The sequence below is a fragment of the Fundulus heteroclitus genome, chromosome 12, assembly GCF_011125445.2.
Source record: "Fundulus heteroclitus isolate FHET01 chromosome 12, MU-UCD_Fhet_4.1, whole genome shotgun sequence".
Classification (NCBI taxonomy): domain Eukaryota; kingdom Metazoa; phylum Chordata; class Actinopteri; order Cyprinodontiformes; family Fundulidae; genus Fundulus; species Fundulus heteroclitus.
The window spans coordinates 22223826-22295914 of record NC_046372.1 but is presented as its reverse complement, the minus strand read 5'-3'; the positions used below and the strand labels follow the sequence as shown (position 1 = coordinate 22295914).

General features: G+C 42.6%; 3 protein-coding genes across 3 annotated transcripts; 1 reads left to right on the top strand and 2 right to left on the bottom strand.

The window, feature by feature from the left end:
- Positions 1-5180: 5180 nt before the first annotated feature.
- On the bottom strand, positions 5181-6372 carry ier3 (immediate early response 3). Its single transcript, XM_036144274.1, has one exon. The coding sequence runs from the start codon at positions 6235-6237 to the stop codon at positions 5692-5694; it is 546 nt and encodes a 181-aa protein (XP_036000167.1). The 5' UTR covers positions 6238-6372; the 3' UTR covers positions 5181-5691.
- A 45360-nt stretch (positions 6373-51732) lies between these two features.
- On the top strand, positions 51733-56646 carry LOC118564768 (cilia- and flagella-associated protein 157-like). The gene is made up of 8 exons (XM_036143721.1): positions 51733-51869; positions 53201-53472; positions 55080-55221; positions 55305-55551; positions 55677-55777; positions 55893-56043; positions 56463-56569; positions 56619-56646. Exons 1-8 carry the CDS (start codon positions 51778-51780, stop codon positions 56644-56646), a joined length of 1140 nt encoding a protein of 379 aa, XP_035999614.1. The 5' UTR covers positions 51733-51777.
- Positions 56647-61440: 4794 nt separating this feature from the next.
- Positions 61441-71151, bottom strand: LOC105921581 (E3 ubiquitin-protein ligase RNF152). Its single transcript, XM_012857413.3, has 3 exons — positions 70961-71151; positions 67233-68003; positions 61441-63092 (listed from the first exon to the last, which is right to left on the bottom strand). Exons 2-3 carry the CDS (start codon positions 67850-67852, stop codon positions 62837-62839), a joined length of 876 nt encoding a protein of 291 aa, XP_012712867.3. The 5' UTR covers positions 67853-68003; positions 70961-71151; the 3' UTR covers positions 61441-62836.
- Positions 71152-72089: the final 938 nt, after the last annotated feature.

The window sequence follows — 72089 nt, the reverse complement described above, 5'->3', positions numbered from 1 at the left end:
GGGTCACGGTCGTCTGATTGCTAACCAGATTTTACCCTTTTGTTAACTATATTTAAAGAAACTTAATTGCAATTAAGAATAAAACTGTGGATGAAAATCCAAACTGATGCAGCTCCAGATTCTTGTTGAACCCTCCATATGAGCTTTTTTCCTTTTCATACCTGCTGGTGATTCTCTGTCTGTGAAGCAATTAGATAATAGGGATCTTCTTAGCATGTGATACTTTTTAATTTGTGTCATTCAAGAATGACACCAGATTTAATTATAAAGTAACCTGCAGCTTTTTTTAGCTCACTAGTTTTCTACCATAACTATCCTGTAACATTTATGCTGGGACTGTTTCTCCTTCACAGCCGGCTCAGCCACATTCTTCCAGAGGCTTTTCCTTACCTGCAACTCGCTCTGGGTTTCTTTGTTCCTTCTTCAGTGGTATTCACACCTGGGCCACTTTAGGGGTTAACTCTTTGCCTGCCGCTCCGCTGCTCCTCTCAGCATTTCCTGCTGCAGTCTGAAGCCTTTGTCTTTGGGCTTTCTGGCCTGGGTTGTTTCTTTTTGCAGCTGACAGTTTCCAGCTGTTTTTAATGCCATAAACAGGGAGATCTAAGATAAAAGACTTGGCTTTTTATAGGATGTTTAGTTAAAGACAGCAGCAGAGTTAGTTTAGTTATTATAAGAAGAGTGAAATTAGCTGACTGAGAAGGAAGGGAAAAATAAGAGACAGGAAACTAGTATGTCCTAAATTTTCCATTCAGCGACTCAGAAATAAAACAGCTGGAGGAGCTCTGTGATAATAATAATAATAATAATAATAATAATAATGATAATAATAATAATAATAATAGTAATGGTAATCATAATAGTAATAGTAATGCTAATAATAATGCTAATGGTAATAATAATAATAACAGTGCTAATAATAGTGATAATAATAATAATAGTGATAATAATGATAATAATGATAATAATAGTAGTTATAACCAGCGCCCGCGACCCCATGAGGGATTAAGCGGGTCAGAAAATGGATGGATGGATGGTTGGAATAATAGTTATAGTAATGCTAATAATAATGCTAATAATAATAATGCTAATACTAATAACAATAATGCTAATACTACTACTCCCTGGATCTCAGAGAATAGACTTTAAAATCCTTCTGTTAGTCTATAAATCCCTGAATTAGCACCTAAATCCATCACAGACTTGTCATCAGGGCATCAACCCTCCAGACCACTCAGGTCTTCTGGCTCCAGCCTGCTCTGCAGAACCAGAACCAGAACCAGAACCAGAACCAGACATGGAGAAGCAGCATTTAGTTCCTATGCTCCACTGATCTGGAACAAACTCCCAGAAAACTGTAAAAGTGCGGAAAGCCTGAGTTCCTTTAAATCAAGATTAAAAACACATTTGTTTAGGATTGACTGTTCTAGTTAAACTGTTTTACTGAAACATCATTAGTTCAACTTTGTAGTCAAACTATTTTTAATGTTTGCTTTTAGTTTCTATTCTCCAATGTTCTATTTTGTTTCTGCATTTTATTCCTGCTTGCTTTTATTCTGTTATATTTTCCTATATTTTAATCATGTAAAGCACTTTTGATTGTCTCTGTACTGAAATGTGCTGTATGAATAAATTTGCCTTGCCTACAAATAATACTACTAATAATAATATGCTAATAATGCTAATGCTAATGATAACATTGCTAATAATAATAATAATAATAATAATAATAATAATAATAATAATAATAATAATAATAATAATAATAATAATAATAAATGTCTTCTGTAAGCTGACAGCTTGATTTTCTGGGTTGTAGAGATCTGTTCCTTTCTCTCCTTACTGGGACAGAATCGTTTCCCTCTGGTTTTAAAACAGCCTTTGATCTGATTTCTGATCTGATTTCAGCTGTTTCTGCCCAAATAAGATATAAGTCCTTCATTACTATTGATGCGTTATACGATGCTGACGTATGTTGCAGGCGCGACACGTCAGCCTGTTTAGAGTTCAGCCAACAACCGAAACACAACAGATGACGCAGCCTCGCCTGACGTCACATCCTAACATTTGAAATCACAAAAGAGCCGCTTCTCATGTGGCTAAGCAGCCATAATCTAAACTTCTCCGTATTCGTGCCTTTGTCTTCATCTGCCCTTTAATTAGGTGAGGAGAAAGACAGAGACAGGGAGAGGCACCGGGAGGAGAATTACAGGCTGGGCAGATCTGAAAAGGACAAATAAGAAAAGGAGCTCAGAGAAATGTGAAGACGTCTTTAAAAAAAAACTCCTGACTGGTTCCAACAAAGAGAAAGTAACTTAGAGAAGCTAGTCCTGTGAATCAGGCGTGCTGGAGCACGAAGAAACAAGTTTCTGCCCATCAATCTGGGAACGTTATCAGATCTTCTCCCAACTATCTGAATGCAGGTGGAGAACATCTCAGCAGGTTCAACGTGAGATCAGATTGGGAAGCTCAGAGAAATGAACCCCAGGAGCTCCAGCTCAGACTCTACAGACCTCAGTCAGCAGGTTAAAAGTTAACGGTCACAATCCTGAACCATACTGGCTGCTTGGAAGGGTTTCTTCAAGGCTTTCTTGAAGCTACTTTGGCTACAAGGACCGGCTGATGATCGGGGCTTGTTCTCTTTTTCAGCCAATGGCCTAGTCAAAGCCCAGAACTGGATCAAGCTGTTGGATCCCAGAGGAGACACATATTTTATTATTGGTTATTTATTCACTTCAAGTTTAGATGCATCTTCTCAGTTTAAAGGAGGTTCTTACAGAACACAAGTTTAACCAACATGAATAAGGGTAAACACAAAACATTTAAACCCGCAGCACAGTCAAAGGCACCTAAACGCGCGCGTACTCAGTGCTCCTCCAAGCCTGGCCAGCTGGTACATCACAGTAGACACGTCCAGGTACATTCATAGCTGCTGTAGTACAGACGCACACACACCGTGTACTCAGCATCACAACACAAAATAAAGCCCAGGGAATACGTCTTAGTACAAATTACATCATTACATCCAAGAGAGGAGAGAGCCCAGAATAAACTACAAGTAATAAATTAGCAGGCTCAGGATGTTTGACAGTGAATGAATAGACATAATATGAAGATATGATATGAAGATATGAAGAGTTGGTATTATTTTGCACTGCCAACGTTGCTGAACTTTTATAATCAATTTAAATTCAAAAGTACACAACTGCACACTTACTGCATTTTTTGCACCATTATTATTTTGCACTGCCAACATTGAACTTTTTAAATTAATGCCTTTTTTCACCATTATTTTTGCACTATAAACATCCTTCTGCACACTTTTTTTTTTTTTAAAAAATGCTTTCCTCCAGCACTGTTACATTCTTATCACTTTATATTGGAATGTTATTTTATTTGAATTGCAATCTCATTACATTGTCGTAAGCTGTATGCCACGAAATGTCATTTTGTATGCACTCTCTACATATAAAATGACAATAAAGTTTTTCTAAGTCTAAGCTAAGAGAAACAGGTAGATTGTTCAAACCTAATGGAGCTTAAAACTGAAATCCATGACCACCAGTTTCCTGCTGTAGTAAAAATAAAAATAATCAGTATTCTTCAGGTTTTACTGAGAACTGAAACGAATTAGGAATTGTTTCAAATACAGAGAAAATTTAAAAAAAGATTAATTTTAAAGTAAATATTAGCCAATGGAAGTTCCTTCTGGCTTTGGGAGCCATGCAGCCGCTTCAAGGACTCATCCATGAGGCCGTGATGAGTCCTGTATTGGAACAGAGGAACACTACAACGACCAACAACACTGTGAGATCTACACTTCAATCAACAAATCAGCTCCTTTCTCAGCCCTCCACTCCTCATACCTGTCGTATTACCTGTGAAGGCGTACGTGACTGGGACCCGCTGATGTTCTCATGGCAACATCAACATCAACATCAACATCAGCATCAGCAGCTGCAGGGTTCCCCAGCAGCAGCAGGTCCTCGTCCCGTGAGGTAATCCTCTTCAGCATGATTGATATTCTGCTGCATGTGCAACAGAAATGAGCTGCTGCATATTAATCATCAGAATAATATTTTAGTCTGCGGGTTTTCAGACGTGGCTCATGGCTCCGGGGGCAGCTGTGATGTAACCCGAAGCTGCAGAGGCTTTCCTCTGCAGGGCTTCTGACTCAGCACCCGTCAGATTCCTGAGCCCAGAGGCCAGGCGGCGATGGGAAAAATGAAAGTGGCTGCAGAGGGGAAAGTTCTTCCTCAACATCCGCAGGCTAAAAACGAGCCTCTCTGGAGGGACACTTTGAATCTGACATGTTTGAGCGCATTCAGCGGCACAGAAATCAGGAAAAACAGCTGCTTTAAGAGCCGCCAGGCCCCTGAGTTCATAAATTAGCCAGATTCAGCTCTGTGTGCGGGTCAGAGAACGTTTCCCAGAGGAGAGAAAGGCAAACAGAGCCGGCTTGGTTCCAGAAACTCTGCTCCTCACAGCTTTTATTAAGGAGACTGGGTGAGAACATCAGGCTGGGATGAGCTAACCAGTAACTAATCCTAATATACCAATATGAAAACCTTTAGAGTGTTACTTATAACAGGCAAGACAATATCCTCTCATAACCTCTCCACAAAAGCTCAATTTCAGAAAACCATGCATTCCCTTACAGATCATGAGAGAAACATGCAACAATGGCTTTAAAAGCATAATTCAGTGTAATATGTGGTGCATGTGTGCACATGTTCTCATGTCGTTCATGGTTTTACATAAATCAGTGATCATATATAGGACTAATAACGCTCACAGAGTTCAGTTAGAGGTTATTTTATAATCCCACACATGCAAAACTTTCTTTATTACAGGATTTGTTTTTTGCAGGTATTTATGGGTTTTAGGCATAATTAATCTTTACCTGTTGGTAATGCACATTTTATTTGATCCCCTTTTTTATTTTTATGCCATCAATCCATCAGAGGAAACTGAGACTAATCTTTAGGCTCCATCAGTGCCCATTAGGGTGCAATGTCCTTTTAAATAAATTAATCCTGATTAGATTTTAAAGTAAAGCTGATGGAAGATGCACATCTGCTGCTGGTGCTGATGCTGAGCACGTTTCAGATTAAAATGCTAAATGTTTTAGGATGACCTGAAAAACACACCAAACCTTCAGTAAAGACGCACGAAACAGGAAGTTCATTTAAAGTTTTTTTTTATTACAAAAATAATAAATAGCAAATAGAATAAATAACTAAATAAAGCATCTATACAAATGTTTGACAGTAAAAACATAGAGTGTCAGGTTCAGGCATGTCAGCCTACATAGGAGACAGTATTTCAGATAGAAAGGTTGATCTTGTGGAACAGCGTTGGCCCGCAGGCTCAGTGCAGAATCAGCGTCTTTGTGCAGAATACACTGGTTCAGTTCAAGTTTTCTGGAGTTCAAGTTTCTTTTTCTTAGTGTTCACAGTTCTGTTGTTCTCCCAGGTTCTCTCTGCTCCAGACAGTTCATCCTCCCGTGCAGTGACGGGAGTCACCTGGCTGGGTGAAACCGGCGCATGGAGCCTCCTCCCCGGCTACGCCGCGCAGGGCGCGCCGCCTCTCTCCGGAGATTCCCAGGTTCACCTCCAGCGTGGCTCGTTTTTTTGTTTTTAGTCCCATGAGCCCAGATCCGGGCGGGTTACAGTGGAGTCAGTTCTTGGACGCTTAGCTGTCGTTGCCCAGTCTGTGGTAGACCAGCAGCGCCACCATGCTCTTCCCGGCGCTTTGCTCGAAGCTGGTGGATTCGCTTTGCTGGGCGGCTGTGAGGCAGGCGGCGCTGGGTGAGCCCGTCTCCTCACTGCGTGTCGGCACGGTGCTCAGCTCCGACATCTGCCGGGCCTGCTTCTCTGCGGACTGGATGCTGAAGCCCTGGTACTCGCTGATGGAGCAGTCTGCGCTCGGCGGCGCCTCTGCGCAAGGCTCCTCGGTGTAGATCTGCCAAAGGACCACCAGGCACAGGATGACCAGCCAGCGCTTGGCCTGGCTCCTCTCGGGTGCCGGAAGGTGCATGCGGACCTTGGCGGGGTACATGACCCGGGTGCAGCGCCTCTTGGGCCGGATGGGCACGTAGGAGCGCACGGCGGTGGTCGGAGTCGGGATCCGCTCGAAGGTGAAGACCTCAGGCTGGGTGCTGCGGGCCATCACCGGCGTGGGGAAGGCGAACCTCTCCTCAGCAACGGTCAGCGTCATGCTGTTTGATCGTGCGTACATTTTCTCTCTCTTGTTTCTCGCTTTGAGTTTTCTGCTGCTTCTTTTCTGCGCTTGGTGTCAGATAGATCTGCCCGGACGCTGCGGAGAGCGGCTTTTATACAATCTCTCCACAAACCAGGAGTATCTGCTTTTAGGCGACGCCCAGGGAGGACGCCCACTTGATGTCAGCCTATTGCTCAAGCGAGAAAAAACCCGAAACATGAGCAGAAGCTATGTGCAGCGCTGCAGCAGCGGCAGCAGGAGCTTCCGAGGGAGTTGAGTCATCAGGGCAGGGTCAAACAATTCATCTCACTGTAAAAATCCAAACAGGTTGTAGTTGGGCTAGAAAATATATTAATATATGAAGTCTGAGGGATTTACCCATTAAACTATTGAATTTGCTCTAATTATGTACAGAATCCCACACCCAATAAACACAGACTTATTTTCGTCATACATGTTATAATTCGTCTCTCCTTCTCATGATATTCATAAGATTTAATAAAGCGCCATCATTCACATGATCAGCTTACTGTAAACAGCAGACTGCACACTTTGTGCTCGGTCACATGTTAAAAACTGCCAACTTCCTTCAAATCAGCGTCAAAGTGTCTAAATGTCAAGTTCAGATTCAACATGAGGGTGAAACTGTGTGTGTGTGTGTGTGTGTGTGTGTGTAGAAAACGTCCTTTCTGAACAGAAAAGGGCAAAAATCAAGTAAAATCGTCAGTGTAACAGAAAAAAAAACAAAAGCAAAATGACATATTTTAGCATATTTTCAAGTAAAAGTATAAACTGAGCCTTTTGTGTAAGAAGTAACTAAACTAGGTTTATTTATAAAGTCACAAAGTCACAAATTATACATCAAGAGTAAAAAAAAAAAAAAAAAAAAAAAAAAATAGACCATATGTAAAAAGGACAATAAATTTACATAAAATCATAATAAAATCAGGACATAAAATTCTAATTAACGTTTTACATTTAAAATGAAATCTCTTTACAGTCAGGAAAATGAAGCAGTTTGGGAGCTACAGATGGACAGGCCCCGTCCCCAAGGTCTTTGTTTCATTGCATACAGATAAAATATGTTCATAGGAGGAAATATAAGACAGAGAGAATAAACTATTACAGAGGAATTGTCTTTATATTTGATCAGAGGAGCAGGGATTAGACCATGAACTTTAAAATGTCAACTTTTAAATAAAAAACATGTTTTAATTGTCAGGTAGATACTCTAAACAGGACATTATATGACCTTTATTTGATAAATGATATAAAAAACAATTAAATGAAATACATGCATACATGACTGTTTCTTATGTTGACCCTGGATTAATTAAATCAGATTTTCTAATGATCAAAATAATTGAAACATGATGAATGGAGGCCATCATGACTCTTTTTTCCCTACAGATTTTAACAAAGAACAATCAAACATTGAAAACATCTAAAATAGTTTATGAGCAAAATAAATGAAATAGTGTCGTCAGCAAATGTTTTGAACCATTTCTAAAAATAGATTTTAGTTTACATCATGACGGGTGTTGATGGGGTAAGTTTTGGAAGTTTTCCACGCCGTGACCCAGCGGTCGTTATGAAACCTCAGGATGTTACCAACGCTCAGAGGAAGAGCCGTTCTCCGTTTGTGTGTGTGGAGGCGCTGATTGGTGAAATTCTTTACAAAAATCTGTAAACCTCCAGCTCTGACTCTTTAGATATTGTGGAAAAACCAAAAAAAAAAAAAAAAAAAAAAAAAAAGCAGAAGTATTTTGTATTTCTGCAGCTCAACGTGGATTTTTAAAGTGAATCCAGAACAACTTTGTCAAATGAACAATGCATTAAGGGGAATCAAATCAGGACCCTTTACAAATTGCTCAGCTCACCTTTAATTAAAAGCATGTAATATTTATTTATAAATATTAAATCTCACTTTATAAAGTCAAATTCAATAAAATCCTCCTGGTAGATGGTTACAGTGGACAGTCGTCTGCATTGTTGATGACTTTGCAGCAATCCCTCATACTGAGCATGCATGAAGCGACAGTGGAGAGGAAAACTCCCCCTTAACAGGGAGGAGAACGTCCAGCAGAACCAGAACCAGAACCAGGCTCAGTGTGAAGCAGAACCTTTCAAGCAGACCTGCTCCATACAGAATAATGTTGGATCTTTGATCCGTTGGTAGATTTTCCTCTTTATTTATTGTTTTTGTCACTTCAAAGGAATGCTGCAGCTGCTGATTAGAACTTCATTAGAAAGTGATGAACAAGAACCCACTTATTGATGTAAGTGAGTTCTGTCCCAGCTTGCAGTTCCTTGGAAGAGCTTGCCAGCATTCATCTGGATCTGGTGCCAGATCATTGTGCAAAGATCCAGCAACGGCTCTTTGCACAATGAGCCTCTTCGGTTGATCGCAGTAGCCGCATTATTCTCCCTCAGGTCAGATGACGCTATTACCAACCTGGTAATGATGAATAATTTCATGCTTTCATTTCCTGGTGTTGATTTTGTGGCATAATTCCAGTGTAGCAGACGTGATACTGGCACAGCCGTTTAGGGCCGAGGCTTTTTTAACGAGAGCTGCTGAAATCAGACCGGATGTTGGGCTTTAATTCATCAGCTAAACGCACAACTCCAGCCTGATCATTATTGCTGACCTGGATCAGCTCATGTTGGTGAAGATTTGGAAATAGTGGTGTGCCCAGCTTGTTTTGGTGGATTTCCTGCCCCCTTGTGGGCTGAAGGGTCCCGGTTTAGACGCCAGAATGAGCCCAGCTTGTTCAGTTTCAGGACCCTTAAGGTATTTGATAATCCTCCAGGAGAGCATTCTTGCATTGATGAAACCCTCAGTGTCAGAACACATTTAATTGGTCACTTTAGAACATTACATCTTGACTCTCAGGTGCTTAATGAGTTCCTTCTCAGAGTTACTCGCCAGCCGGCACATTCCCGCCTCAGTGGTTCTATTATCAGGATGCCAGAGCGGCTATTAGCCGTTCCCGTTTCAGCGTACACAGGAATGTGCAGCCGGCCGAAAGTAACTGAGTTTGACTCTGAGAAAAGCGGTTATTATGGAGCAGCTTCTGGAACAATAGCGATGATCCTTCTGTGATCTATGAAGGTTAACGATCACCGGGCCGTGCAACTCACACTGAATTTGAAGGCGCCTGGTCCGTATCCGTTTCTTTATGAGCTGTATCTCTGGGAGGGGGGGTCTTTATTGGCAACCTGAGAGGATGGACCGCTTTTGTTTGCCTGCTGAGCGTCCTGGTGCCGCAGCTTCAGCACTAAACAATGGAAGAGATACTTTCTCCACAATGCAGGACACGGGAGGATAATATCTGCATAAAATGATGTTTAAATGCACCGTGCTGATGATGTGCTGGGACATCATCACTCCTGTGTCTATTCTTCCCAAAGTGTAGTTCATGGTTTCAGAATCTGCTTAGCAATGAGGGCCGATTCATACAAAGATCTGAAACAAAGAGCTACAAGGTCCTTCCCGTCTCTCTTGTTTGGAACCTCTGTCTCTCGTCTTTGGTATTTTGCAGATGACGTGGTCCTAGTGGTGCCTTCTAGTCCTGGAGACACTCAAACAACAGAATAATAATCAACTACAACTGAGTCCACACGTTTCCTGAAGGTGTGTCTCATTTCTTTGGAGAATTGTATCAGAATTTTGACACCCATGTGACCGAGCACAAAGAGTTTTAAAGAAATGGGATTCGGCCAATGTGTGAGGAGATTTGGGCTGAATTCCACTTCCAGGTGTGAGGCTAAACTGGTCAAGAACAGGCAGACAAGAAATGCTGGAAGGTTTATTCACACGATGTCCCAGGTGACACAGATGCTGGATAATGAGCCCAGCACAGGTGCATTGAATGCGGTTAATTAGATGGAGCTATGGTAGACATGAATGAAGCTGAATATACCCGGACATAATAAGACTAAAATACTCCAAGTAAAAATTAATGCAAAAATTAACTAGGAGGTAAAAAGTAATGACATGCAGTAACATGGAAAAACATCTAACAAATCTAAAACATGAAGAAGTGAACCTTATGGCAAAGCCGCAACAGCAAACTAATCGCAGTATATGGCAAGACCTATAGCACATAAATGACAACATGAATCTAAATCAAAACCATAAGCAGACACCTGCGAATCATGACAGCATGTGGATCTTAGCTACAACTTGTTTGTGCAGCTTGCATGGTCAGAATGGATTCAAACTACAAACCTCCTTGTGTTTGCACCATACAGGACCTGTTTGGGGGGGGGGGGTGAACTTATTTTGTTCCCACAGACTCAGAGTGAGGTGAATGTGTCGTTAGTCTACTTTATAGAGAAGATAAGGAGCTTGGCAGGGTCGGCTGGTACAGAAATAGCTCGGCTGGTTCTGTGTATCCTCGTTTATCCTCGTCCCATCAGCAGATCTGATCCTAATCTCTGGCTGAGGTCTCGCTTTAGCGGGGGATCCGTTTTCAAAAAACAGTTTTGTGCCCAGCCTCAGTAGAAAACTCGCATCCTGTCAGTCTTCCAACGCATTTCTCAGCGTATCCTGATACTTCTCTCTGAGTCCGGCAGCATGACCCAACAGGAGGCCCCGTGGTTTACAGAAAGCAGCAACTGCCAGAGAAATGAGGAAGGAGACGAGCTCTGGTAAAGATTCCTCGCTGCCAGTTCTTGTTGTTCTCTGATCGGGTTCTTCAGTGGAAACTCTGTGATACAATCTGTTTAAAATTTGCTCCTGCGGTCTGAGCTGCACTGGCTGCTTTCGATCATGATAGTAAAGGACTGCATTTAAAGCAGGTTGGTGTTATTTTCGTCTCTTTGCTTCCTCCATCTCTGTGGGGTTTTTCCCACTGAAGAATGTACTTAGTGGATCCTACAGATTGCAAAAGGAGGCCTGAAGTGTGCATCTGCTAGATCTCACAGGTTACAACAGACACAGTAAAGAAGGCATCCTCACTGTAAGAATACACGACTTTACTATCATGCATTTTGGAACTTGGGCCCTCGAACCTCTGAATTAGACAGGAGAGAAAAGGGAATTGTCTCTGAAAGGACCGAGGTGCTGCAGAGGACTGAGGTCAGGTCTCTGAGCCCCCAGGAGAAGCAGCGAAGGTGCTGCCACGGTTAAAGCAGTCCTGCAGATGAGAGGCAGTGTCCAAAATTAACTCCCTGATTCACCAAGTTCGCTGGTAGACGTAAAAATCAACCGGCCAAGCATATTTTTTACCAAAATATTAATTCTGACTGACTCCTGCTAAGCATCTCCACATAATCCTGCTACGTAACTAGCCTGAGCTAAACGCTAGCTGTTAGCAAACGAACATGACGTAGTTGCTGTAGTTGTTGCATCACATGTGTGAGTGTTTGTCTGCGTACCTGGAGAGAAGCCATTCATGCACAGGGAGAACGTGCAAACTCCATGCAGAACAAAAGCCCAGGATGGGATTTAAACCCTGAACCTTCTCGCTGCAAGGCACCGGCTGCACTACTGTGCATTCCTCCAGTAGTTTTTTGTATTCTTTACCGATTTATACCTGCTCACCAGCCTCCACTGGGTCCGCTGAACCGGACATCCGGGCCAACGGCACCCAGAAGATGTTCAAACTGTAACGTCAAACGCGGGGAGACAGAAAACCGAGTCGCACAACAAGCAGAGATGAAAAGGTGGATGTTGTCAACTAGACGTGGTCTTCCACCCAAACTACAAGAAAACAGGGTCTAAAGGGTGAAAGACAGAAAAAAGTCTTCATAAGGACGTTTATTGATGGTTAAACAGGTTTGAGTGTCGATCAAAACGGGAAAACAAGCCTCACTTTCTATTTCTTTATTACATTTGCTAAATTTATACAGATGGGATTAAAAAAGACAATTAGGCAGAACTGAACCATGAGGCTCCAGCGTTTTGGGGGTAGGAATACTTATTTTGCAATAAAGTCTACCTGAAAACCTTATTGCCATGAATAAGTCATTGTTCATGCATCAGAAGAAGCCATTAAAAGTGGTTTCTTCTGTCTCTGAAGACGCAGCTCACATATTGTCCATCCAATCTGTGGTGAAAGCCGCAGATCTCTGGGCAGATCGCTGCAGCCATGCCAAAAATCTTCAATGGCTTGATGTCCAAAACGCTGCAGCTCGTCATTTAACTGGTACCAGATAAAAAGCCCCTCTCTGCTGCCCTTTGGCTTTTATTGGTTTTGTTTTATTAAAATGTTTCTGTAGTTTTAATCGTTTCTTTGGGTGTGTAAAGCACTTTGGCCAACTGAGTTACGCTTTGAAATGTTTCATACAGTTAATCTGAGCTCTTATTTCAACATGTTGTGAAAAAATGGCTCATTTTGTTTCATCACTTTTGCAAACAAGTGAAAATAAATAAATCTGATGATCTCACCTCTGTCAGTCCGCCTCAGGGCAGCTGTAGCTACCAGCATAGCTCACCACCGTCAGGGTGTGAATGGGTGAATCACTAAACTGTAGCGCGAAGCGCTTTGGAGGTCATCAAGACTAGTTAAAGCGCTAAACAAGTACAAGATATTTACCATTTACCATCTTTGAACTGAGCTGGAAACTGAAATGTTACGAAGCGTTCTCTGGTATCAAGAACATTCATCGCTTATCTCCCGACTTTCTTTGACAATATCATTCCCTTTAATCGTGACACATGGGGATAAACTCGTCTGTTTTGGAGTTTTGCTGTTGTTCTTCATGCCTTGCAGACCCGTGTCCGTCCTGACACGTCCACGCCGCCGCACGTGTCCCCGCAGCAGGCGGCGGCGTGGACGTGCCGCTGCTTTCTCCTGTTAGCAGCCGCCTTCTGGATGGAAACAAAAATGTCATTTTTTTAAGCTACAGAAAAGCTGCAGTGAGGAATGTAAGCTGAAAAGCTGCTTGATGGGGAGTCTCTGCCCGTTAAAACTCTGAAACTAGTCAGAAACCATCTTTTTCACCCTCAGTTTACAGCATGGAGGCCTCTTGTTTGATGCTGGGAGTTCTTCCATCCCTCATGGCTGAGATGCTCCAGGTATTCTCTTAGTTTTACTTAACATATCTTCCTCTGAAGTGAAACTCGCCGCATGCTTTAAATGCCAGAAACTCACCTGTCCCTTTTGTCTTTCACTCGAGGAATCTTAACAATTATGACAAGACAGGAAGCAAACACCGTCAGCATTGCATCAAACACTTGGTAGCGATCATACCACACAGCCTGCTCACGCTTCGGAGGCCCGGCTATGAAATGCCAACCTGCAAACGCGTCACCATCTAACAATGAAAAGAACTCCTTCAGCAGCAGGAACCGCGACGGGCTCTCTGGGCGGGCCTGTCAAGAACCGACCGGTAGCTGACCCACAGCTTCCAGCTGCAGCAGTCACTGTCTTTTACTGTTTTATTTCATCTGCCTGTGAGATTCCTGAGCGCTTTTCAGGGAGGCGTAAAAATATGGGACTGCGGCAGAGTTTCCAAAGATGGCCGACGCTGAGGAGACGTCGTGTCAGCAAAAAAGAAACGACCAGCGAAAGTGAAGGCATCTGATACCGCTGTCTGAAGAAACAGCGAAACGCTCTGGTGTATCGATCCAAAACCAGATAATTATTACCACGATGACCTGAAATGATTTAAACGCTTTCAAACGTTGTCAAACCATCTTTAGCTCAGACCAAATTCAGTTTTCAAGCTTCTGATGATGATTGTGGAGAAACAGAAAACTGGTGAGACCCTGGAAGACACCCTCCTATGAGTTATGTGTCTCCTAAAAGGTTTATATAAGCCAAGGCAAATTTATTTATATAGCACAATTCAGTACAAGACAATACAAAGTGCTTTACATGACTAAGATAAGGCTGTGTAGTTCAGAGCAGTCAGTATCTTACCAACCACAGAGCAGTAAAGATAGAGAGCATCAGGTGGTTGGCTCCATACATGCATTTAGGTGGTTTAAACCAGGGCTCACCAACATGGGGCACCAAGCAGCGTCCAAGTTACTCTTCCTGCTTATTCACACCTGCATTTACATAGATTTAAAAACGACAATATCTATAACAAAGAATGAGAAATGTGTTTATTTCATGTAAATTTAAGGTGAACTCTGACTCTTCTAGTTCAAAGGTCCGCACTGGTAGCCGCTCCTATGACATCGATGAAGTAGCTCTAAGTTTCAAAAAGGTTGGTGACGCCTGGTAGATGCATTTAGGTTTTATAGATTCATCAAACACTCAACAAAGTCAGAAAACACATCAAACTAAAGCACTAATAACGTCTCGTTTTCCCAACTAACCCATAAACTTTATACCACATATGTTTAGCAGATACTCAGATGCCACCAGGTTCTCCTTTTAAAGAAAACACCTTACAAGAAGTTTGAAAACCTTCTCTTCATTTGTTGGTGTCTTTTCGGGGCGCTGACATTAAAGCAGGCGTTGTTCTCATTGTTCTTAGCGAGCAGCAGATGCTGCCGTGGGCCGTGTCCGTCTCCTGAAGCGTTCCCAGGCAGCCCGGTCCTCAGACAGCTGTCCCTCCCAGCTGCAGTGAGGACGCATGTCCCTCCGTCCACATCCAGGCTGCAGATGGAGGAGGCCAGACTGGCTGGGACGCTGCTGTGGGCTCCCAAGATTAAATCCAGAACAGAAATAGGAAAAATTAACCGCGAAAAGGAAATTAATGTCTGAAAAACACCTGAAACTAATCAGACAGCTTCTTTTTTTTGGGTCACTATTTCACGTCCGTATCCTCGAGACGACGATCAGAATCAACAAAAAAATTAATTTGTCTTCATTTTGTACTCAAATGTTCTTTATTCTTTCTTCTGTATTGTATTAATTTTCCTTTACAAACCCTGTAGCCATGCTTCACTGTATATGTTTTTACTGAGCTGCTAATATCTGTAAACTTGGCTTCTGGTTTAATTCTGGGGAAAATGAAACTGTGCCTGTTTAATGGAACAAAGTTCTTGTAAATCTGCTTCTTTGGCCTCAGTTATCTGCTTGTTATTGCCAACAGATGAACGACTGATCACACATAACTCCGTTACATCCCTGGACCTGGGGGAGCACATGTAGAAGCACCGGCACCGAGACGGATCTTTTCAGGGAAGCAATTTAAAGTCCTTTCAACAGCTACAGGAATAATTCGCTCTACCCTTAACCAACTTTTTTTTAGAGATATTTGCAGCTGCGAGGCTTTGGTAGAAGATATTTCTCCCCACCGTTTCAGACTCCCAGCATGCAGTTCCCTGGGGGTAGAGCCTTTGCAAAGATCAACATCACATGCACCAAGCCAGTCAGCAGCGACGCCACCTTTGGACAGAATTAAAGAAAAGACGCAGCTAGACGAGGGATCACAAATGATTGAACACATTTCACCTGTTTTAGCTTCACTCCACTGGCTGCTCCTCCATTTTAGGATTATTTTAGTCACTTTTAAGGCCCACCTTACCTCTCTGAGCTGCGGACCAGCTGCTCCTGACAGAGCCTAAAGCCGGGTTTAAGCTCAGAGGGGATCCAGCGTTTTAAACCTCTAAAACCTTAAAAACATTAGACAGACCTCTTCTCTGTCTCATTTTAAACCTCTTCTCCTTGGCTTTTACCATGTAGAGGGTTGATTTTATGCGTATACATGCATATTTTGTTAAACTGGCGCTGTATAAATAAAGCTGATCGGAGTGGAAACAGACACTGATGGTTCTTCGTTTTATCCTGAAAAAGATTTCCCATCTTCTCACGATCGATGGACAGAATGTGTATTCTCACATCTCAAGGTTGAGACAGAGACTTGATGACGCTCTGGCCAAACTTTTTACAAAACATGGGAACCATTTTATGAATAATGTTGAGTCTAACGGCCATGTCTATATATAGTCGACTAAGAGTTTTTTTTCTTTTTTTGTCTCTGCTGTCTCGCCTCTGGTCACTTTGTTATATTCTTTCTGTTTTCTTTAATCTCCTCTCTGGTTCTGCTTGTTTTTTTATGACAGCATGATGATGGTGGATTTATGTAGTTGAAAACGCAATGAAATAACTGAGGGAAAAAAGACTCAACCTTTTTTTTATTTTCATGATCAGCGAGTTTAAAAAAGCAACTGGAGGAAACATAAAAGGTAATTTCTACACATGTGCAGCAGCTAAAACTCTACCAGGAAGGCTGAACATCTTAACTTTGCTTTATCTTTTTCATGCTGGATCATAACAAGGAGATCAAGGATTTCTTTAGGTTTGTCGCTTGTTAGAGGTCTTTGAAAGCACTTATTGGGATTAATGTGAAGACGAGCCTAAGGGGGAATAAAGCTGATTGTTTTTAATCACAAGTTCTGTTCTGGTTAGTCACATCCAGGAACCTGATCATACATGTTCAGCTTGGTTCAAATTAAAATTCCTCAGCAGCATTTCCCTTAATGCACAATGAGTAGTCTCTATTATTACGGCAAGTTGCAAGAGCCAAATACCTTAGAAAATGTCATGTTGTGCTGCTGTTGTTGGGCAAAAGATAGATAAAGTTGGACAGATAGATTTTAAGTTTTCAATTATTTTAAAATCATCACAGGGCCTTATGCTGCAGGCTAACCCTGCACTTTCTATGTGTTGTTGATTGGCGCTTTTTAACCAAAATGAACTGAATTAAATTGAAACAGAAAGTTGTAAGCTTCTTCTGAACTTGCTGTCGGATGCTCAATGTTAATTAGCCAAGACAAAAGAACTGATTTTATGCCCTAAAGAAGATTTTAAAGATGAGTTTGTTTCACTAAATGGACAATCTGTTGAAACTGTGGCAAATTTTAAATATTTATCATCTTTTCTGGACAGTCAGTCCAGCTTTGCTGAAAATCCTGACTATATTTTTAAGAAATGCTCACAGAGACTCTGTCCTCATAGAAAACTAAATGCTGGTCAGTCAGCAAACCTTAGAGCTTGTGTACTAAGCTAAGTTTCTCATCTCCCTACGCGGTACGGTCATCTGAGCTGTCGTCTGAAAAGAAAACGACTGAGAAATGTTTCAATGGCAGCTGAGAAAGAACAGGGAAGACAGCAAGGAAGATTTTAGCAGACATCTTGTTTTTGCCTGTTTGAACCTGTGAGCTCAGGAAGGCGTCATCAGGTCCCTCTGGCAGCCAAAACCATCTAGAAGTCATTCATCACCAGAACAACAATCGTTCTTAACCAAATGAAATGATCTAACCATGGAATGCAAACGTATTTATTTTATTACGGAAAATAAATATGGGATGTTAATATCTGAAGCTCAGGTTGTGTTCTTTGATTGTGAGAAGATAATCTGGTGCTTAGACACTTATTCACAAATATCCTGTTAGGGTTTGCATGGCTGCAGGGTCTTGATGTGGGAATCCTGGGATGTTTGTGAACCTCTCTGGACCTCCGGGTTAAAGCAAACCCAAAATGTGGCTTTTGTTAAGCTCCATCCAGGACTGGAGACGTGTCTACAAGGCGTCCTCCATGTGCCGACCTTCATGGCTGCTCCTTCTGACCGTCAGACGCTCCAGCCGCTGCCAGATAACACGTCTACACGGGTTCTAGATGCTCCAGCTCAGCCTGACTGGAATTATCTGCAAACATTCCTCAAAACTATAACTTCTAAACATTAGATGCATGAAAACAACGGAGGATTTTAAGGTTTGTTAAATTTAGGAGATTTTTCTAATTCTGTTTCAAATTAAGCTACGTTTAGCTGTTATATGTCAGCGTTCCATATGTCTAACATTGTCTGAATAAAGGAGAACAGAGTGAAGAGTGGGATTAAGTCCAGGAGGTAGACAGTGAGCAGCTGAAAGGTCAGAGCGCAGGCAGAAGATGACTCCGGCTCCAGCTCAGGCTTTGGGTTTTCCATCCTGACTGTAACTGAAGAAAAACTTCCTCCATCATTCATGAACAAGCCAGACAAAAAAACAAAAACAAAACTCCCATTTACTGTTTTAACTCCATCCATGCCGCCTTTGTCTGCATAATGTTTCCAGCAGTCTACAGCTTGCACACATTCCACCTCCTGATGCTGTTTTTTTTTTTTTTCCACCTTTACTGTAAATGATGAACCGACTTCCTGCAGCCAAATTCTTTCTTGATTTAAATATTGAGCTTGACTCATTGCTGCCATGTGATCCTCTGGCCTGCTGAAAGGCAGCGTGTCTGTGCCCACTCACACATATTTTCATGGCTGGCGGGCCAGCTGGCGGGTCAGCCGTGTGATGTGGGTCATGCTCATCAAACTGACTGGAGCCGCCGGGTCAGGGCTGGACCTCTGCCATGTGAACGGGCCTACGTGCAGAACTGGGCACGATGCTGCCAGCTGATGGCTGGCCCGAGGGAGGGAGGGAGGGAGGAGGAGACGGGGTGCATGGCAATGCGAGGCCCCGCCCACAGCCAGGTCACATGCTTGTTTCTGACCAATCGCTGCCATTTACAGACTAGCTTTGCTCATTAATGTAATTACAGTAGAAGAGCTGATTTTACTGCAGAGATTTTACAGTAGGAACATTTCTCTGCTGTCCTCCTGCTTTCTGGAAGGTAAAAGAGTTCAAAGGACTGAAATTAACTCCAGGACCGAGCTGCCTTGACTCCTCATTATCCCATTATTCCTTGTTTTCCCTGAATCTCTGCAGCTACGACCTCAGATGTTTTAAAGCAGCTGAATCTGAGCTGACAGGAAATAGCCGTCTTGGTAAGGTAAATGTTTTAGAGATGAACGATGTTGGCAGTTTCAACAACATGCACAAACATCTGTGAAAGCTTGAAAGCCAGAAGCTGAAGTGTTTACCTCAGAGTTTGGTTCATTTCAGGATGTAAAAAAATGATGTAGATGAATTTCCTGGTGGGATGTGTTCCAATTTTTCTTAAAAGCGTATTTCTAATCCATCATTATCGAGCCAGTGGAAGCTTTCCAGTATCAACACAGTTCAGAAGAAAATGGTTTGGACTAGATAAAATTTGAGCCAGCTGCAGTTATTTCTGTCCATGATCCACAAACTGCTCTGCTTTTTCCATCTTAGATGAAAACTCTGTCGACAAACATCAGTTTTTCTCTCCAGAGCCTCTGTGTCTGCTCAGATTCTGCCCCTTAAAGTGTTAAACGTGTACAGTAGTTGGTTTGGACCCATTTCCTCCGCTCTGGCCATGGAGCAGAAACTTGAGGTGCAGGAAGGGGGGTGACGGGTCTGTGGTGGGACGGCGGTTCTGACCAGATTCTGCTTCACAGGCAGCTGCTGAATGGTCCAGAAACGTGCCGTCGTCCATACCCCCCCCCCCCCCCCCCCAGTCCCCCCCCCCTCGGCTAATCTCGGCTCTGAGTAACATCCTCCTGCTAATTGACGTCAGAAACTCGGTCCCCGGCCTGACGCGCACGGCTCATTTCACCCAGAAAACACACATCTCTGCTGTTTTAGATGTCTTCCATCCCTTCCCGTAGCTCTGACCTGCTGGATGGAAATCCCAGAGGTCGCCGGGTTTCAAGGAAATTAAGTCCATGCAACAAACCTTTTGGTCATGAGAATAAAACCACTTTGATGCAAGAACCTCCCTGAAAGAGATATTGTTTCAGGAAATGATGTAAATTCAGAGGAAAATGGTGACAGAATCATTTGAACAGTCATGATGAATCTAAGGTGGCAAGAAATGAAACTTAAAACATCTTTTTACTCCAACTAAGAATAAAATTATCCAATGAGACGTATAATATAAAAGTTAGAGATGCTGTCTAATATTTAACAGTTCAGATATGTGTCTCCTCTTCAGATGTCGTCTTAGGACAGAATTTAGCTTTTGGTAAAAAAAAAACAAAATCAAAGGAAAATAAAATAAGTAGAAACAGAAAAATAACTAAATATAACAAATAAGAAAAATGCAAAACTGCTTCATAATCACTTCAAAGAAACTAAGAGCCAGTTGTTGTGTAACTGTTAAATGTTTGTGTCATTGACTATGAATAAAACACTCAGGTTACTTCAATAGGATCCAGTTTCTTTAGTTCACATCAGATTGTGAGCCTTAATGATGGCGAGCTGTCAGGGATGACACCCACACTCTGAGCCGTTGATAAAAACGGACAAAACTGCCAACTTTGGATCAGGTAGATTTGGTACCAACCAGGAAGATTTCTCCTTTTTCTCTTTTTAATTAAAGTAAGTCATGACTCCAGACAATATTTTATTTCAGATAAGCAGGAAGAAGTTGAAATTAGGTCAGTGAAAAATAGAGCAGGGTGTCATCTGCAATAGCGATGGAAGTGGATGGTGAGTTAGTGAGAACTATTGCCAAGAGGAAGGAGATAGATATGGAAGAGAAGAGGCCCCAGAACTGAACCCTGGGGAACACCTGGAGTCACAGGAATACTGTCTTGCTGTTTATGCGCCTCATTCACATTATGAGGAATAACTTTGTTCTTTAGTGTGAAAGTTTACAGAATGGAGCAGAAGATTCAGAGATTGGAGACGTCCTCCATGAAATGGAAAACGGGAGCAAAAGCGTAAACAGAAACAAACGCAGGCGTAAATCCACAGTGGAAACAGAACGTGTGGCGTTGGACTGAAAGCCTGATCCATCCACCCACAGGGAAATCTACAGATATGCAAAGCAGAAGCAAAATTAGGAAAATAAACAAAAAGGACAAGAAACATGGGAGGAAGGAGCTTCTGCTTTATGTTTCCATAGACGGAATTTGGCTCTTAGGAAACTTCTCAGCTGTAACCTGCTTTAATTTATGGTTGTATAAGAGAGACAGAACCTGCACAACCAAACCTGAGAAAGTTTCCATAAATTGGAGCCTCGGATGGAACAGAGGATCCAGCCTGCAGAGAGGAGCTCCATGCTTGTGTTTGTCTTAGTTCAGGGGGAGAAACCCAGTCTGGTAACTGGATCAACCCAATCTGTTTATGTAAGAGTTCAGCAGAGCCGGAAAGGTTCCAGCAGGAGAAAGCTTCAGGTTCCACCTCTCATACGCTGAAATCTCACTGACAGCAGCCTGGATTTCTGCTGTCAGAAGACAAATCTGGATCATGTTAGAAGTTCAGGACTGGTTTCATAGACGCAGAAACAAAACCTGAATTTAATTTTTTTTCACAAACTGACCTGTTTTCCTCTGAGCTGTCGTATTACATCACTTATAAACCCTTTAAAACGTATAACATCTCCTACCTTTGATAACCTCTGGTTCGCTGCTGCAGCTGCAGGTCTTTTGGGGAAACTGAACTTTTCCTCATTCTTCTTTGCTGAAAATTCTCAGGTCAGCGTCAGTGAGACTCGACTCAAAGTCAGGCTTGACTTGGACTAGGCCATTCTGAATGTGCGTTTCTGAACGTGCAAGGTAGATATGAAAATATGAACTTTTCTATCAGTTCACTTTATGGGTCCTCCTCATCCATTTATTAAAGCACAAAATCAATCAATCAATCAATCAATCAATCAATCAATCAATCAATCAATCAATCAATCAATCAACTTTATTGTCAATTTCTTCATATGCTCCAGACATACAAAGAGATCGAAATTACGTTTCTCACTATCCCACGGTGAAGACAAGACATATTTACCAGACTAAGTACACAGACAACATAACATTCAGATAAAAGTAAATAAGAGGGCACATGCAGTAAAGAAATAAATAAAAGCAGCAAAATTTGGTTTTAAAATTGTACATGGACAGTCAATAAAATATTAGTGCAAAAGTTCTGTTTTTAGTATTAATAGGAGTCATTATGTAAGAGCAGTGTGGAAAAAAGTGTTATGTTACATATTTAGACAGAACAACTAAGCTATATTTCTGTTGAGCAATGATAGATTTACTGACAGAAGATGTCTGTAGCTCATGCCCTGCAGTGAGACCCGTCTCCTGTATCGCAGACCCAGCTTCTCATTCTAAGTACTGGAAAGACGGAAGTATCGCTGGAAGCGTCCGTCATCCAAACACAGCTCCAGGTGTTGGAACTCATCGGTAACTCAGTGGATCCTTGGATGATCTGGTGGACCCTGGGGCACTGCCGCCTTTGTTCAGCTTTCCACATTAAATACAGCACTGTTAGAAGGAACCATAATATCCTTGGCCGTACGCTCAGGGATGTGATCCTCTTAAGTTTTCTTTTCACCCAGGATCGTCCTCATTTAGCTCCGTAATCACAATCAGCTTCCCTGGAGAAAAGAAGCATCCCCACCTCATGATACTGCCACCACCATGTTTCAACAGGCAGTTAGAATATTAAGGTTAAGCATTTTTCACGTATAATGAGCTCCGCTCTCATATGTTCCACCTGATAAATTTTTCAGACAGTGCTGAGATGGCAGCTAAGGACTAATGTTGATGACTAAGCATGCAGAGATTAGATGGGGTGTCTGGTTCTCCTGCAGACTGGTCACCAGTCAGAGCGTGGTGGATGAACCAGGGGGACACATGGGTCTGAGGTGGATAACAGTGGTGGGATGATGCTGATGATGCTGATGATGCTGATGATGCTGAAGCTCCACCCTGGTTCTGTCCTACTGGTTCTGCTTTCAGTATCAGTTCTCTCAACTGTGTTTAAAGTAAAAGGTTCTGGTTCAGTCTACAGAATTGATCCAGTTCTTTTGTTTTGGATCTTGCTCGTTGCAACAGCAATGAAAAAAATGTATTTAATCTTTTATGTCTGTGTTTTGGTCTCTGTTCCGTGGGTTCCCCTTGGTCAAATAACCTCTGACCTTTCTCATATCAACTAGCAGTCTGACCCAGCCCTCCCATTAACCTCCTGCTGGGTGTTTTCTGCTGAACTTTTGTTTGCAGACGAGATCCAAGTTCAACTGACAGACTTTTGGCAGAAACCTCCAGCCTGCAGCCTTTACCCCCTCAGCTGTGTTCTTAGTCCTTTGGTTCAATGTCACAGAGACAGGACAAAGATTTTCCCAACATGGTCCAATGGATCCGGTTGGACTGGAGTTATGAAGCATTGCTCAGACCGAGACAGACTGACACACTGACCTGTGAACCTTCCACCTTTGGTGAGAAGGCTGTTTCCCTTAGAAAGATGAAGTCAGACGCTTGTTGTTTTCCACCTTTAACTCAAAGGCTTCCACCCTGAAAACAAGCGGGGGACTTTCCACTGAAGTAAACAGGTTTGTTTGACCATCAGACACGAACGTTTCACTGAGTATACAGCGTAACGCAAATCATCAAATATTGATTCTGCTGGCATATTAGAGAAAAAACAAAGTTTCTGTTATAATAAAGCATTTTTACGTTTCTTTTGATATGTGAACGTCTCCTGGAAGTGTCCACAGGAACACACTGTTGGACCCATCAACAGACAGGTGACACCTTCAACATTTCCACATCTAGTCATGTTACAAAGATCAGTTTTTTATTAGGATTTGAGACAAACCCACACAAAGTGAAACAGAAGAAGATTATACAATGCTGCATTGTAACTGTAACCAACGTGCAATAATCTATCTAATTCACTGTGCGATAACCCGTGCAATAATCCTGAAAGAAGTGACTTCTGCTGCTATCAATAACTGTAACCACAACTGTTATAACTTCAGGCAATAACTAATGTGCAATTAATCTATTTAATACACTGTGCTATAACCTGTGCAATGATCCGGAAGAACTTCTACTACTATCACCAAGTGAATATATGTCAGTACATGTGTGTGTGTGTATATGTATGTGTATATATATATGTGTATATGTGTGTACATCTGTATATATATATATATATATATATATATATATATATATATATATATATATATATATATATATGTGTATATAACATGACATCATCTGCCTACTCAGACTTCTTTTGTATTCGGAGCAGCTGCTTTATTGCTCAGATTAAAACACTCATTTGGACTCTGTTTACTAATTGCTTGACTTGTTATGGTTGAACTAACCTTGCCTGCAAGATGAATTCTTGTGGTATTTGTCCGTTCACAAACACCGTGAGAATCCATCTTGTAAAGCTCCGGCTTCTACAGTTTGTGTCAGAACCACGCGTAGCGGCTGCTATAACATCTGTTTGGTATGAATCCATCATTTTATCTTTGAAAGAACAGGAAGAAGTGCCTTGACTTGCTTACATTGCTGTAGTTTTCATGGCGTCTCTGCCTACGTTTTCATTTGATACCGTGATTGGCTAAAACCAACCTTTGGCACTAGGTGGCGCTTCGCCCAATCAGCTCAGAGAGTTCTGCTGAATGTCTCTCCTTTCCCCAAAGGGATTCAGATTGATGTACAGAACGTAGAGTGCTACACATTACCAATATGGCTGGCCAGGTTATGGTTGAACAGCATTTCAGTTGGAGGTATTAATGTAGTAAAGGGGGTAGATACAAAACCACATCAGACTTTTCAGATTTAATTATAAAAGATGACAAAACCGTTCTTTTCCTCTTCACTTCACAGCTACGGACCACTTCACGCATTTTTTGCTTTTGCAGGACGCTGAAGTCCGTGCGCACCTGCACGTACACCTGTGAGCACAGCTGGGAGTATCAGACACATGTGAAACTATGACAAATATGCTCATTAAGTGTCACACAGCTCTGTGGTGATGTAATGTCTCCGTCTTCTTCAAACAGCCCTCAGGTCATGGTGAGAAACGAGTCTGAATTTCTTAATGTGGTGAACATTGTCTAAACATGGGCTGGTGCCACCGGCTCTCACCACCTGCCACAGTGTCACCTGCGCTTCCTCCTCCTTTAGTGACATCAGCTGATTCTTTAGCAATAATGGAACTGATTAGACAGTCTTCAAACAATTAAGATGATTTATTAAAGACGGTTGGTGGCCATGTCTTGGTAGGTTAGCATTGTTGATGTGGGTCGGTTATCCCAGGTACTCCAGCTTCCTCCTACATCCCCAAAACGTGACTATAAGATCTATATTGCTCTTACGCGTTAGTGTGTGCATGGTTGTTGATCTTCTCTGTGTTGTCCTGTCATGGACCAGTGACCTGTCCAGGGTGGACTCATTCCTTCGCCCAATCAGCACTGGGGACCTGGTGCACAACACCGGTGCATAATTGAGTAGCATGACCAGGAGCCACGAGGTGCAGAGGGTTCGGTGGTTGATTCTGTCTTAAACTGTCTGAGGTCAGATGTGGTTAGATGGACATTGAATGTCTTGATTTGCTTTGCAATGAGTTGATGTGAATCAACATCAATCAACAGTGTCCCTCACTGAGCAAAATTCCCTATTGGGACAAAAATCATCTATTTGTTTTATTCTGAAATGAAGGACACATGACGCTGCTGTAATATCTGAAGATATCTGACGTGGGTCTATGTATATCTCAGCTGAAGCCGAATCATTTGGCTTATTTGGTTATAGGTTATTAAATTATTATTTTCTTACCGTGACTCCATGCTCTGCATGCTTCAGATGTTTTCACACACCTAATTGGAGTATGCAGGTATTGTAAAGGCTTCTGTTGAAATTGATGACATGATGAGAAAGTAACTATGAATCATGATAGTTGGTGCAGAGAACCACTGAGGTTAACGATGCGTGTCTCTCTTCTTCCCACAGCTTGACCTCTGCACACAGGCACATCTTAAAAATGTATGTTAATAAATAATTTAAATATAAAAATATTGTACTTTTCATGACGGAATAAAAAAAATTAAAGCTTTTAAGTCAAATTTTTAAAAGATGCTTTCAGCGCTCCCATCATTGTCCCGTTCCCCATTAATTTTTCTTTTCTCCATTTTCCATCTGTTTGATAAGATAAGATAGTCTTTATTGATCTCACAATGGAGAAATTCACTCGTCACATCGGCTCATACAAGAAGGTGCAGAGTAGGGAAGGTGCATTCAGGTATATATACAGTTTACGTTCTCTAAGGTTTAGGAATTTCTCGTTTTCCGTTCTTTCTACATTTGGAATAACTTCTGACACATTTTCCCCGAGTTTGATAGTTTCATTGTATCTCAGTTCAGCCCTATTGTGTTAATTAGTCTCCCTCCCTCAGCTTTTCTGCCTTCAATCTGCCTCAGCTGCTCCACATTTCCTCTGATTAGCTCCTCTGGTTCTTTTGTCACTTCCCACACTTGCGTCAGTAAGTCAGCTCACCGGTTCTCTTCCATCCTTCTCTTCCCCTGCCTGGTTCTCCACCCATGTTCCTCGACCAGTTTCTCCCACGGTTCCCCTTTAAGTTTGGCTTATCTTTCATAGAAACCAAAAAAAAAAACAGGGCTAGAAATTTTTTCTATGACTTCAAACGGTCTCTTTTTAAGAAAAATCTACCTGGATATAATGACTGTATCGTGTCCAGTAGAACTTAAACATTGTTGCATCCACCAGCCGCACTACGACGCAATCAGAAACCAAGATGGCGACAGCAGACGCAGCTGTAAGAGCCAGCAGACCGACCTACAATGCTTCGCATTAAAGGGACAGCTTGGTGCTACTCATGTCTTCTCCCTCTTGGCATAAAACGTTTTCTTTTTTTCACACTTGATCTTGGAGTCTTTCTGTCTGCTGGGCGTTGCTGACTCGCTTGTCTCCATTGCTGCTCCTGGTTTACTCATTGTGTTCATGGGTAATATCACACCACTGGTCCCGTAGTTTTGTTGTGGTTTTTATACACATTTTGTTATTGACTGCTATTAAGCAACAACAAACACAAAACTAAAATATAATAAACCAACAGACTGTTATAATTTAGTCTTTGTGCGGAGCCAGAGTGAGCTACTGGCACAGAAATTCGTTAAGTTATGCTATGTGACTAGGCTCTTTCAAAGAAACTCTAATTCCCATCACTACTTTCTGGTAGTGATGTACTTTAACAGCTAAAAAGCTCCTATTTTTAAATTGAAAAACTTAAGACTTTAGAGATTTTCTTCCTTAGAGGTTAATGTATTAATTACCTTTCCCTGTCACATCTCTAACTAATTCATGTAATCCCCCCCAGACACACACCAGTTCCCACCAATCCGGGTATAAATGTGGGTGTGCACTGTTTTCCCCAGCGTGTTCTCCACCTCTTGCTCTGGTGAAATACCGCAGCACCCCTGTGGTTTTTAGCAGGATCTGTAGGTGGGTGTGATAAATGACTTCACTTTCTTTGCTTAAATTACGGTTGGATTAAAATGTACTTCAGGTGAGCCTCAGCATGAACGGACGCTCTGTGATCCCTCCTCAGGATAAATGTGGTTTCAACCCCGGTGCTTTCAGACTGTATCGGTACAGTCAGCTGATGTTGCACAAGCTTCCAAAACCAGACATGCACAGACACAACTGCTCAGCAGGTTCTCAATAACTTCTCTTGTAAACTTCATTGCTTGCATTTTATCGGCCTCCGTGGGCAGAAAGAGGGATTACCTCCTTTCTCTGAGTCACTATGTCAGATCAAACATCCCTGAGCCTGTGGTATGTGGACCTCACAGAACACACCGCCCCCGGCCTTTGGAACAACGGTCGCCTCGCTGGAGGAGCCACTGTTTGGTTTCGAGCAGATTGAATCACCAACTGATCCCTCCATCCTCTGTTTATAGAGAGCTTGTATGTGCAGGACTCAAACTGCCATTAATGTCCCTCAAATGAAGGAGCATTGCTAGTACCTTAGGTATTAGTTGGTTCGTTTACTAGTAAAGGCACACAAGGGTTTAAAGCTGAAGAGAATTAAAAGGAAATATCTCTATCTATCTGTCTTGAAAAGTTTTTTTTCCAAAACTACTAGAAGTAAATCTCACACAGTGATGTTTTCAAGCCTTTACTTTAGTTCATTATTATTTGTTTGTGCTTGCAACCAATGAAAAATGACATTAATGATTACAATATTACATCAGACCGAATAAAATGTGAGTTTAATAAAAATCATGTTAAATATCCAGAAAGAATTGTTTTTCAAAAGGTGCTTTTAATGACAGACAAGCCTCATTGGAAGATAACAAATTCTGGTGTAATGTATGGAATATCTATCTATCTATCTATCTATCTATCTATCTATCTATCTATCTATCTATCTATCTATCTATCTATCTATCTATCTATCTATCTATCTATCTATCTATCTATCTATCTATCTATCTATCTATCTATCTATGTAATTAAAACAACAGGGAAACATTTTAAATAAATTGCTTATTTTATAAGTAACATATCCCTGTAGAAATGCAGATTAAATGAAGTGTATAACACACATGTATTGAAAATTAACACATTTCTTACACATGATGCAACTACAACATTTTTAAACACCAGAAAACTTGATCCAGATGTTGCTGAAATGTAAAACAAGAATGTTCCTGCTGGTCTGAATGTGGTGCAACAGAAAGATAAAACACATTATCATCAGCATATTATGAGACATTCCTGTGTTGAAAAAGCTTTAAAGATCCCCGTAGTTATCTGTGCTGTGAACATAACACTGTTCTCTTGGTAATCGCTGTCTTAACACAAAAAAATTAACACCTTTTGGAAATAATCGGAACACATTCACTCTGTATTGTCAGACTTTATAGAGTTCTGTATTTTCCGGCTGTGAAGATGCCTTTTTGCTCCGTCACGCCACCACACACTGATGTTCTGCAGCTCTGTCCACCACTCTGTGCCTCCAGGACTCCTTTCCAGAGCATCCGTTTGCTTCGCCCAGACTTCCATCACCCTCCTGGGGACAACATGTCGCAGGCTCAGAACATTGATTCTGCAGCTCTGCAACACCAGAGAGTTAGAGTCTCGAACTGAACCACAGATGGCAGAAATATGCAGGATATTAAAGGTACATAGCCACATTATATGCTTAAAAAAAGACCATAAACCACTTGATCATGATAAAATAAAGTTATATACACAAAGCCTCCATGCTAATAATATTTTGGTGGTCCTTTTTGTGGATAAATATAACCCCAGCAACGGGCGCGATTAACGGATATCGAACTGTCATAATGCCGGTTTGCTTAATTTATTAATCTAAATTAAATATTTCCAGACCGAGCCTGACCCTCTGCAGCGCCTCGCAGTAAAGTGGCAGCTCGCCATGATCAAAGACCAACCATTATTAATTAAATAAACCGATCTGCAGCAACTTTAAGAGCTTCATATCAGAACATTTACTCATGTAAGTCAACTCAGCGCCACATCTGAGCCTCGGCAGGTTTAGCGTCCGCTTCAGTGAACACCAACGTTCAGACTGTATTCCCAGAGACATTCCAGGCTTTTCTCTATTGGAATCATATTTTTTTTTACCCTTTTTTCACTGGATCTTGGAGCTGTCTTCAGATGCTAATAGCCGTTAGCCGCTTCCTTGTTTTAACCCCTGCTGCATGCGCAGTACGTACTTCCGTTAAAATTGTAAATAAACACGAAAGGCTTTATTTACTAACAATTTGAGCAAAAACAAAGCGGCAAACACCAAAATAACAACTAATACGGCAGCAGGACGAGATAATCTTTCATTAAAACTTTCCATGCAACCAGAATGACCTACAGACGTATATATTTTTTTAAAAAGTTAAATAACGTGGCCGTGCACCTGTAAAAAGCTTATTTGCTTCATAAAACCGAGTCTCATTTGGGAGGAAGCAGATGGGTATCATGGATGCACTGATATGAAAGCTGAGTAAGATGGATTTCAAGAAGAAATAAATGGTTGTTTCATTCATGATCTCCTATATTTGGATGTAAATAAACCAGCTATGACCTGCTGCCCTGTATGTAGATCTTTAATATCTTAGTTATTGTCTACAAGTCTCTGGATGTGCATTGTCTTGCCCAGAGGTGGAATGGTCTTTTTAAGGCTTTTGCATTATTGTGGCTCCAAACTTTGGCTAAAGCGTTTTTAGATGACAAAAACATTCACAATAAAATTAATTAATGATTAAAGCCTAGGTGTGAAATGCACCAGAATACTGCAGAATAAAATGTTGAATGTCATTTTCTGTCAGATTGTCTGTATTATTACACTGAAAATCCCCTTTACATTATAACGTTTGGGCAAAAATATGTTTTTCACACGTTAACTTCGCAAATGAGCAAAAGCTTGATCAGCCACATGATAGAGCTAAGAGTAAAAAGTGGCGTCAGCGTGTGCAGGAACTCACCTGTGCAGGTGTTTATCTCCTCGGTGCAGATCTGCATGAAAACGAGCAGAGACAGGAGCAGGAGCCACCGGCATGCCGGGTCTGCAGCGTCCCTCCGGAGGGCCCTCCGGCTCTGGCACGCCGGGTACATGACCCTGCGGAGGCGACGGGATCGGGTGGAAGACGGGGAGGAAGCAGAGGGAGTGCTGAGGACTTCCAGAGGCGCCAGGCCTGCAGTGAGCGGCTCACAGCGGGAGGAGCAGGAATGCATGCTAGGACTGTGCTGATTCTCAGTCATCAGCCTCCTAGTTGTTGCACTGATTTCCTGATGCTGTTTTTAGCCTCTTCAGATGGAAGTTCTATATCTGTTTCTGCAACCTGAAGAAAAACACCTTTATCTCTTTGCTGAGAGCACCTTTGTCTGAAATCGTCAGCTGATCTGCAGCGTTCTGTTGGCTGCTGCCCTGCTCTGTCTGTCTTGCTCCTGCCAGAAAACTGTAATCTAAACTGTTTGTTGTTTCAGGTCTTATGAAACTTCAGATATGTCCTGATCTGTCAGTGCAGTCTCAGTGAACTGGTTCAGTCTCACACGTTTACCTTCACAAATACCTCTGCAGATCTTTCTGAACCTAAATTTAACTTTCCAAACAACAAGTGTTTCCTCTTTCCTATCTCTTTCCATCACCAGTCTAGTTCTGCTTTTGCTTCCCTCTCTGTTTAAATATGAGAAAAGAAGGTGTTGTCAGTTTGCCTCTGGCGTGTTTGACCCGCCCACCCATGGAAATGTTATTATTGGAGGCCAAAAGTATTTTTAGACGTACAGAGACTCCCTCTAGCCCCTAGAAAATACCTCCTCCCCTTGTGTTTACATCTGGAGTTTGTGCTTCAGGGGAAATCCCTGCAGAAAGTGCACCACAGCGAGGTGGTGGGGGGGACAAAGAAACTTTCAGAGACAGAAAAGAATGTTTCAGATGGATTTTACAAGATGAACATTTTTCTGCACACTCCAGAAAGCATGCACATTCCTCATGCACACACCTGCTTTGATGTTGCAACATTTCTGAAAGGACAACAGCAGAGATCTGGTCCAGCCTGCTGTGCAAAAATAATGGTGAATAGCAGGAACTTTTTCCAGAAACCAGAGAAGTTTTCTGGGACCTTGGTCCCCACTGCAGGAACCAGGATAAAATCAGATAACCAGGGTAAAAAAAAACGCTTCAGAAAACAGCCCCATGGCTGCTTCTAGCTTTTGAAGGGACACGGAAGAGTAGATGGAGTTTTTTTTGGCAGGAGGATGCTATAATGTAATCACTGACTTAATAGTTGAGTTTTCCCAGCCGGTTTCAATCATCTCCCAGTTTATAACCCTCTATAGTTAGTTTGAACTGTTAGGAGTGAAAGGTCTGTCTGAATAAATGTGTTTTAGCTGTAATTTAAAATGATGGATCGCAGCTCTGGTGGTAAATCGTTCCACAACTTAGGAGCAAAAACAGCCAAAGAACCATCGCTCCATCTTTTGCACCTAGTCCTGGGAACATGCAGGGTTATAAAGTCTGATGAGCGCAGAGTCCTGACATGGTGGCAAACTGTTAAAAGCTCAGATAAATAGGCTGGAACGAGGTGATTTATGGCTTTAAAAGCAAACAGCAGGACTTCTCCTGCATACATACAAAGTAAAAAATCAAGACATAGAGGAGATGGATGTGGAGAAGATGTTAAATATCTCCAGTGCTTACATTCAAATGCATTAATAACATCAGCTGACCTTCATTGTAATTTCTCTTAGTTTAAGGTCATTTTGGTTTGGTGTCAAAGGGAAACTCCTGAGGGATAATCACAGGGTATTGCTGCAGAGCACCAGGCAGTAAAAGCCAAACAGATTCCCCTCTTCTCTGCTTTGAGTTAGAGGACACAGAAGTTTATGTCGATTACCTGCTGGGTTTCCTTAGAGAGGAAACTTTCTGACCAACCGGGAGGATCTGATGGAATCTGACTTTGGAAAGAGCTCTGAGATGACATATGTCGTGAATTGGTGCTATTATAAATAAAACTGAATGGAATCAAGATGCATTTACTTTTCAGCTACGTCTGTGAAAAGTAAAACTTCATGTCTGTTCTCAGTGAAAGAGGAAAATCCAGCTTCTGTCCTGGGATGGAGCAGCATCAGCATCCGCCATGGAGGCTAACCTGGAGATGCTGCAGAGAAGGACACGACACTTCTGGATTCACACCAGCTCCTATTAAGATGTGATATTTTTCCAAAAAAAGCTTTTTCTAAGGTCAAAAGGGTTGACAGTTAAAACAAATTATCATCAGTGTAGCATTTTTTTCCGTAGGCAAGTTTGTTGATTAAAATCTTTCTTCCACAGGAGTGATGCACTCATAAAATCACTTCATTTCTCTCCTTTCTTCTTCTCTCGTGAGGACTTGACTTCTTGTTTTTCTTGTGTCTCCCCAGGCTTTGACCACAAAGTCTCATGGAAAGTTTCTGGAATGTTTTTGACTTGCTTTTCCCTCTTTCGGCACGCAACATTCACACGGCAGCAGGCAGCACTCTGCGTGTGCATCAGTTTGATTCGAGTCGGGATGTGGAGGATCTGAACACACCCAGAGAGCTGCATGCAGCGCGCAGTCAGTCAGGAGAAACTTCCCAAATAGTCACGTTAGCCAAATATTTACAGAATGTTTTCAGTCAACAACTTTTAGCTTTTATACATTTAACTCTTCGCATAAAGAGGTCAAAGTGTGTCCAACGCTGGCGGAAAACCATCTTTAACCAAGCAGAGCCACATTCTGGTCACCTGGACGCAAAAGGAGCCCCAACCAGTGCAGATACTGAACATTCATGGCAACGCTTTATGACCCTCCCACATTTCACTATTAAAAATCCTTTTTTTATTGGTTTAAAGAAATAATCTGGTGTTCAGAGAAAATGTAGTTTTGGTTTCTCTGGGGACCTTAAATAATATTCCTCTTTTTTTGTCATTGCAACATGAGTTTCCTCAGGGAGCAGTGGGGCCACTGTGGGGTCCCCAGGGACAGTTCTAGGGCTAAGGGTCCTGCTCAGGAACCCAGACTTGACAGTCTGTGGAATTCAAACCCAGAACCTCTTATACGTCCACATGTGATTAATGTGATTAAATCTTCTCTAAGCCCCAGTGGGTGGAGGCAGATGAGCGTTCACACTGAGCCTGGTTCTGGTTCTGCTGGAGGTTCTCCTCCCTGTTAAAGGGGAGTTTTCCTCTCCACTGTCGCTTCATGCATGCTCAGTATGAGGGATTGCTGCAAAGCCATCAACAATGCAGACGACTGTCCACTGTGGCTCTACGCTCTTTCAGGAGGAGTGAATGCTGCTTGGAGAGACTTGATGCAACCTGCTGGGTTTCCTTAGAGAGGAAACTTTCTCACCAACCTGGAGGATCTGATGGAGTCTGACTTTGGAAAGAGCCTTGAAGATGACATGTGTTGTTAATTGCCGCTATATAAATAGAATTGAATTGAAAATTGAATTAATGAACAGATACGATAAACGAGCTCCACTTTTTGAGTTGAATTACTGCAACAAGTGAACTAAATGCACCTGAAACTCAATATTTCTACCAACATGTAAGCGTTAGCTTTAAAAGGTTTTTGCTTTTATCTTGTTTCCTCTTAATATAAATCTTTCTGAAACAGTTTGCTGAGCTTTTTCTACCCCAACAGGCTAAAGTGTATCTGTGCCGTTTCTCAGCACTAACTCAGCTGGAGAGCCAATCAGCTCCGTTAGATCTGCGGATGAACTCTGTGAACTCATTCCTGCTCCACGCTGCTTTCATCCAGCCGTCTCTTCAGGGATTCTGGGTTCGGGTTAGACCCGATCAGAACCAGGCAGGCTGACGAGGACTGAAGGCCGACAGCAGAGGGGGAGGAAACCAGTAGCAGGAGAGGCTGCTGAGGGTGGAGTGGAGGACAGAAAACCAGCGGCTGGCGTTTGGATCCGTGATGTACGTGCAGCTCCAGTGATGAAAAGCAAACAGCCGGCTTTAATCTGATCAGACGCTTTGTTTCATCACATCCTGGTTCTGCTCCACGGCTTTAAGCCCGCTACACCACTGAGCTCATTTCTGCTGAGCATCAGTCATCTGTTCATTCCCACAGTCAGTGAACGCATCACAACAGAAAGACACACGTCTGTTGCTTTAAACGTGATCACTGTGAACAGAGGAGGTGTTATTATCAGCTCATGCATTAAAAACAATGAATGATGCTCTGCACCAGTTTCCCTTCATGTTCTCATTGTTTAGTAAATCTCCTTCTGACTGGATTTAAAGGACACCTGCGTCAGAGCGTGCTGGATTCACCGCTGAAGGTCACTTTTTGTTCACACAACAACACATGTGCAACATTAGCTGTGGTGGCTGACACCCGCCTGCCGTTACGCTTTGTCTGCAGCCACAGATTTACAGAAATAGCCTTCTCCTCCGCAGGTGTAGGTGTGCTGCTTTGAGAACTCGTGGAAAACAGAAACAGGATCTCCTCACAGCGCCGACAGATTTACGCCACGACCGACACCCGTTTCTATTAATAGGACACGCTTCAAGTTCAAAGAACCGCAAACTTGGCGCCATAATGAAATGTTTCCACAAAGCGTTCGCATTTTTGTCATTGTGAAAATGCTTTTAACGTCGCTCACGAGGGAGGAATGTCACTCGGGCTGAAGCTGCAGGTGGAAAAGAACGGCAGAGGAATAGTTCATGCCATGCGTGCTGGAGAACGTGAGACGATTTCAGAAATTTACATCACCAGTTCTTTATTCGTTCCGCCATCCTTTTAAGGGCAAAACATCAGATTAGCACCGGCAGCAGGAGAGGAGTGGGCGGCATTCTGGAGCCGCTTCAGTAACAGAACCCGCTGGTCCGGGTGGAATAGACACTATTCAAAGTGGAACATCACCGCGGGGCCCTGATTCTACCGGGGAGGCCGACCCAGAAAGGAGAGGCAGGTTGTTAGCTTTGCTACACAGCTAGCATGTCCTCTGTGTGCCTGCATGGTCAGGTCTGTGCTGTGTTGCTCAGACTGGGACTCTGAAACGAACCACAGCCTTGATCCCGGTTTACATGCACCGTTCAGACTGGGGGAGCTTCAGAAGTAACAACCAGATCAGTGCTGGAAATGATCCGCTTTGTGAAACGGTGTCTAGAATCTAAAAGAAGAGTGACTGCTGTTCCATCTCAGCGGATTTCCATCCCCTGTCCTCCTCCTCAGCTAACACCTTGGGTTCTCCTCTCAGCGGAACCAGCAGAACCGACCCATCTGATGTTTCTGCTGCAGCTCCGTCGTCCGCGGATCGCTCTCTTCATGAGCGGCGAAAGCTTTTAGACTTTCTGTCTGCTGCAGCCGAGTAGAAATCGGTTTCAGAAAGTGGAAATGACTAAGATCTGTGTTGAAACCTGCAGATTCACCACTTTCACCCCGTCCAGTCTTATTGAGAAAACGGATCTTTAAAAACCACCTTTAATAAGGAAGCGGCATCCACCCCTGTCCTGGAATTGTTTCTCACGCCTCTTCCTGGGATGCTTGTCAGGTGTCTCACCGGCCTTTAGGTGTGTGAAGCTTTCCGCTGTTTGCTCTGGTGTGGTGGGAGAATGCCAGCGTGTTGGTTCAGATGTGCTCAGAGGAAAAGGCTTGGTCTCTGTCAGCAAACCTTCAGCCTGAGCCTGTTTCAGCTTGACAATCAATTATTGCAGCTTAATTCTGCAGATTTCTCCGAGCTGTGATCACGGTCTAAAGAATTCACCCTCATCCATTAGCGTTAGCATGAAAGGAAGGGAGTTTCCAGGTTTATTCAAGCCCCGCTTTGGTTGGAAGCGTCTGCTCAATATGAACAGAATAAAAAGCATGATTGTGTCCACTTTGAGAAAACAAAATAAAAAAACAACAATCTTTATTGTCACCACGTGTCACCATAGGGAAATATAGAAATAAAGGTTCTTCTGGAGTAAAAATACAAAATTAATGTGTATAAAATCACCAGGGATGCACCAAGATGACAGATACAGGTTTAAGTTATTGGACAACTTTCACGTTATATGATGACTTTTATAGAGCCTCACTGTTTCTGGACAGTAGGTCGTAATTATATATTGCACAAGAATTTGTACTTAAAGTACATAAAAATTATAATTTATTCATCATATGCTGGGGTGGGAGTGCAAAAACAGTTATTATCAATAATGTACATTATTGGCTCATTCCAGCTGGTGGAGTCGGTGTTTAGGAGTCGTATAGTCCACGGGTTTCCTTCTTCTTAAACTCCTAAACTATAACTGTAACTGTAATAACCAACATGCAATAACTAATGTGCAATTCTATTTAATACACTGTGCAATAATCCTGAAAGAAGTGACTTCTGCTGCTATTACACCTGAATATATGTTAATACACATGTATATAAGCCACCGTGAATGTACATAAGACATCCTCTGCCTTATTTCTATTTTGTATTTTTATTCTTATTTTCTTATCTACTTCTTTTGATCCACAGTATAAACAATGACACACTGTATATACCTGATGCACCTTGTCCTACTTGACACCTTCTTCTGATTATTGATTACTGAGCCGATGTGACGTGTGAATTTCTCCAATGTGAGATCAATAAAGCTTATCTTATCTTATACCTGCCTGGATGCAGAAGATTAAAGAGCGTGTGGCCGGGCTGTGAGATGTCAGACAGGACTTTCATTTATTTGATTTTATTTTATCTTATTTATTTTAACAGGGACAGAACAGCTGAGACATTGTTACTGATGGACAACTGATGCAGCGTACATAGAGCTTCCAGCAGAATGCAAATTAAAGCTGATCCAGGAAAACAAAGTTACAAATTGATGAGTACTATAAAATTAAAAATCACATTGCAAAGGTAAAATACATAATAAATAAATAAATCCAACATTAACATTAGTTTTATGGCTGATAACTAATGTGTAGATGTATATTGTATATGTTTCCCATCCCTTATGACAGCATGAAAAAACAACCACCGCTGCCACAGCTTCTCTGCTCCAGTTAACACCCCCCCCCCCCCCAGTCCTGAGCAGCTTTATTTTCACATGACCAAATAAACCCCAACACGGCAAACTGCATTTATTTTTAATATCCTTGGTTTATTCCAGTGTATTCTGCTCATATTTCTGGTCTGCGTATCTTTACCAGGCGACCTCAGTGTGGCCGAAGCTGAAGGACTTCTCCAAATCCACAGCGGGACCAGAAAGCTGCGTGCCTTAAAGACAAACATGGATTTCAGAGCCATAAGATGAAGATGTGGACTTCCCGGGGTGTTCTGTGGGATTCTGGGTCTGGGTCCTGAGTGGATCTGAGTCCAGGTGTTTCTCTGTGCTGCTACACCCTCTGAGGAGAAGACGAGGAGGATCTGAAAGCTGAAGCTGTTCGCTGGATACTCGTCATTAAGGTCGGCATGCCAACAGAGAAACAAACATGAAGGCAGGGAGGAGTCTGAAGGCCATTGGCTCCTCTGCAGCCCACAGCTGGGGGTCTGCAGCAGGTCAGGCTACCTGAACAACAGAAGCTATCAGTGGGCTGAAAGTTAAAGGAAAATCTAGTCTTTTATTTAAAAAAATTCAACTGATGTAAAACTTTCTGGACTTTATGATTTAAATATTTTAAATTAGTCATCCATGTTCAAAGAATGATTAAACTTTAGGACAATTTTCTCTTGTTTGAAGGCACCCAGTAATAAATGGTTAGATCTGGTTTTTACACAGTAAATTGAATTTTGTTTGTATTTTTTAACTTTCTGTTACTAAATTAGAAGTGAAATTCACCTTTTACACAGTTTTTTTCCCCATGTGAGGTGTTTATTCACACTGATTTTATTTCCTCAGATGTGAATAAAGGAATCCTCATTTTGTGGTTTTGGATGTTGTTTCTAAAAGTAAAATGCAGGATGAGTACGGAGAAGGTTTGATGATAAACAGAAAACTCGAGTGGAACTATAGAGGAGAAATGTGGACCTGCTGAGGCTGAATGTAAGCAGGGAAGCTGAGGGGGGAGACTAATTAACACAAAGGGAGCTGAACTAACAACTAAGCAATGAGAAAGAGCAACTCTGATATGTTTTATTCTCACAAAGAACAAAAATGAGAATAAACTAAGAAACTAAACACAAAGAGTTGAATCTGTGTGGCCCACAGGCAAAAGAAAAATCACAACCAAATATGGCAAGACGTTAAGAACATAATAAACAACGAGGTAACGAATAAAAGAAAAAGAAAACTGAAACACAAACAGCGTAATTATTACACAATTCTTAATGAAGTTGCTGTCGCTCAGTGAAACAATGTTGACATTTAAAATGCAGAAGTCTGTATTTCTGGGCATCCTGACAACATTATAACATTGATGGTCCACTTTAATCATCACAGAAAAGGCTCTAAAAAATAAAAAGTTTATGCAGGTAATTTTCACCCAGCTTCCTCTGCAGCATGCAGGATAAACCTCTGGATTAAAGTTTCGTTTTTTGTTTAATGAGCTCTTATTTCTCTGAGCTGAACGCGCCGTCCTGCTCTCTGACCTCCACTCCCTCGTCCTCCCCCGCTTTGCTTTGTCTGCCTCCACCAAATCCTCCTCTGCTCAGAAACACGACCCTGTTTTCGTGCAACCAGCTCATTATTCCCCCTCTAAAGTCAGCATCTGTGAGGTCGACGCAGAGGACAAACAGGCGGTAGCTGGGAGACAGCTGAGCTACTGTAACCAGCCCCGGGCCCACAGTCTGTGGGAGGCGGCTGGCGTGTGCAGAGGAAAAACCTCAGATATGAAAATGACTCGCTGTACCCGGAGCGATCCTCACCTGTCCCAAAATGAACCTGTTGCATTTACTGGCCACTTTTCCACAAATTAATGGAATAGAGACATTTTTATTGTCCCACGGTGGCAAAAACAATTAGAAAACTCAGGAGTTACACACCAGATTAAATTATATGAACAGAGCAACATTTTAAAGGTTAAGCTGTACACCAGCAGAGAAAGAACTTTTCAGAAAGCAAAAATAGTGTATACTACATAATAATTAATAATAAATCAGATTCAGATAAAAATGTGAAATGTTGAAAAGTTAGAAGAAAAGGAAAACAGTTGTATGGTTTACTGAACGATGATTTAAAACTGCAAAATGCAGGATTATGGAAATAAACTCCTAGAGAAGCTAAATGTGTTCAAACAGACATCAGCATCTGAGAATCTATTGATCAAATCAATAAAACGTGCAACCGATAGCATGCTGTAGACATTTATTGAGTCTGTTGTGAGCAGCAGAGATTTTAAAGTTAAAAGGTTTTAACAGCAGCTGGGATGAAGGACCTGAGGAAGCGCTCCTTGGATCATGTGTAAAACTTAAGGCCAGCGGGCCAGATATGGCCCGTCAAGGCAATTTGTCCGGCCCTCAAAGGCCAAAAGAGGCAGATCATGTCATAAAGTAAAGGCATATATCCTTTTAAATTGTATAACATGGATGTCAGTTTTCCCACAATGCATTAAAACAACCCAGAAATGTCCAAGAAGAGAACAAGTGATGCAAAATGATGAGTTTAAAGTGTAACTCACCCCGATATCAACATTTTTGCAGATAAACTGTATAAACTGGGTCTAAGGTGCTACGTTTATGTTACCTTGGACTTCTTTAGTTTTCTATGTGAACTGAAATGAAATTGTGAAATCAAAAGTATCATCTACGCAGGAGCAACCGGCTCTTTTAATGACTTCCTTACCCCAAAGTGGCCCCATGTAGAAATGAGTTTTACATCCCTGGTTTAGAGCATATCGGATGCAGCTCTCTGTCACTGAAGGATTTGGGTTATTAACAGAATCTGACCCAGTGAAACACTGAGAAGGTGGAATCAGCAGGACCGCTGGGTTCTATGACACGTTCTAGATGTTGTGGATCTAAGAATGCAAACAGCTGCAGCTCTTCAGAGGCGTCTCTGTTCATCTCATCTAAATCTCAGCTTTCAGCAGCAGGATAAGGTTCTGATCCAGTTCTCCTTTTCCACCACTCTCCAATCGTCCCGATAAGGAGTCAGATCTGAGTAACGCTGAACAATGATGCTTTTCCTGGATGTTTCCAAGGGTTTTAATAAAGAACCCGCTGAGGTCGTTAGTCGTTTCTAATGAATTCCTGATTGGAGAACAGATGTTAACAGGCTGATATTTCAACACACTTTGCCTCCTGCGTCACACACAGCCTGAAGACTAAAAATAATGAAACAAAATTAAAGATGAACACAATATTCAGGTTTAATCAAATAACAAAAAATAAACAGTAAAGTAATAAGATAAGATTATATGTCAGTGCACAGTCTTGCAAATATTACAACAAACGTGTTCTGGTTCTCAGACGGAGAAATAAAATGAACACAAGAAAGAAATGAATAAAAAAAGTCATAGATTAAATAATAAGATGAGGACAAAGCAGCATATTTATCACTGGCAGCAGAACTCAGACACATCTGAGCCGGGTGGAGTCTGAACTAAACGGTCCTCGGGCAAAAGAAAACACAAACCTGCTCCAGATGGAAAACATCTCTTAGGTTCATGTGACCCGCGCTGAACCTTCAGCTTCAAAGCAGAAGGTGAAGAAGAACCCAGAACGGTTCCAACATCTCAGAGAATAGACTTTAAAATCCTTCTTTTAGTCTATAAATCCCTGAATTAGCACCTAAATCCATCACAGACTTGTTATCAGGGCATCAACCCTCCAGACCACTCAGGTCTTCTGGCTCCAGCCTGCTCTGCAGAACCAGAACCAGAACCAGAACCAGACATGGAGAAGCAGCATTTAGTTCCTATGCTCCACTGATCTGGAACAAACTCCCAGAAAACTGGAAAAGTGCTGAAAGCCAGAGTTCCTTTAAATCAAGATTTAAAACACATTTGTTTAGGATTACCTTTGACTGTTCTAGTTAAACTTTTTTACTGAAACATCATTAGTTTAACTTTGTAGTCCAACTGTTTTTAATGTTTGTTTTTAATAGTTTCTATTCTCCCATGTTTTATTTTGTTTCTACATTTTATTCCAACTTGCTTTTATTCTGTCTTTATTTTCCTATATTTTAATCATGTAAAGCACTTTGAAATGTGTTCTAAATTTGCCTGGCCATGTTTCACATTCATCGTGGACGTTCCTCCGCCGCTGTGTTCTCCTACAGTCAGCAGTCACTTCTTCATCAGACGCTGCAAACACCGCTGGGTTCCTGAGGACCAAACTCTGGTCGTCCAATGAAAAGCAGCCGCTCAGAGTAAATATTGAGAAGCAGCAGAGAGCCGCTCAGTGACTCAGCAGCTCATCAGAGGGTCGATGGGGAAAGTTCAGGATGTGTGTGTGTGTGTGTGTGTGTGTGTGTGTGTGTGTGTGTGTGTGTGTGTGTGGTCAGAGAGGAAGCAGGGAATGTCCACCAATGATACACACACGCAGTAAAACATCTGGTCGTAGTAAAGTGGGGTCATCAGTGTTTTTCCACTCTACTTCAGGGTAAACAGTTCTTCCTGAGGTTAATAAAATGTTTCTTCCTGTATCTGAATAAACTGATTGTTTCTTTGTTTTTTTAATTTCAACAGGAAAAATGCTTGAAGTGCGTTCACCAAGACGCTTGGAGCGAGTGATTTGCATATTATCAGGAGCGGATTAACAGGCCGCGGCTAGAATTTGTTCTGCCTCAGGATAAAAAATAAATAAAATGGCACGAATTTGGCAAAGAGAACGAAGCAGAACTGCGAACAGCGCGGTAGAAATGCACGAATAGAGAGAAAACAAAACTGCTAATAAAGTAGGTCTGGACAATGTACAAAAAAGCATATCGATAAAATATAAATCGTGTTGATCGATATCAATAATTATCAACAAATTCAAAACATGTATTTTAAGTGCAGCCCTGGTCATGTAATGCTGTTGCTTAGCAACGTATTTTTAGATAAACACACAAACACTAAATTCAAACTCAACCCTTCATTCAACCAAGTTTTTACCAAAACCACAAGTTTTTATAAAAGAAAAAAGAACATGTGCTCTCTGAACTCTTTGAAGGGGGCGGAGCTTGGTTCCTGGGTCTGCGTTGTGATTGGTTGGAAGGATTTAATGACTGTAATATTAACCTACATGGTTAGAATGCATAAGGAAGGAAAACTGTTATTCTATTGAACTTTTTATTGACCCTTTTTTTCTGTCGATTGATAAATATTGTTATTAGCTCCTCATGCTGGGTCCTGGACAGACGGAAGTACCGCTGGAGGCGACCTCCATCCAGAAGCAGCTACAGGTGGTGGTACTCGACCTGGAGGATCTGGTGGACCCTGGGCTGCCGTTCGGTTCTACATGACATACAGCACCGCTCAGTAAAATCCTCTCCTCCTATTCGATGACGCGGTGAAGAGGGCTGGGATTGATTGGCGGAGTGTGAAGCGACCAATGACAAACGACCCAGGCGAACATTTGGCCTGTACATTGACTGTGAACGTACCTTAATTCAGTTTTTATTTTAACATGAATTCACATCAAGTTTCCTCTCAACGTCCACTCCAAGACTCCAGAGTCCAGCCTCATGAAGTCCAGTTGATTGCAGCTATAATATAATCAAAATGTTAATTAACCACGGCCTGTTTGTCTACCAGAGCCACCAGAACCTGCAGAAGGACCCAGAGGAGATGTTTTCATCTGGTGTGTTTTAACAAGCATGAGGATGACGCAACATTTCATTCATGCAACCAGGAGAAGAGAAAAAGCAGAGGACCAGAGGGTGGTGGGCAGTAATGGTTGCATTTACTGGGGTAACGTTTAAAAAATAAAGATCCCATCAAACTGGTTTATATTTACAGTAGAACAGTCATCAGTAACTGGAGAAAAGCTGATGATATGAACCAAGACAACTCAAAGTTCTCCAGAACTGATGAAGGGAAGATGGAAACCGGCCACCAAACACCTGAAACCCCCAAACAGGAGGGTCCGGTTAGACCCGGTTCTGGTATGCATGGGGAACCGTCTCCTTGGTTCTCTCTTGTCTGCAGTTGGTGGCGCTGTTGCTCTGCAGAGAGAAGGTCCCCGGTTGAAATCCCATCCTGAGGGCTCTCTGCGTGGCGTCTCCATGCAGCTCTCTGGGTACTCCTCCTGCCTCGGTCCAGAACCAGGACTGCTGGGTCAATCGGTCTCTGCATCGCCCTGAACCAGAACCTGCAGACCGTCACAGGGTTAGTTTTGGTTTGGGAGGTGGCTCGGTTCCCCGGTTACAAAGATGTTCTGGACTATTTACCGAACCACACATTATCCGTGTGTCAGTCTGGATAAAAATAACCAAAGGTTCTGTTTGAGGATTACACATAATGAGAGTTAATTAAACAAACCCAGACCCACCCTGAACAGGTCCATGCTGTCCCATTACAGACATTCAGACCGGTTATTATCCTGGTTTAGTAACGGGGCCGGAGCCGACGGCGCTGATGTTTGCCGTCTCCACGGTTACTTCGGTACAGATTGGGCCCGAGGCGGATGGAGGAGCGTGCTCAGGTATTTATAAGCTGCCAGCCACATTACGCAGAAATCCTCAACAAGTGGAGTATGGAACTCCTTTAAAGGAGAAACAGTTTAGGAGGTTCTGACGAGCGTTAAATGGCAAAAGTTTCTCCATTTCTTCTTCTGCAGGTGGATTTCTGACAGTTTTAATCTGCTTTTATTAAAACCTGCTTAGATTAAAACTGACTTAAAGACTAGGACTTAAGTTAACTGACCAGAGATCAAACTGAACAGTTTTTATATCCATAAAGCCTCTATAACAATAGACTGGTTTGTGGTTCATTTACTGAAACAATGAGTTTAATGCAACAGATAACTGCAGTTGTTTCATAAAACAGCTCCATCCTCCCATCATCTCCACCCTTTTATACTTTCAGGGTCGCAGGTGGGCCGACGCCCGTCTCCAGAGCTCACCTGAGCAGCTCACCTGTCCTCCACAGGTCACACAGGTGGGAGGAAGCTGGAGTACCTGGTGAGAACCCGTACATCGATGAGGAGAACATGAAGAAAAACGCAGAAAAACGTTTCAGACGCCTTTTAAAATTCCAGGAAAATTATTTTTCCTAATTAGTTTTTTTTTCATCTTTAATTACATATTCTGTTGGCTTTTGGCCCAAACCGGTCAGTTTGGACCTGAAACCCGCAGGTGTCTGGTTCTGAAGGCGAGGCACCACTGTGAGTCCAAACAGAACCCGGATCTAAAACAGAATGAAACCAGAACAGGACGATTAAAGCTTCGGATCAAGCGGGCCAGACTGCAGAGCTCAGTCTGACAGAAACTCTTTGGGTCTCCAGAAGACGCTGTGGAGACGAGGCGTCCTGTTGCTCAAGAGGTTTGGGGAAAACCTCCAAGGTTCTGTAGACCGGTGTCAGTTTAAATGTTTGCAAACTGAAATATTTACTCTGAGATGATGAATTTACATGATTATGTCACAGAAACCGGACATTTTATCAGGGCTTTGCAGGCGGGTAGATCTGTGTTGGACTCCACGGTGCTCTGCAGCAAGAAGGTCCTTGGTCCAAATCCCGGCCTGGTGCCTTTCTGCATGGAGTTTGCACGTTCTCCCTGTGCATGCCTGGGTCATATCCAGGTACTCTGGTTAACTGGACTCTAGGAGTGAGAGTGAGTGATTGTCTGTCCTTGGTGGTGAACTGGAGACGTGTCCAGGATGGACCTGATGAGACCAGAACCTGCCATGACCCTGCATGGATACGCAGGTAGAGACAATGGGAGGTGTTTTCTGCTTTCTCTGACCTCAGCTTCCTGGTCTGAGCTGTGTGGGCCTCACACACCCAACGGTTTATTTAACCATCGCATATTTGCATCCGCAGCGCGTTTCTCTCTTGTGGAAACCGCATCAGCTGCGTCGGACCCGCTCCGCCGGCAGAACTTCTGCTGATCCCACGCAGATGGAGACTTCCTGGCGAATGTGCAAAATAGGGAGATTCCTGTCCAGCTTTGATGGAAAACCTTCTGTTAACATGTAAACAGATAAAAAAAAGGTGTAAACCTCTGAATTTGTCTCATTGAGGCATGAAAGGAATCCTGAACTCAAGGGACAAACTAATTCAGCTGAAACAGACCAAAATCTCAAAAAGCTGAAACAGATCCTCAGCTGCTGACTGGGACGCAGGTTGTCTCCATTTATTCTGTTAAATTTGTGGAAAATCTCACAGACAAGAGCCTGAAAACAGCATTCTGGCTCCAACAAGCTGAGAACTTGGCCCACAGTGGGAGACTACCACGGCTTCATTTAAAAACCTTCAGAAAGCCAGAAGAACCGCGGATCAAGAACCTGTTAAAATACTGTAGGACGGTCAGGCAGATGGGACGGACAATATGGACGAATGCAGGACGGTTCAGCGCTTTAGCCGAGTGCTTCCCCCCAGAGAAACAGCTCTGCTCCACAGAAATGTGTCTGAGTTGGAGTTTATGATCCAGAACAACAGAGAGCAGAGCAGAAACGTAAAGCAGAAAGGAAGCTGCTCCATAGTTTCTGAAAAGTGCGGCATGCATATGCATTCAGCCCCCATTACTCAGACCCTAAGGCTTAATGAGCTCGTCCTGTAACGGGGGGAATCGGTGCATCCTGCTGATGCATGATAAGGAAGAAGGAAGTGAGTCTGCATCATTTCTGCTCGGTTAACAGAGTTTTATCTGTTTGCAGGGAGCAGAGGATCAGGGACACCTGCAGAGAGATCAGATAACAGCTGTGGGTTCAGTTTCAAGCCCACACAGATGATCCAACGGCCATCATCTAATACCTGAGACCAGTTTCCAGACCCCCCCCCCCCCCTAAAAAACAACTCATCACAGATAAAAAAAAACTAAGACAAAACAGGAAAATCCAGAGTTTCATAAGAGTTCAGCCTCAGATTCTTATTCCATGAGGCTTCTTTTGCTCTTTAAACATCTGGGAATTCATTATTTCTGCAGCTTTTATGTGCTTTAAAAATCTAACCCTCCATCCTTTGCTGTCAAAGGGGCTCGTCGTGTTTTTCTTGCAGGAATCAGCAGCTGCATCAGCAAACCTTTCTGTCCAGGATGTGTTTTTGTCCGATGCTGCAGAACTTTCTGCACAGTCATGTTTTATTTCTGGCTGGGAAGCAGCTTCAAACGCACTGTTGCTAATTTATTTGGCTGGCCTTGTTGCGCCACCTGCTGGAAGCTCTTTGGTCCAGGAAGGATTTCTCAGCTTTTAATCAAACGGGTGCAGACGTTTGCTGCTGAAATCATCTATTTATTCTCTTTTCTTTCTTCTGACTGTTTTCAGCACATAAAGTCAGTATATTTTTATCACATTTCTCTCTAACTTTGTGCTGCTGACTCTGAGCCAAACAGGTTATTTTCATCTTCATTTCTAGCCGGGAGGTTCACGACCAGTGGGGCAGTGATGCTTCTGGAGTCGGATCTACAAACATATGAACCCAAAATAGATGCTTATGTTTCAGTTTGCACCTTCATTAGAATATTTTGTTGTTTAAGAAGCTTTATTTCTAAATTTAATCAATTCTATTCTGCAAACAAAACGACAGCAAGAAAAAAAGGGCTTTTATTTCCTCTTTTTATTACGCATATTTATGACCAATTAAACAGACTATATATGTCAGAGACATTCTTTAAATATATTATATTATATTATATTAAATCCAGCGATTTTGACTATAAAAATGTTGAATATCGAACAGAAAAGGAATGTATTAAATGCTTAATTTCAGGATGGCGGTGCGGCCTCCTCTGATACACGTCACTTTTTTTTGCTGCCAGATTTTAGGAAAACCTGTAATGATCCATCTTTTCCTGTCAGCAGATGTTACTCTGCTATAGATCTGCAGAGGGAGCTGTTAGCTAACGGTTTGGAGGAAGGGCCACCAGCTGTGGTCCCCAGGGCCCCGTGCTGCACAGTTTGATTTATACATGTTGTCATAAGCCTAGTATAAATATCTTCACCATGGTTCTGCAGAACCTGGTGGCATGCAGAGGAGGAGATGACGTCCTTTAGAGGAGGTGTTTTGAAGGAGGACCTGTCTAGAATACAGGACTGTGGGCCTTGAGGAACGGGGTTAGGGACCTCTGCTTCAGCTGTAGTATTACAACAAACTGGTCAGCGCTGTTCTTCCTCAGAAATCTGACAATGGGACCAGTTTTGGTTTGCAGAGAAGAAGAAAAACATAAAATAAAGATAAAGATGTGAACCAGCGAATGCAGGAGCGTGGTTTGTGGCTCCCAGTCAGTTTTACTCTGACTTTTCTGTATTTATTAGTTTGCGGCTGATGTTTCTAATTACTGAGTCAGAAAAGGAGACAAACGGTCCCTGCGCTGCAAAAACGGAACTAAAGATAAGTAAAATATTCTGAAAATGAGTGCATTTGTCCTTGATTTGAGCAGGTAAATAAGCTCATTTGCCAATGGAATTAGATTTTTGCACTTAAAGGGGAACAATTCATCTCAATCATCTTATTTCAAGTGCAGTATATCTAATTATCTTATTTTAGGGGTCAACATACTCATTCCATTGGCAGATAATCTTATTTACCTGTTAAAATCAAGGACAAATACACTAACTTTTAGAACTTTAAGATACTTTAACCTTTAGATCCGTTTTTGCAGTGCGTGAGAACTGACAGATGAGCTGGAAAAGCAAATGCTGCGAAAACACAACGCTTCTTTTGACGAATCAAGCAGGAAAACAATTGACTGGTCGCTTGAGTAAAGAAGCAGCAATTTTAGATTTAATGCATCTGAGCTCAGAGCTCAGAGGACTGAGAATTATTAATGTGGACATGAAGAATATATAGTTTATAAAGGTTTGGGGGCTGCACAGTGATGGCTATCACTGCTGCCTTGCAGCAAGAAGGTCCTGGGTTTGAATCCCAGCCTGGGGTCTTCTGCAAAGAGTTTGTTCTCCTTGTCCACGTGTGGGTTCTCACCGGGTACTCCGGCTTCCTCCCACAGACCAAAAACATGACGGTCAGGTTAACTGGTCCCTCTAAGAGAGTGTGTTTTTCCTCTGAGTGTCTCGACGTTGACCGTCATTGTAGCAGAAGGAAGGAGGTTTACCAGCGGAGTGAGAAGTCGGTAGGAGTTGATCACTTTTTGGCGGATTGCATGAGCTGTACATTGAATGTAGCTTTATGGCTTCCACATCAGCTGGAAATAGTGGAGAGGAAATGGAGTGGATGATGTGTAGATCTTCAAGGAGAAAGCGAGAAATGAGGCAAAGACAGGAAAGAGATAGAAGTTGGTCAGATGGGAGTGAGATTAGAGAGGAAAGAAGTAAAAAGACAAACACAAGCCCAGAAAAACAAGTGCAACGAGCAAATGAGGAAGAGGAGTGGGACGTTTCAGTCGACTTTAAAAAAGAGGGAGGTCACTTACATCCGATAAAACTAACTAAAGCAATTGAGAAAGAAATTGGATGAATCAAGTCAGCCAGATTAATGAACAATCTGAAGATATTAATTTCTGCTGTTAGCAAAAAACAACAAGAACAGATTCTCAAAATGTCAACTCTTGTAGGTGAAAGAATCAAAATATACATCCCTGATGCAGCTAAGATTAAGTAATTACAGGAGTTCCACTTGACATGACAGTTGATGTAATCAAACAAGAAATTAAAGGAGGCAAAGTTATTGAAGCAACAAGGATAAAACACAAATAAGATGGAGTTGTTAAAGACACCATGGCAATAATATTACAGTTTGAGAATGTGGTACCAGAATCTGTGCAGATTGGCTACATAAACTTCAGGGTGAGATAATACATTCCCAATCCAATAAGGTGTTTTGTTTGTCAGAGAATGGGTCATGTAGCAAAGGAGTGCAAAGGGAAAATGAGCTGTGCAAGATGTGGAGGTTCACATGAATGTGGAAAGTGTTTTTTTTTAATACTCACCTGTACACTGTGACTTTCTCCTGTATTGTTTACACTTTAAATTATTGACTTTTAAATCACTGCTGCACCGTACACTATAATTTAAAGTTACTGTAATTTACAAGCTGTATTCTTGCACAAATGCCCTTTGCACAATCAATTCATACAAATGGTTTTAAAAATACTCACCTGTACACTGTTACTTCTTCTGCATTTTCGACATTTCAATTGTTTCACTTTTGAATCACTGCTGCACCTTATACGATAATTTAATTTCACTGCAATTCACAAGCTGTATGCAACGAAATTTCGTTCTATACACACTCTGTGCGTACAAAATGACAAATAGTCTAAGTCTAAGTCTAGGTGATAAAGACGCCAAAGTTAAATGTTGTAACTGTGGAGGAGAACATAGTGCAGCATATGGTGGATGCATAGTACAGAGAGAAGCAAGGCAAGCACAAAGAATAAAAATAACAGAGAAGGTTTCATATGCTGAGGCTTTAAGGAAAGTTAGAAAAGAAAGTACAAATAACTTAAAGAAATAAATCAAGGAGATTTAAATCAGGAAAATAATGATTGACAAAAAAAAACAGAAGCAAATCATTGTTAGTTCAATAGCTGAACGTAATGCATGTAAGCACAAATGTAATGTGGATGAAAATATAATGATGGTGAAAAAAGATAAATTTGTGGCATTTGTCACATTATAAATGTTACAGTGCAAATGAAAAAGAAAAGTGATAAAATCAAAACAATTGTAGAAGCAGCAGGACGGTTTCTGGACATGAAAGAGATCCAAGCAGATCAAACTTATAAACCTCTGAGTTCAGTTGGAAATGATCAAGAAAATAATAAAAAAGAAATGGTCATACATATTCTTCAATGGAATGCTAGAAGTCTAATAGTAAATGGTCAAGAATTTAAAAAATATGTACATGAATTAGAAACAGCTCCAGATGTTATATGTGTGCAGGAAACTTGGTTAAAACCATCTTTAGATTTTAAAATTCCTGGTTACAGTTAAGTGAGAAGAGATAGGAGTAACAATAGTAATGGAGGAGGTTGTGCAACTTTCATTAAAGATGGATTGGCATATAAAGAATATCAAGTACCTGGTCAGAATGAATGTGTAAGTGTAGAAATATTTAACTTAGAAAAAATTGGTAATATTAGGATTCTAAACCATTATATCCCATGTAAAAAGTTAGAAAGTGAGGTATTTAATAAAATTTCAGGATCAATAACAAGAAGAGAAGTTTGGTGTGGTGATTTCAATGCACATAATAGCCTATGGGGAAGCAGACAGACGGACAATAATGGTAAAATAGTAGAGGAAATGATGGATGAAAGGTCACTGGTGTGTCTTAATAATGGACAGGGAACAAGAATTGATTTACATAAAGGAACTAAGTCATGTCTGGATTTATCATTAGTTTCCAGTTTGATAGTTAGTTTTTGTGAATGGTGTGTGAGGGAGAATCCACAATAGGAAGTGATCACTTTCCTGTTAGCACAATCATTAAAGATAATTTATTTAGACAAGATGAAATTAGAATAACAAGATGGTGCTCTAATAAAGCTAAGTGGCAAACTTTTAAAACAGTATGTGAGCAAACAAGTCATTTAGTTAGATTAAAAGGAAATATAGATGAGCGCACTAAACAGGTAAGATATACTGAATGCTGCAGAAATTAGTATTTCAAAAGCAACAATTAAAGGAAAGACAACAATTGTGCCATGGTGGAATGAGGATTGTAGTAGAGTTATTAAAGAATGAAATAAAGCATTTAAAACTCTACAGAAAAATTTGACAGGAGAAAATCTTATTAAATATAAAAAGAAAAGGGCAGAGGCTCGTAAAATAATTAAAGAGGCTAAGAAGGAAAGTTGGAGAAATTATTGTTCTTCAATAGGAGCAGAAATTAAATTATAAAATATTTTGTCAATGTTTAAGAAGACGGGTGGGAAAAGGAGTCAGGTAAGAATTCCAGCACTGGTTAGCGGTCAATAAATAGTGTTAAATAAAGATAAGGCAGACGTTCTGGGTGAGGCTTTTACAACAGTGCATAGTGGGGAGCACCTAGGAAATATGCATAGGAATCAAAAAGAACAAAAACTCAAAGAATTTAATGATATTTACAAAAAGAAAGATAGATCGGTGTCAGCATTAGATGAAGATATAAGCATGAATGAAATAAAAACAGTTATTAAAGATACTGGATACTCAGTTCCAGGAGATGATAATCTATGTTATGCAATGTTTAGAAGGTTACCAGAAGCAACATTAAAATTAATATTACAACTTTTTTAAATAAAATTTGGAGAGAAGGTGAAGTTCCAAATAAATGGAAAACGGCAACAATCCTCCCATTTAATAAACCAGGAAAAGATTCCATCATGGACTGGCGACCCGTCCCAGAGAATGAATGCTCTGCCAAATAAACACATAACTGTGTAGAAATGCTGACACTTTACTGCGAGAGCGGAAATTCCTAGGAGTCACCGAACGCATCGTTGCCTAGCAACAGCCGTTCATAGAGAAGCCACCTGTTGTTTTCCTTTGAATTCCCTTAATTATCATTAAGGTAAATTTGCAGGTAAAGGACACAAATAGCCAGCAAGCAGCCAGAAGATGAAGTCCCCTGAAACCAGAACCGACGACCTGGACAGAGAAAAGGGATTATATCTGAGCCAGATTCGGTTTCTGGATGAACAGCTGGAGAGGTGAGAAACAGAAAACCATATATTTTATATTTTATAATCATACGGAAGACAGAGCAGGTTTATAAGTTTAAATATATAAAAATGGCGTTACCTGTGCAGCAAACAGCTACTCACCTCCATTAAATAACCAGTTTTACTGCAGATAAAAGTACATTTTAACTGTTTGTATTTGATCAACGGTTTGGTTTAATTTACATTCATACAATAACAAACTAACTCACAGAGACATAAAGAAATGAAAACATGACTGTGGAAGCAGAGAGTTTCAGGTTATCGTTTAATTAACTCCAATCAGTCAAACCTGGTCAGGCTGCTTTATGGAGCCCAAACCCAGACTAGACTTAGACTTAGACAACTTTATTTGTCATTTTGTATGCACAGAGTACATACAGAACGAAATTTCGTTGCATACAGCTTGTAAATTGCAGTAAAATTAAATTGCAGTATAAGGTGCAGCAGTGATTTAAAAGTAAACAATTGAAATGTAAACAATGCAGGAGAAAGTCACTGAAATGCTATTAATGAACACAAACACCTGCAGTAAGGAACTACATGGGATTTTACATTTGTATTTTCATATTTTATTATATATCTTATGGAATTATAAACAAAGTTTATCATTTTAATTTTTTCCACATGTTACATTAAGATTAAAAGTCTAAAACCAACAAATGAAATGCTTTACATAATGAAAGCATGTAATGAGACACCGACTCACTTTAGATTTTACTCCATGACACTTTGACTTCCACAACTTCTCCAACTTTTCCTCAAACTTCTCGTGTTTCTTCATTTTATGCTGCAGTTCTGGCTGCATTCAACAGTCCTGGCTGTAAAACATGTGAAAAAGCAAAATCAATGATTTGGCAAGAGACAGTTTAGAGTGGAATATTTGTGGGTTAATGCAGTCCTGGAGTCATGAAGCCGACAGTATATGGAGTCGGAGTCTCCCTGCAGTAGAGACTCAATCCAGACCCAAAAGAAGAAGATGAAGATGGAAACATGATGATGGCAGAAACAGAGGAGAGAGGAACATGTGGATTTACTGGAACATTTAACTAAAAGATCACATCTTCCAGGGTTCTTTTCTTTGGTGACAGTCAGCCATCATCTGCTTTTCTGGGTTCATCTGCAGGTTCTGCAGGACCTGAGCCCAACCTGCACCAACACTGATCCTTTCACAGTAGATTTTTCTTTCTGTTGTGTTGTGCAAACAGCTTTCCAGCTGGAAAGCAGAAACCCAGTGTAATATTCAGCTGTCGTGACCAGAGAAGTGCACCCGTGTGTCCGTCTATCTCTGGGCCTCATGCGTGTTCTGTTTCCTCCTGCAGGTTCCAGCTTCAATGTGACAAAGTAAAGGAAGAGAGCAAAGACATCGTCTTGAAGACCAGCGCTCTGCAGAAGGACACCCGCGACATTCTGGAGTACCTGCATCACCTTGTCGCCGCGTTGGAGAAAGACGAGCAGGAGCTGAGGGAGCGGGTGGAGCAGCAGCTGCAGGCCGACAGAGACAAATCAGGAGGCCTGCAGCTGCTGGTCAATCAGGAGGAGCAGGAGCTGCAGGAGGAGCTGGACAACCTGGGCTCAGAGGACAAGATGCAGGGTAAGATCCATTATTGTCCTAATTTAACCTTCATTCATACAGGGCCTGGTCTGATAAAACACAACAGAAAAAGAACAAACAGCAACCATCCGGATAATTAAAACGTCTGAATGAAAAGTGACCTACAAACAGGAGCGCGTCCCAGAGGGAGATGCTCTATAAAACATTATCTTTCTTTGTTAAAGCCGCTCTTAGCAGATCTGGTTGGTTAAAACTTGTTTTAGGATTCCAGAATCAGTGGGAAGCTCAGAGAGCAGCTGCTGAGGGAGTTAAAGGCGGTAGATGCTGGTTGGGATCCCTCCTGGGGTCCAACGTTTACTGGACCTGCTCCCTCTGGGCTCCTGTGTGCTGCAGGGTCAGCGTTACTGTGGAGGGGCAACTATTCAGACCAGCATCCAGGACCGTCACCATGAAAGACGCAAAGTTAAAAGAAATCAGATCAAACCAATCCAGCCGGTCCGTCTCACACTAGAGAGAAGAAAGGTCTAAATTAAACATCTTTGGTGATTACAGTACAATAATTATAAAGGTTCCAGGTTGGTGTTGTGATTGGTAGACGTATTCTGGGGACCTGGATGGAGCTTGGTGGCAGCAGCACCTTTCTATTGGGACCAGACTGGCTCAGTCATTAGGAATTATGCCAAAGCTACCCTCCACCACACCCACACAGACTTAGACTTATTTTGTACGCACAGAGTGCGTACAGGACGAGATTTCGTTGCATACAGCTTGTAAATTGCAGTAAAATTAAATTACAGTATAAGGTGCAGCAGTGATTTAAAAGTAAACAACTGAAATGTAAACAATGCAGGAGAAGTCAGTACAGGTGAGTATTTTTAAAAACCATTTGTAAGTGCAGAATTGGTTGTGCAAAGGGCATTTATGCAAGAATGCATTCAAAAATTTAGAGTTCGGCAGCATTTGTAATGCTAGATGGAGATGCAATGATGCAAAATGTGCAAATATGCGAATGTTGTGCAGAGTTTATGGGTTATAGTTAATCAGTTCCACAGCAGTTCAACAGAGCTCCTAGATTTAACCAAAGGGTTCTTCCCTCACAGCTGCAATACTAAATCCACCGTCTCCACACCAAAGAACACTGAACCACAGTCAGAGTCAGGCTCCCAGCTGAGACGAGGCCTCGCCACCAAACGGTGGCCAGACGGCTGTCCTGGTTGCTGAGAGACTGAAGGAAGGAGGTTTTCAGGCTGTAGCTTGGTTGCAAGAAGCTTTTTATCCTGGAGAGGGGCAGAAAAAAGCATATGAAATATGAAATAAATTACAATAAACACTAACGGCAGGCCTAGTAAGGAGGAATTATACAATTATCAATAATTAGCTGAGACCTGTGGAGAATGAGCTGCTCTCTACAGTGAAGGTTTAGTTACAGAGACCATAGATTGCTGCTGATTGAGCACAGATTGATCAGGGCACAGATGGAAAGAGAACCGAAGGAAAAACATGTGAACAGCAGCGTGTAGCTCGCTCTCCATCATCAGGAGGGAGGAGAAACAGAGAACCGAGTCACATCAGGAGTCCCTGAAACAGACCGTGACGGTAGGAGAGGCCTTTCTGCAGCCGGCCTTCACCTCCTGCTCTCTCATCAGCTGCCAGGTTAGAAGATCAGAAGGTGCAGCTGGTCCACCTGAAGCAGCAGATGGTGATAAACCCGTCTGCAAAGGAAGAGCAGAGACTTCTGGAGCACCAACACCTCTCTGTGGTCAACACGTTCTACATCGAGCAGAGAAAGTGAGCGGCGCCAGGATTCTGCGTCACGATGTCGGCCTGAAGGCTCCGGTTCTGACTCGCCGTTCTCTGTCCGCCGCTCACAGGCTGGTCGATGAGAAGAAGAAGTCTGTGATGAGCAGCATTCAGCTGAAGATGTCCTCCATGTTTGAGAAGGAGATGAAGGAGCGCAGAGAGAAGCTGATGGAGGTCAAGTGTGCCATGCAGGAAAGCTACCAGCTCCACTGGAGCCGCTGTGTGGAGAAGGACCGGCTGAAGAGTCTGTGTCGAACGGCCATTAAGATGAGGATCCTCAACTTCAAACTGATCCGCAAAATCTTCAGCCTCAGGAAGGTTTGTCTGGTTGCTCTTACTTCCTGATCACCTCTCTTCATGTGTTGGGTAGTCAAATCTAGAAGTTTTTTATAGTATCTTGTGTTTAAAAAAAAAAATCTGGAACATATTCTGTCAATCGTTAGGAATCAGAGAAGCTGACGAAGAAGTGCAAACTGCTGATGGGTCAGATAAACGAGCTGCAGCGCTCCAACGAGAGCCTCCTGGACTACAGTGAGGCCTGCAGGTAAGAGCTTCCTGTCCTCGCTGAGCCGCGACACGGTCGGAGGCTCGGCCGGTGAACGGGGGCACGGCGGTCCGAGCATCTGGACCTGAACCAGAACCCTGCTGGTCGTCTCCAGGCAGTACCTGGCCTCAGGGAGCCAGGAGTGCCACCAGAAAGCGTCCCTCATCGCCCTGCTGGAGGAGCGGCTGCAGAGGGAGAGGAGCGGCACGAGGAAGCTGGAAGGAGACCTGAAGAGGGCTGCGTCCGTCCTCACAGCCGTCGCCATGGTAACGGCACCAGAGCACATCAGACATCCCAGTTTTTTACCTTCGAGTTTTACGGCCGAACCTTTCATACACCGAGGATCTAAAAATAAGTAAAATCTTCTTAAAGTTAGTGCATTTGTCCTTGATTTGAGCAGGTAAATAAGATTATCTGCTGAGGGAATGAGTATTTTGACCCCTAAAATAAGATAATTAGATATCCTGCACGTGAAATAAGATGATGGAGATGAATTGTTCCTATTTTAAGTGCAAAAATCTAACTCCATTGGCAAATCATCTTATTTACCCGCTCAAATCAAGGACAAATACACTGATTTTAAGAACATTTTACTTATTTTTAGTTCCGTTTTTGCAGTGTAAAGGCTGCTACCTCCTAAATGTGCAGACCTTTGATCTGACCATTTGACCTCCTCGCCCTGCAGAACTCTGATAAGATGCCAGGAGGTGAGCTGAGGATGCAGAAGGTGCTGCAGGCCCTGGGCACCAGTGAGCTGCAGGGAGCAGAGAGCTCAGGGGCCGACGTTGCCAGGTCTGTTTGCTCACAGCTTCAGCATAGAGCTCACTCTGCGCTCCGTCAGGCTGAATAAGTCTCCTTTTCAGAGCTGACGCCGAGAACGTCTCCAGAGACCCGCTGTTCCTGATGGCCAAACTCAGACCGGGAGACCTCTGCCTCGTTCCTGGACCCACCTGGAGGCCCCGGGCTGCAGCTCCGTCCCTCAGCAGCCAGACGCCTCAGAACAGGTCCAGCTTCTGTCTTCTGGGTCACATCAGATATTTATCTGGAGGCAAACGTCCCCGTTTATCAGCATTTACGCTCACTTCTATTCACAGAAGACATTTAGATCATTTATTCAGAACAAACTTGGTGGTTTCCTTCAGTCTGAGAGGTTCTCTGAGCAGCTGGAGGGAAACAGGTGAACGCTGCTGGTTTGAAGCCTGCTGAGGTCTGGAGTCACTCGTCTCCACAGAACGCAGAGATTTAGTGATTAGAGAAAAATCCCAGACTAGTTTGATGCCTTCTAAATGTGAGACAAAGTTTCTTTACTTTTCTGCATTTAAAAATGATTTTCTGATCATCTTTACCGCCTTTCTGTCTGCTGCAAATGTTTAATCAGAATATTTCCAGGAGCAATGGGTCAGTTGACCTGAAATTAAACTTGCATCTCTGTCACTTTGATCAGAACAAACTGGGAGCACGTCTGCTCATTTAGAAAGATTTCCTCAGGATTCCCAAATATTCCTGTACCATAGGAAACATGAGCCCAGTTTGATGAAACCAGAATCCATAAATCATCAAAAACAGGGAGAGCAAAAGTTCAGATCAGAGAATTATTTATACATGAATAATAAGTTTTGTTCACGTTTAAGTTCAGAGACTCCTGCATGCTCTTAAATACTGTAGAGAAAAAACAAAAATTATGTTAGATATGTTTACCGTAAGTACATACAGAACATGGGAATAACTTTATTTAATAGAGGACATTTATTCTGGCTGCAGAGACGCTAACCTGAACCAGGTAGAGATTTCCGAACCAGCGTTTTTTTTTTTTACCAGCATCTGGGTTTGTTTCTGGAGCTCACTGCTTCCAGACATTAGGTGTAAATATGTACTTCAGAGCAAATAAAAGATAAAGTGATTCATATGTACATATGTTTGTATGTACAGAGAAATACAGGTATGTTTAAAAAAATAGAACATTGTGTAAAAGTGCAATATAATTTGCGAGTAATTTCAGAAAAGTGAAGCTCCTTTATTTTCTACAGTTATTACATAAGCAGTGATATAATCCTTTGTTTCTTGTAATTTTGATCATTACGGCTACAGATGATGAACAGTGTCTCAGAAAGTTAGAATACTGTGAAATAGTTGATTACTGAAAACTCCAGGTGTCACACTCTAATCAGCTAATTAACTAAAAACACCTGCAAAGTTTTCCAGAACCTTTAACCGGTCTCTGACGGCTGACTGGACAGATGTGCAGAAGATATCTCCAACCTTCAGAAGGAGGAGCAGCCACAGAAGGTCCCTGCAGAAGAAGCTGGTCGTTCACAGGGTTCTGGGTCCAAGCGTATTAACAGAAAATTGAGTGGAAGGAAGACGTGTGGCAGAGAGAACCGCAGCCTGGAGAAGAAGCAGCTTCACCATGAGAGGACCGAGGCTGGAGTCGATATCTCAGCAGCTACGATCTCAGCTGGGCTCAGGAGAAAAGGAACCGGACCGATGCTCCGAGGTCCAAAGTTCTGCTTTCAGATGGAACCAAATTCTGCATTTCAATTGGAAATCAATGTTCCAGAGTCTGGAGGAATAGAAGAGAGGTTCAGAACCCATGAAGAACCAGAACCAGAGTGAAGCTTTAACAGTCGGTGATGGTTTAGGTACCAGGTCATCTGCTGGTTCTGGTCCTCTGGGTCTACCAGGACATTCTGGAGCTCTTCATCCTTCCCTCTGTAGACAAGCTGTGTGGAGATGCTGGTTTTATTTTCCAGCAGGACTTGGCACCGGTCCACACTGACAATGGTACCAAAAGCTGGTCCAGTTACCGTGGTGGTTCTGTTCTTGGTTGACCAGCAAACTCTCCTGACCAGAACCCATAGAAACCTCTGGGCTGTTATTAAGAGGAAGATGAGAGACACCAGAACCAACCAGGCGGATCACCTCAAGGCAGCTATCAAAGCAATCTGGGCTTCCAGAACCTCAGCAGAACCACAGGCTGATGGCCTCTATGCCATGGAGCTTTGATGCAGGAATTCATGCAGGAGGAGGACCAACCAAGTGCTGAATAGAAATTAACTTTCCATAAGCCTGACGTTTGGGTTTAAAACATCTTTGATGGGATCTTGATTGATCTGATTTTCTGAGACACCTGGAAGCTGTAATCATCACAATTATAAGAAACAAAAGCTTGAAAAATTTTCCTCTGTGCGATGAATCTTTTTATCTCACCTTCTGGAATGACTGGCCAACAATAAATTGCACTTTTCCACAATATTCAGATGTTTTGAGATGTTCCTGCACTGCAGAGCAGCTGGTCAGGCTGTGAGGAGCTCAGAGTTCATCAGAGAGCGTCTCTGGGTTTGGCGACCCGCGTTCTGCCGGGCCTTCTTCTGACCCGGGTCAGTGTGAGAGAACCAGCACAGGTCCGGACTGAGGGTGGTTCCTAGGAACCAGCAGACAGATGTGGAGGATTCTGAGGGGGAAGTTCTCCAGAGGTCCACCGTCATCTTTTCAGTGTTGAGCGGGTTTAGCTGTAGCTGGTTCTGATCGGACCAGCCGATCCATCTCCTGTCATCCTGGATCTGATGACGGTGGTTTCACCTGCTAACTTTAAAACTCACTTCTTTTGGACCTGTAGGTACCGGTTCTCATCTTTTTTTTATAACAGAAACTTACAAAAGTCAGTCAGAATATTTTCTACCATCTTGTTCATTTTTAAGTTCCTTTAGATTTTCTGGATCTTCAAGTTTGTTCTTCCTTTTCTTTGCATAAAAGTTGAACGTCTTCTCGTACAGCTGGGTTTACCCTGCATGCCTCTAAGCTTGCAGCAGAACCAGAACCTTTGGACAGGTAAACGACACGTGATCAGTGCTGCCAGCTGTGTGATGCATGTAGAACTGCTGTCTGGGGATCTAGCAGGAACCTTTAGAAGGTTCAGGGTTCCACCTGCTGTGCTGTAGCTGAGGAACGTCTGTCCGGTCAGAGTTCTGGACCGTGTCCCCGTTTGTGTTTCAGGGTGAAGCTGCCGCCGATCCAGCAGAGCCTCTGGAAAACGGCGCTCCACGAATGGATGAGATGATCCTGTGCGTCCTGCTCCAGTCAGAGCATTGCTAATAAACCACTGCTGCATCCCAGGAGTCGCCTTTTCATTCCAGCTCTCATCACTTTAACAGGAACCATTTAATAATGAAAAGCTATTAATAAGGAAAGTTAACTGTTCAGGTTTATTTTCTACCAGCAGGGGGAGACATTTTATCAAACATCTCTACAACTCTGCTGATAAAGCCAAACATGATTGATAAACTTTTCCTCTCCACTGTCGCTACATGCATGCTGGGTATGAGGGATTGCTGCAAAGTCAACCACTCAGCATCAGCAGCTGTCTGCTGTGGCTCCATGTTCATCCAGGAGGAGGGAATCCTGCAGGTCAACAACCTGCTGGGTTTATTTACAGAGAACCAACCTGGATTATAAACTGAACTCGACTGTTTTGATATTTGGGATCAATCAGAATGGATCTGGCTGATGGACTGAATTAACCTTTAAGTAGCTTGAGAATATTTGTGAATTGGTGATTTAGAAAGACATAGCATTTTAGGATTCCTACATTTTGACTTTGTCACAGCTTCATTGGATAAAACAATCCTGAATCTGGAAAAGGCTCTGTATAAGAATCTAAAAATACAAGAATTAAATTTGTTTTTAGATGTTATTCTCTGTGTGGAAATATCTGAATTTACTGAAAGCTTTCCCAGCAGAATGTTGATTTTGGTCTAAAAGATGCACTTTATCGTCCTCCACCTCAGGGATCAGTTTACGGCCAGTGTCAGGTTTATTTTTCTAAACCAGAACAGAGTTACAGGCCGAGAAAACTGATGGGTGCTGAAAATGAGACGTTCCTCAGGTGGTTGAGGAGCCGACGGCAGAACAAAACGTTAGAGAGGTCAGGCTGTCAGCTCACATCTGACTGTAGAAACTACAAATGTCACAATGCATCGATTTATAGAAATATATCAATTTATTAATGAGCCAATTACATCTATGCAAAATGAAAAGATCAATCCATATTGTCAATTTTAAGATGCACCTTTATTTTGAAATTCATGCACGAGACTATAGTGAGCAGATTTTAAAATTGGAATACATTTTATTTTGTTTTCCACTAAATTTTAAACCATATGTTGAGACAGATTTAAATTTGTAATTGCTGACATAAACTGCTGTAATTTTTTTTAATAGTTAAACCAGTCTTTTGTAAATGAGACACTGAGTCTCAAGGGACTAACGTGTTCAAATAAAGGATTAATATATAAAAAAAAAGCCTGAAACCTGTGAGAGCTTAGAAATAATAAATATTAGTCAAATCAAATTTGTCAACAGAGACAGGAGTGAGTCCTGCTGGTCTGTCCACTCCAGCGCCAATTTAGTGTAACCTGTACTGATTTTGGGCTGTGGGAGGAAACTGGAGTACCAAGAGAGAAGCCACACACGAACAGAGAGAACCCACAGACTCCAGAAAGATCCCAGGCTGGACCCGGGATTCAGAACCCAGGACCTTCTTGCTGCCCCACAAAAGTTTCTACATGTCAAAGCGGGTCAAAGATTTAAGAAATTAACTAAATCAATGTGCATAACCCAAAGTTCCATCAGATCAAGCATGAAAACCAAGAAACTGAAGGATTTATTCAGAACTTTATTTAAATCGGACCCAAAAGAAAGTGTGACAGTGCAAGGTTGCCTAAAAGGATCATAAATATATAAAAGATTATTTTCCATTGCACAGTAAAAGAGGCCCGGACCTCAGACAGCGACATAAAAACAGGACAGAGTGTTCTAGAAACCGGGCTTCAACCGATCACGTTTCAGAACCGAGACAATGAAGCCAGTTTCTGATTTCAGATACTATTTGATATTCAAAGCAGTTCTGGAAGAAGTTTCCATTTGGGACTATTTTAAGGTCAGATAAAACATTCAGCATGCAGAACCATCAACGGGACCAGGCCGGTCCGAACCGCCGCTCTGAAGGCCCCTGCAGCACCCAGAGTGCTGACCCTGAGTTCATTCTACAGGTCCAAACCCTCCTGACCCATTCAGGTAAAAAAAGAACCTCCCTCACAGAACCAAACTAAGACGGGCCAGGAGAACCCGAACCAGAAGCGTCGTCTCTGCAGCTTCAGAACCGGCCTCCTGTTTGTAGAAACAAATGCGTCACCGAAAAGTTTCTGTGAAGAGACGCATTCATGTTGTTTTTAACACGCAGGCAAATTCAGGCCACAGAACCTCAGAGAGAAACGGACCTGAACGGGCGAGTGTGACCGAGCAGAGGAACCGGCCGCAGGTTCTCTGTGGTCCTGTGTCTGAACCGCTGCAGCAGAACCGCCGCAGCCGGCTCGTTTGCATGACATCCGTCAACAACATTTGATTAAAAGGGAAATCTTTGGCTGCGTCGGAGCGGAATAAACAGCGGTCTGTCCCTGAGTGTCCGTGTTTCAGAGGAACCGGTGCCAGAACCCGCGTCAGCAGGAGAACACGCAGAACAAAGAGCTGTGTTTGGAGCGAAGGAAACAAAACCCGGGTTCCAGGCGTGGATTCAACCTGAAACCTTTCAGGAGTGAAAGTGGAAGCGGATCATTTGGTCTGAGGGTTATAGCTTTGGGAACCAGACGGACTCCGACCCGTTTCTGGTTATTATTTAGCTCTTGTTTATGCAAAAACGTGTTTTTTGGAGTAAAACCAGGAGGAAGCGTGCAGCTTTGCTGTAACAGCCACACATCTGGTCCGGGTCAAAGGCCAAAAAGGTCCGACTCAGCTCAGCCGCTCCACAGCATCATTCTGGACGCCCAAAGCTCACGTAGAATCTAAAAAGATGACCAGCCACCACCGCCCCCCCACTCAACTTACTTCCCATGACTTAAAATTAAATATATATACTTTTGCAGCAGCAAGTTTAAAGTTTCTATTTGAAGGACGTTGCCTTATTGCACATCCGGGTCGGTTCCAACCTCATCGGCCACAGGAAGATGAAAATGTTCCGTTTCGTCCTCCAGTCGGACGCAGAGGTGGACAGGAAGTGACGTAAAGTCAGCCGGCCTTGTTGTTCATGAGCAGGAAGATGATTATTCCCGTCAGGAGGATCATCATCATCACCACCAGGGTCAGCAGGAGGGCCCGGCACAGCGGCCGGCCCGTCAGCCGGAACAGGACGCCGCTCAGGCCCCCCGACTCCCCGCCGCCGTCCCCTGAGGACGAGCTGGGAAGTCCCACGTCCAGAGAGCGGTTCACCGACCTCAGGGAGGTGACCGACCTGCGGCCCGTCCGTCCCGGTCCGTTGGTGTTCCTGCAGAGAGAGAACCGGGTTTCACTGAGTAAACCTGAACATCAGATCAGCTTCTCTACTTAAAGCAGAGCGGAACACATAAAGCTTTATCATCCGCAGAGAGGAAGCATAGATATTAATACCGGCCTGCCATTCCAAAGGAGACAGACTTTACATTACCATTTCGTTGTATTCAGTAAAAACCCGACATCCTGGCTCATGGCAATGTAAAATATTCCGTCTGTCTTTCACTACTCTGAACCACTGAGCTATAAAATACACTGGAGTGCTGATTTTGGCGAAGAACTGAAGTCACTGGCCGCCATCTTGATCCTCCCTATTTCACAGGTAATTCTACAGTCAGTGGATGTACTAACACTATCAACTACTAGGAAATTAGGTGCTGAAATATATATATATGCTGTAGCGCACATATTCCCTAGTTACTGGGGGAAAATAGGGAGTACCAATATGGCGGCCGGTGGCTTCAAAGCGACTTATTCTAACAGCGGCTATTAGCACTCCAGTGTATAATATAGCTCGGTGCTCTGAACACATCTTTTAAAGGAATGACTGCCCCACTGCTTAGTTCAGAAGGGGGGGGGGGGGGGTTGGGGGAGGAGGACAGACACAGCGGCTAATTTATTACTGAAACGGTCTTTATCAGGGGTTCAGCAAATTACCTCTCCCAACCATAAACTGTGTGTTTATTTTGCCCTCAAAGGGGAGACACAGTTAAAAACTATGCATTCCTCAGTTCCTCTATACAAATACCTGATTAATATAACAGAAATATAACTAAGATATTTATTTTCCTCAACAGAAGACGTCAGGATTACTACAGGAGCTGCTGGCTGGTTTTCAGCACAGCTGGTTTATTTAAACAGAGGGTTACTCTGATGTATTTTCCTGATCATAATTAAGTTTCTTCATATTTCCTGTCCATCTCAAAATGAGGTGCAAAACTGATTTAACCATATTTAGTAGCAGCAAACATTGAATTAGCAGCGTTGTTCTTTTATTCCGTTAATTTGAAAAGGAAACTTCTGCTTTAAAAGATTCAGGGTAAATGGTTTCATTTAGAAAACAACAGATTAGTTTATTAAGTGGTTTCGTCCTGATGAGCTGAGAGGAAGATTTTACTGATTTAAACGGGAGTAATTACACGACACACACGCGGTCTGAATCAAAGAACCAGGAGCACGATGTCTCTGACGGTCAGAAATATACCCCCCCCAGGTTCTGTTTGTACTGGAACCAGCAGCCCTGGAGTCAGACCTGCACCTTTAAAATAACCTGAAGTCTTTGTGGTTAGTGACCAACATGGCTGCCGCACATATAAACACCTCTGAGTGCTTTTAATCAAGGCTGACAAACAGGGAGCTGTGTTCCTTACAGCTGTATCAGGTTCCTTTATTAAATACATAAAATGTGCAGAAACATTTTTATTATCTCAGTGCAGCAGCGGGCTCGTCGTTAGGGAGCATGGCGTTCACATCTTTGAGAGGCCACAAAAGTTGCCGGTTCAGAACTCCGTCATTCTGGGTCCCTGAGCAAGAACCTCGACCACAGATTTAACCCCGGGTTCCTCTCAGTGGCAGCAAGCAGCCCGCTAATGCAGAGACATTTCCCCTCCGTGGGAAATAATTTAATTTATCTTGTATAAACTGGCAGTTGGTACAACATTTAAATGCTGCCAGATTTCAAAATCATAACTCTCTGACCTCTGCAGCTAAATGTGAAGTTGGACCTTTAACACGGATGGTTGCCTTGAGTCTAAGGTTCATCCAGCCTTCACAGCAGAATGATCTGTGGACTTCATGTAAACTGGTTGGTTTTGTGGTACAAACCCGGTTTTAAAGAAGAGGCCATGAACCTTTAAGGTCACGGCTTTGGTTAGGCCATCATAGAAACTCAGTGTCATCCAGATTAACCTGTTTGGAACCCGGTTTGGGACCATTGTCCTGTAAACAGGTCCAGCTAGGCCCAGGTTTCCACCATGTGAACCAAACGGTCCGCTGAGGATGAAGAACCTTGCTGTGGGTCTGGTGCCAACAGTGTGAAATTAACAGCAGAGGAGTTCTGATGTTTCTCGTTAAATTAAACATCTAGACCTGCAACCTTCGCCTGGACATCAATGTCTCTTAACTTTGGATCAAAACAAATCAACAAATGTTAACTCTGTATATAGTAAATGGACGTATGCTGGTGAAGATTCTCAGTCATCCAGGTCATTGTCAATCCAAAAAAAAGTAAAAAAAAACAAAGCAACTGGACTTGTTTTCCGTAGTTGAAGACGTTTCGCTTCCTCTCCAGGATGCTTTCTCAATTCAAAAAGTCTGGAGTACTCCACATTACTCATCTTTTTGTTATTTTAAATCCCAAAAATGGCAGTTCTTTAAAAATTCCCCACAGTAGATATTTGTGAACGTTATAATTTGCCCTTTTCTAAAAAAGGTTGTGTAACATTTGCTTTAAACTAATGTTAACTGGCAGGACTGAGGGTGGAAATGGCTGCTGGGATTGCCTGGTTGCAGAGGACTGGACTGGAGGTTTGGACCTGAACCGGCAGAACTATGATCCCAAACACATCCAGGCTGGTTTCTAACGGACCAAACATTATGTTGATGGAACGGCTCCGTTCAACGGGTCAGCTGCTCATGTATGGACCAAACACTAAAGGCCAGAACGTTCCAGGAAGCCAGCCAACGCTCCATTCTGCTGAAAGTCTTTAACCAAGTGTTTGTGGGGTTGTATGTAAATATCTGAGCCTGTGTGGCTCAAAGGAAATCTACAATAAATACAAAACTGTGCTTCCAATCATTAATAAAGATCATTTTATGCTGAATAAAAAAGGAGTTTTAATAAAGGACTGTGCTGGCGATCAGTGGAGATTCAAGTTAATCTCTTGTTGCTGCTAATGATTCGTCTTTTAATCCACCATTCAGCCTGAACAGAGAGATGAAGTTCCCTGTGGCTTCCGGTTCTGACCTCTACAGGACTGGATCATGTGCTGAAAGGTTAAATCAGCTGGAATGGAGTGGTGGCTTGTCTAAAACACGTTTTACACACATTTACCTGCTGTGTCTCAGAATTTACGTGGGGCAACCTTCAGGACGCTCCCAGATTAAAATGTACCGATGGTCCAAGTGCAGCTCTTCTACATCCTCTTTAAAATAAAATCTGTTTTCACTCCATGCTAACTATTCTGGAAAACCGCAATGAAGGAGAAAAAGAAACCAAAATCTATAATCAAGTTGTTCATTTCCACTGTCACCACATGCTTGGTCAGGAAGAGGAAAACCTTCAGGAACCTTCAGGAACTGCCATTATGAACAGAATTTACCTGCATTATATCGTCACCTGGGTTAAGCTGGACTGCGTGTTAAATGGGAATCTGTCCACTGATGCAATCAGATATTTATTCCATTAATTTGATCTGTTTGTCTTGAGAAATTAAATTAATGTGAGCAAAGATCTGAATCTGAGACTCTAAAGGTCTCCTGTAAAGTTCAGATTGGTTTCCCTCAACAACATCTGGGTCACCGGCACCAAACTATGAAGAAATAAACCTGAAAACTAGGAACCGTAGCCGTGTTTTGGTTTTACCTCCTGAAAACCAACCAGCTCCAGTAAAATGACTCGACTGAACAGATACGCTGTAATAAAGCCGACCTTTGACCCCGCTGCGCTCTGTTTCCTCATCACTGCCGACTCCTGCAGAGCCCAGCTTCAGCTGGATTCTCACGCATCATAACCAGGAGCCTTTCTTTAAAACAAAGTTATGTTTTACTGCAGATTTTACCTCTCAGTGATCAATGATTCTCCATCTAGCAGGTTTCTAACCCTCAGCCAGGAGCTAAAAACTGCTTCAGTCCAACCTCTGAGCACCGTGTTTGAGGAAGAAACCAAAATGCATTCTGGTGACCTGCAAGCGTCCCTGATTTTAGCTGCAAGTGAACTATTGTGTAAGATAAGACGTTCATGTTGAAGCTCTAACATTTCAGCCTCTCTTGGTGACATCCACTCCTGCCTGTCAGCTTTAAAGCAACAGGAGCAGCTGCTTCTGTAACTGAACCAATCAGGACGCCGTTATTCTCATCTAGGTGCTGGATTCTCTACACGAGGACAGAAAAGACAAAACAGAGAGCTCAGTCTGACCTTTTGACCTGCAGCTTCCCCTTGTTGCGGATGAAGCGGATGCTGTAGACCCTCTGCATGGCGGCCGGCAGGTAGGACAGCACGGTGGAGTCGGTGGCCAGCTTGGGGAGGCCGAGGGGGGGCAGGGGCGTCAGGCCGCGGCACAGCGGGCACTGGATGGCGCTGGGCTCCGACGACTTGACGTTCATGCGTGCCAGGCACTCCAGGCAGAAGGTGTGCTTGCAGTTCAGCATCTTGGGGCAGCGGAAGACGTTGTTGAACTGGCTGAAGCAGATGGCGCACTCCAGGTCCGGGCCGCCTTCGTCGAACATGTCGTCCTGGGCAGGAGACGGCCGGAGGTCCGGGGACGGGATGGAGACGGAGGCCTGATGGGAGTGGAGGCCGGCGGGAGGAGCGTAGGGGTTCTCCACGGGACTGAAGGCTGGCAGCGGCAGCGTGGAGCTGGGGGTCTGGCCATGGTGGTCCGCCGGGAAATGAGGGGCTGGGGACGCCGACAGAGAGCTGCAGCCGGTCTGGACCAGCGGAGGGTCAGATGGATCACAGCAGAAATTAGGATTAGAGGCGGAATACGGAGTTGGACAGCTTGAAAACCCAGAATCATCATCGGCATAGGGATTCATAGCTGGGCCACGGAGACGGGAAGGTTGGAGTCCAGGGAAGGAGAACCGGTGGACGGAGGAACTCTGGCCTTCAGCAGCAGGAAGTGGAAGCTTCAGCGGTGAATTACAGCGAAGTCAGCTTCAGTTTTCACAACATGATGGCTTCTTTACACTGGATGGTAGAGAAACAAGCACGGCATCAACAGTGAAAATACATCCAGACCCTAAATGACTTCATGTCTACACAGAAAACCACGGTTCTAACTGTTAATGGGTGTCATTTTCTGAATGCTCTCCAGTAAACAAAGAAAATATGAGTATCGTTAACTGAAAGCAACGAGCCGTAGAGGATCTGCTACTTTTCAGCATCATCTGTGTCGTGTAAGCCCCCCCTACCCTGGAGGTAGTTCAGGGTTTTTCAGCTGTGGGATGAAAACATTCATCATCAGACTTTCAGGTTTCCTCTTTTTGGTGGACCACTCCCTCTGGGTCAGAGGTCAGTCTCTGCCTCAACCAGAGGAGTTCCAGCATCCTGATGGTCGTCAGTCCAGCTAAATGAAATTAGTTTAGGTCATCACTGTGTTTTTAAGCCATCAGTGGGTCTTTGAGCTCCTTACAGAACCTTGAATGTTTCATCCAGGAAAAGAAACAGAATAATGTGAAAATCAGCATCTGAGTGGTTGTGGGGGAGGGGGGGGGGTGCCCTGAATCACAGTAAAGGGTAACTCATGAGCTTTTAGCTACGATGAGTTAAAAGCTCATGTGTCCGTTGTAACTCTGATTGAAGACATGAGCTCTTAAGTACCCCGTGGTTCCACCGTTAGGCTCCTGGCTTCTCTGGACCCCACATGAGGTGAAGTTGCATAAAACCACCAATCAAAGAGCATCAGACCCAGACTGAGGCACCTGGATCAAACTCAGGGCCGATGAAGCCGTCTAACCAGAGACATCTTCTGCTGACCTTCACTTCATTTTCTACTGACTGTCAGATGCTCCAGTTACCGCCTGATTACTCTGCCACTCTCATCCCTTTATTAACTTGGTTCTGTGTTAAAAGTCAATTACTGTGCATCCCTGAATATGTTGACAATATGACAGTTTAAGGACTGTAGGTTGACAGTGGAGACAAAAAGCACGGCTCAGATTCCTCATTCACCTTTTCTCATTTTTAATCAATGAGGTAAAAAACCTGCAGCTGACTCTTCACCTCAGCATAACACCCCCGACCTTTCTGCCTCCTGACATCTCAGCTTTCAGCATAAACGTCTCAAAGCGTCATGGTGGACATGAAGCTGAACTCCCATAGCCAAACCTTTCAGCCAGCATGTCAACAGACCCGGTTCCTCCGCTCAGGACCAGAAAACACAGAACCGGCGACACTTTCTACCCCTGAACTTCTAACCGTGGAGGAAACTAATCACCGGACAGACTCGGACTGAGAAGAAACTCACATTTTCTGTCACAGCAAGCAGATAAACAGTTTAAACCGGTTTAAGGGTCAGACAGGCCCCATGGACGTGTGCAGAACCCAGATCAGTTCTGAGAACCTTTTCAGTAGAACTCAGCTATTACAAACCGGCTGAACTGTAGGGATCCGCTTCAGTAGGAAGGTTTTTATTCAGAAAAGCTTTAATTTTATAAATGCTGAAACAATTGTGCTGAAAATATCACGTCTGGCTCAAACTTTTATAGTTTTACACACATAGAAACCTCGTCATGATGATTACATTTCAATAAAAAAGATTTTCACAACTCTGCGCTTCCTGTCAACAGTCAGAATATCAGCAGTGGAAAGGCTTTAGTAAAACAAATGAAACTTTTACACCATTAAAGTTTGTCTGAAGTTCCTTTGAAAACATGAAATACAGAATAAAAATCTAACGTACCATAAAAGCCGAGTCTAAAATATCTGAGAGCCAGAGAGCTCGTACCTCTGGCCGATGGGAAACTGTGGTCCTCTCTGACACACCAGCTCTCTGTAACTGAGCTCTGCACATTTCCATTGGTTTGCATACGTTTCCGTAAAACCGGATTCTGTTCTCAGTCCCAGAGAACCACCCGACTGAACACAGGTTCTAATCTAGCGGGAGCTGAAATTTGCATTGTCCATATTATTTACAAAGGCAAACAAGATGCAAAGCAGCTGCTGAACGTAGGAAGAGAAGCAGGAATCACCCGGCCCTCCAGCACACACCAGCCAGACATCTCTGCTGGGATCTGGCTAATTCCTGCAGCTTTTAAAGATTCACCTGGAGGAGAAGCAAACCCAGAAACTCAACATCGACCGACGTGTTTCTGCCTGGAAGTTAAAGGAGGATTCATTTAAAGCTGCTGATTATTCTCAGTTTGGCAGGAGAGCTGGATATTTTGGCTCATTTCTGTTACCCCTAAAAAAACAGAACCTTGATTTTCTATTGTACACAACAATAATATTTGTATGCACATATATACATCTGCTCCTAAAGATTATAATAAAATAAACTCATATTAAAACCTATTCAGGCTGAGACTTGTGTAGATGTTAGTTTAGAGGCGATTAAAGCAGGAAAAGAACCTGCAGATGTGTAAACTGAGCATGTGCTGCGCTCACATGTCAGAGATTAATGTCTAATTTTAAAATTGAGGTTTTATTTATGGTTATGTTCATATAACCAGATATAAACTGTTTAAGGACTTCATGATGGCAGCAAACCTGAAATAAAAGCACTAAGAAGACTAAAAGTCCAGGTCGATCTGATCCGATTTGATCTTTTCTGACACTTTAAAAACGATCATTTTCTAAAATATTGTTTGGCTTGTAATTGATTTCACATTTTATCTATTTAATGAGTATAAATCTAATTTTCTCCTGATGAGACAGAAGTTATTGATGCAGCTCCAGGAGGATAAAGGTTCTGTCTGCAGGGCATCAACAGCTCAGGAAAGTTAAAAAGTTTCATCAACAACAAAACGTTCACATTCAGGTGAAAACCGAAATGAAAACCGTTCTTCTCCCAGGCTCCATCAGCCAGGAACATCTCGTCCATAAAACTCAGCGCTGAGGTTTTCATTTAAATCTTTCCAGTCAGCTATTTTAACTCATGCAAACCAGCCAAACGTGCAGTTTCTGAGCTCGGCTCGTGTTTTTACCGTTTCTGATCTCCTTCCTCGGCCCAACCTGCAGGTTTACGCTCACTCCAGATTTTGGATCCTGCCTTTTTTTCTGGAAAACTCTGCAGGTTTACAGATCTGCGTTAAAAACCGATGAAGCAACCTGGGAGTCTGCTCCACAGCTTCTCTGCAGAGTCTGCAGGCTGACACAGCTGAGGAAAGAGATGCTGATTGTTGCTCAAGCTGCAGACTAATTAATGCAACGCTTCAGGCCTGCAGGCCTGCTAGTCCACATCAGAAGGCTTTCACTCTAAAATGCATCATCCGGACCAAGAATCCAGAGTAACAAAGGCCAACCAAAGCTTTCCTGAGCTGAACCTCGTCTCACTTAAACCGGTTAATTACCAACCAGCCAGAATAGCTCCGCTAGGCACTAGATATTTTTAAATGTAATTAAGCAGCCTATTTCTGTAGCTGACCACTGAGACAGTATTGAACTCATTAAATAATCTATTGATCATCATTTTAATTATTTTTAATTATATGTTAAATTAATATTCTATTTCCATTGTCTATACTATGATATATTGGTGTTAACTCTCCTGTTTTACTCTTTATTTATCATTATATAACTCAAATAATCCAACTGAGATAAAAATGTCTCTTTTAAAAGAGAGACCAGGCCAACAAGGCAGCGGCACAGTTGCTTTACTAAAAAGAAGAAATACAGTTTAGAATAAGATCTTGGTCCTATAAAACATTCATAGTAGACTGCAGATCTCAACAGAGCTTTGAAGGTCCGTTCAGTTTGTAGTTTAGCCCAAATGTTGCAGCTGAAAATGATGCCGTTTCTGCTTCAGTGTGAAGGTTGGGAATAAAAAGCTGCAAAACATCCATTGATCTGAATTTGTTGCATCCCTTTTCCTCCCAGTCTGTTATGATGGCAGAAACATTCGGTAAATAAAACCTCAGCTGCTGGATGTTGAACCTTTTTTTTTTAAACCCCAGCTTCACATCCCATTGAAGACAAGAAGGTTTTAAAACTACAACTATCGTCTGAGATGAGCCTCCATCACCCAGACTCCATCTGCTCTCAGGATCAACAATCTAGAAATGAAAGGACCTTTCTGTGTCTCCTGCTGTAGTTTCCGGACTATATTATTGTTAC

Excerpts from the sequence above, each read along its gene's own strand:
- ier3 (XM_036144274.1), bottom strand. The coding sequence starts at position 6,237 with ATGTACGCACGATCAAACAGCATGACGCTGACCGTTGCTGAGGAGAGG.
- LOC118564768 (XM_036143721.1), top strand. The coding sequence starts at position 51,778 with ATGAAGTCCCCTGAAACCAGAACCGACGACCTGGACAGAGAAAAGGGA. Across the intron at positions 51,870-53,200 it reads CTGGATGAACAGCTGGAGAG|GTTCCAGCTTCAATGTGACA; the intron begins GTGAGAAACAGA and ends TTCCTCCTGCAG. Across the intron at positions 55,778-55,892 it reads GACTACAGTGAGGCCTGCAG|GCAGTACCTGGCCTCAGGGA; the intron begins GTAAGAGCTTCC and ends GGTCGTCTCCAG.
- LOC105921581 (XM_012857413.3), bottom strand. The coding sequence starts at position 67,852 with ATGAATCCCTATGCCGATGATGATTCTGGGTTTTCAAGCTGTCCAACT. Across the intron at positions 63,093-67,232 it reads GGGAAGCTGCAGGTCAAAAG|GAACACCAACGGACCGGGAC; the intron begins GTCAGACTGAGC and ends CTCTCTCTGCAG.